Source organism: Myotis lucifugus, unplaced genomic scaffold (genome assembly GCF_000147115.1).
Source record: "Myotis lucifugus unplaced genomic scaffold, Myoluc2.0 scaffold_270, whole genome shotgun sequence".
Taxonomy (NCBI): Eukaryota; Metazoa; Chordata; class Mammalia; order Chiroptera; family Vespertilionidae; genus Myotis; species Myotis lucifugus.
The window spans coordinates 1,638,526-1,710,614 of NW_005871318.1; the positions used below are offsets into that span (position 1 = coordinate 1,638,526).

Genomic DNA, 72,089 nt, shown 5'->3' on the forward strand with positions numbered 1-72,089 from the left:
TGCTAATATCTCGATTTTCTCATACAGATTTTTTATTGTTGAGTTTAAGAGTTCTTTATACATTCTACATATTAATTCTTTGTAGAATTTGTGTTTCCCAAATCTTTTCTCCAGACTGTACCTTGTCTTTTAATCTTATAAACAGGGCCTTTTGTGGAACAAATTTAAAAATTTTTGATGAAGTTCATTTCTCATCTTTTCATCTATGGATTGTGTTTTGGCATCAAATCTAAGAATTTTTTGCCCTAGATCCTGAAGATTTTCTCCTATATTTTTTTCCTAAAATGTTCATAGGTTTACTTTCTCCATTCAAATCTCTGATCTATTTGAGTTCATTTTTGTATACGATGTGTTATTTAGGTCCAGGTTTGAGGTTCATTTTTGCCTACTGTTGTCCTGTTGCTCCCGCACCATTTGTTGAAAAGGCTCTCCTTCCTCCAGTGAATCGCTTGTGCATCCTTGTCAAAAATCACTGGGGCCTGTGAGGGTGGGTCTATTTCTGGATTCTCTATTCTGCTCCATTGAGATATACTATACTGTAATTAGTAATGTTCTGCTACTACCACCTTGCAATTTTAAATGTTTTATTCGTTAAATTTATAAAAGTAAATGGAAACAGACATTCTTTCAAAGTATTTTTATACTTATTATTTTGAAATAATTTTAAGTTCACAAGAAGTTGCAAAAACAATAGAGAGGACCTTTGTCTCCATAACCTGACCTTCCCCAGTGGAAGTGTAGGACTGTAGTGCATTATGAAACCAGGACTATTTAGATTACAGACTGTATTGGGCATTTCACTAGTTTTTGCATCTGCTCATATGTGTGTGCACATGTGTGTGTGTTATGTCATCAATGTGACATTTATTTTAATAATGTACAGTATTTGACCCTATATATCCAAATATATTACCATTTCAGCATATATCAATATAAAAGTTATTAATGAGATATTTTATATTCTTTTATTTGTACTAAGTTTACAAAACCTGGTGGTATTTTGCACTTCAGATCTGTGTACTATCTAAACTATTATTTACTACATACTTGTCTTTAAATTTGAATCACTTAAAAACTCACATATAAATTACTTAAGAAGTTATTTTATATTCTTGCCATCAATGGAAAATCAATATGACTTGCCATAAATAAGACAAAACTATAAAAGTAAGTAGTAATGAAAACATGATTAATTCCATTCTATCTAAGTGTGGTATTCTGTCTAAGACCTACTCTATCTATGTTAAAATGGGAGATTAGAAAGTGTTAAGGAGACTTTAAAGACACGGTGGCACAAGACTGGCGTCCTGCTAATGAGAGGTTGAAGGGGCGTTAAAAATGGGAACTTTCTCACACTGTGGATCCATGTAATGAACTCCATGCAAATAAACTGTCTAAATCATCTTGGTACCAGCGTGAGGCCCCTCCACGCTACACCCACTTGGCTGTCCTGGCCAAATGCTCATCAGGGGCCTGCCTGGATGTCACTTGCACTGGATGATGCACTGGGAGTCTACCATGAGCCACCAGGTGATGAGCAGATTACACAGGGATTGGGATCCCCTCCATCAGACTGTGGTAGGAATGGTGATGACTAGGTGGCTGGGACCTTGGGACAGAGTCTCATCCCTAGTTTTTGGGTGGAACGTTACTGTAGTCGGACAGACCTGAGTTTGAACTCCAGCCCCACCATATCCTAGCTCTGGGACCTCAGGCAAGGACCCATACTTCTGGGCTTCAGTTTCTTCATCTATAAAATGGGAATAATCATTTAGAGGGGACGTTTGTGTGCTGCTTAAATAGCATGGACTGTATAAAACACTTAGCACTTCTCTGTCTCTGTATCTATTTTTGTTCATCAGTTTATGTTGTCCATTATATTCCACAAATGAGTGAGATCATGTGATACTTACTTTTCTCCAACTATTTTTCTTAGCATTATGCTCGCTTAGCTTATTTCGCTTAGCATAATGCTCTCCAGGTGCATCCATGCTGTTCAGAATGGGAAAGAAGCATGGACCAGGCCATCAAACCTCAGAGGGAAGGTAGGGGAGGGTGGGAGTGGGGATTGATTGAGAGCAACCAAAGGGCTTGTATGCATGCATATAGCATAACCAATGGGCACAGACACAAGCGGGGTGAGGCATGTGCTGGGGAGGGGGGCAATGGGAGTACAAGGGGACATATGTAATACCTTAATCAATACAAAACAAACAAACAAAACACTTAGCACATTGTTCGACTTTCATTTATTAAACAAATGCTTATTGACTGCTTACCATGTGCCCCGTGCTGTCAGCAATGTCCTAGAAGGTCAGGAATACTTCAGTGACCAAGTGAGACATATCTGTTCTCACAAATCTCCAGTTTTCTTCACTGGTGATGTGTCAGCCATCAATTGCCACACTAATCCTGCATAACAAGCCACTCCCAAAGGGCAGTGCTTTTCAACATTACACTTTTCCTTTTACTCCTGAGTCCTGGTCAGAAGGGAGTTCTGCTCTGAAGGTCAGCTAAAACATCTGTTGACCTTCATGGGGCTCTCTCACATGCCTGGGGAGACTTGCCTCAGCTCCATCTCTCATCCTCCTGCAGGCTAACCTGTGTATGTTATCATAGTGAACTCAGATCCTAACAGAGACATACACAAGCTCTTTTAAAGTCTTTCCCCTGGGGACTTTGATAACATTCCATTGGACAAGGCAGGCACCATGACCAAACCTAGCATCAGAGTAAGCAGGAACTACTAGAAGTTACAGGACAAAAAGCTCATATGCAGAGAAGGGAGTAAAAAATTGGGCCATTCATACAATCAGTTACCCTGAGTCTAACTAAGATATCAGTCAGAGTTTCAAGTACAGAGCAGTTAAAGAAGGGGTTTCTGGTTACAGGCGTGGAAAGTGGAGGCCCAGAAGCTAGGATGGCTTCTGAAGAGGCTCCAGGGAGTGAAAAGTGACACCTGCTCCCTGTCATTTGACAGATAGGAGCCAGAGGCCTTGAGAGGGGACTTGCTGATTTCAGGAACAGAGATAAAACTGGGCTTCCTGACTCCCATCCCTAGAGCCCTTCTGAGCTCAGTGCAGGGCCCTGAGCCTGGATGATGCAGCCTCCCCCAGGCTCCCTCCTGCCTCTTTGTCTCTCAGTCCTCCCAGAGCTTCCTCTGGCCTCCAGAACATCCTTTTGAAGAGGGATTCCAGCAGCAGCTCACAGGTGACCTGCCTGAGGCCCTTGGCCCTCCCTGCTACCTGGAGTAACAGTGAACTTGGATGTCCACCATCTACACGTCACTTATGCTTTAGCTTTTATACCAGCATAAAAATTGAGGTTTTAGTTACGTGGGTATCAGATATGAATCAACTTTCTCTGTAAAACAATATTAAAATATTGCAGAAAAAGTTAAATTAGGCTTTGGCCATCCTTAATCCCTACTTTCTTCCCTAGAAATAGCACTGCCATCATCAGTTTGCCGTGTATCCTTCCAGAACCCTCTGTATGCCTCACATACACAGAAGTATGAAGACAGGATGCAGAAAATACATTGCAAAGTTAGCCAATCTTAAAATTCCTATAGAAATATGTATTGTTCAACAACATCCTATTTTCCTATTTCATTCAGTTAAAAGGAGGTTAATTCAGTCTTCCCCAATATAGTAAAAACACAAAGTGCAAAAAGTGTGCATATCATGTCCCTTTTGTGTTAAAAGAAAAAATATTAATATGTACAGAGGTGGGAAAGAGAAAGATGCTACCCTTTCCTGAATGTAACTTTTTTGCTAGTTTTGACAGTGGAATTAGGTATTCTTTTACATACTTTAAAGCAATTTATTAAAATAGAAAACAAAAATAAACAGAAATATTTTAAACTAACAGTAAGTGAAGTTGGTGACATAACCACACAGAGAAAAACAATATTTCAAATGACATAATCCTATATGGTCTGTCATTGATGGGTTATGGCAAAAGGTCACAAAGACCACGAATAATCTTTTGAGATGTAATCTGGAGACCTTTCCTTAGTAGTTGATGTGCTGTTAATTTTTGAACAATATGGGTTTGAACTGTGGAGGTCCAGTTATACATGGATTTTTTTTTCAATAAATATGTACAGTATTATAAGTGTATTTATTTTCTTTTATGATTTCTCAATAATATTTATCTCCTCTAGGTTACCTTATTTTAAGAATACAGTACATAATGCACAATATAATTTAATCATCTGTTTATGTTATCACTGAGACTTCTGGTCAACAGTAGGGTACCACTAGTTAAGTTTTGGGGGAATCAAAATTATACTTGTATTTTTGTCCCCTCCCGGATGTTCTTCAAGGGTCAGCTGTACATATAACTACTTTCGAAAATTGATCCATAATAGTCAGCCACTCAGAAAGATATGCTTTGTTTGTCCACCATCCTCTGGTGGACACCTGCCCAGGAACGCAAAGTGTTTTGGGAAAGCAGAGCTCGGCTCTGCACATGCGCTGCTCTCCTGACAGCTGCCCAGCGCTAGCAGAGATTTCAGAAACCAAAGCGCTTCCTTTGGCACCTGCACTGTAGAGAGCAGCCCAGGCGGATCCTGGAAAACTGCCACCTGTGTGTGGACAGCTGGGTCCTGCTCCCCTGACAGATCCCATCCCTTTTTAGCGCTGCACAGGTGCTTCCCCTGAGTCTGCAGGGCCTCCAGGGAAGCAGGGGCCTCTGCCTGTCACTATGCTCAAGGCCATCAAGCCCACACCCCCACCCGCAGCCAATCAGAACCACAGGAGAGACTGGAGGACCTGCACCTTTGCTGGCCCTGGGTCCTCCCTGTCCCGTGCGCGTGCCCCTCCCCCAGAATTGTAGTGCACGCTCCTTCTCGAGCCCCTGTCACATATTCCAAGTGTTCCCCAGCAACAGGCTTAACAGTTAGCTCTTGGCTTTAGTCAGTTTTGGCTGCTGAAGCTGCTCACTGACTCTGTGTTAGAGGCCAGACCTGTCCCAAGCGCCCAATGGGCGGTTTCCTGGCCAGGCTCTGGCGCTGCCCCCCGCCCAGGGCGCCTGGGCCTGCCCTCCCAGTGCCCTTAGCTGTGCCCAGCCCAGCTGTGCAAGTGCCTCCCTGGCTCTGGGGCCCTGATGGCTCTAGGGAGGCGAAGTCTGCCTTTAGGCCCGTGGGGGCTCAGCGGGGCGTCCCTTCCCTGGTACCCAGGCCTGGGCCTCTGCGGAGAATCATCTTCTCTCAGGTGCCAGCAGGCGCCAGCCTCAGGAAACCCCAGGCCTTCGCGATGAGCTCCTGCACCACTAGAAATGCCATCACCAGCTCCTACAGCTCCACCCGAGGTTTCCCTCGGGTGCAGAGCAGGAGGGTGTCCACCTGCGCATTCAGACAGCACAGTTCTGCGTTCTACAAGCCCACTTGCCCCGCCAGGAGGCCCCCGGGGTCCTTAAAGGCAGGGACCCAGCAGGGCCCACAGGCGCCCTCCTCAGCTCCCCTGCTTCCCCATCTGGAGAGGCAGCAGGGAAAGCACCAACATGGCACCAGCGGGCAGAAGGGACCCCTGAGGAACAGTCACCGGCCCGTGACAGTTCCAGGCCCCCCGACGTAAGGTGACTCTGCTGCCACACAGGCGGGGGGAGCCTCTGAAGCTGCCATCACCTCCTCTCCTGGGCTTCCGGGTCACAGCCCAAGACCTGGAGGCAGAGAAGAAAGCCACGCTCCAGAGCATCCACTCTGCTCTGTGGGGAGAGACTGAGGCCATCTCAGGCTGCTGTGCTCCAGAGCCTGGGTGTCCTTCCCTCCTCCCTGCTGCCAGCACTGCTCCTGTCACCATTGCCAGTCCCCCTCCCTCACCCAGCCTTCTAGTGCTTTCTGCAGGCAGAGCCTGGCCCTCAACCACCACATCCACAGGTTTGGCTCCCCAGCCCGCCTCTGACACAGAGGTCACCCCCATGGACACCACACCACCTATCTGTGCTCAGGTGTCCAGGGCGCTCCCTGGCTCTAGTGGTGGAAATCAGGCAGCTCCAGCCCCAGCCCAGGCCTCAAACTCTGCTACAGGCCAGCCAGCCTTGGGCAGCACCATGCAGGCCCCTTTTGGGGCCTCAGTATCCACAACTTCCACCTTGAGTACCCATGCCAGCACCAGGCCAGCCTTTGCTTCCACCCCAGGTGTAGGCCCCTCTGGCTCAGCCACTCTCAGCTCTGGGGGAAGTTTGGGCAGGAACACCCGAAAGCGAAAGCGTTCTCACAGGGATGCTGCTATAGTGACCAGCACCAAGGGCCCCAGGACTCCCTCTGTGCCTGCCACTATCAGCTCTGGGAGCGCTTTGGGCAGGAACACCCGAAAGCACTCTCGCCAGGATGCTGCCATGATGACCCACACCGAGGGCCCCAGCACTAAGAAACCCAGGAAGTCCTGTCCTCAGAGATACACCCAAGCAGGGCCATCTGTCTTCTAGCCCAGGGCCCAGCACCAGGGCCAGCTGGGCGGCCTTTGTGGGGTGTCCATCAGCCCCCACCCCAGCAGCACCCCCCTCTGCTGTGGGCACAGCAAGGAACAGCCTTGCTATTAGGGGCAACTGTGGCTTGGCCCAAAATGGTTGGGCCATCAAGGGAGTTCTTACTGAAGCACTAAGCCCTTTGTTTGAGCCCCAAAGCAGGGCCTTTGGGCTGAGAGGTGTTGGAGACAATCCTGAAACGTGAGAGGGTCAGGGAACAGGCTTCGTTCACTGGCCAGAGAGTGGAGAAGAGGGTGTTGGAACTCTGATATCCTGTTGTATATTTAAGAGGAGGCTAGAAATGAAGCAGTGGTCAAGAAAATTAGAAAGAGGACACTTCCTGGTCTTTCTGGGGAGGGGATGCTAGTTTCCCCCCGAATCAGGGATCCACATTTTTTCTTTGCATTCATGGATCCCTTTGGTCATTGTCATGCTGACTGCCAATGGTCCTGGAGCCGTTGGGTGTGTCATGGAGCACAGAGATTGGATTATAATGAGGGGTGAGATCCTTTGGGGTGAGCTCCCTGCCATCTGGGCTGAAACAGGTTGAAGCTGGTCTTTATGGCTCACCCACCACAGGCTACTTCCTGCCTAAGAGACAAACAGCTCTGCTGTGCAGCTGCTGAGAAACACAGTGCTGTGACCAGTACTGAGCCCTCAGGCAGCATCACTGCTCAAGGTCAGACAACCCGGCTCTGGCCCTGCAGTTTGGGGTTTGAGCAGCACCTGTGGGCTTTGGAGCTGAGCCCCTACGCCAGACGTTTGCTGCACATTTGGAGACCTCAGCACTACAGTGGAAACAAGTGGGGTTCCCGGCACCAGCCACTATGAGAGAAGCTGAAGTCTGCATGCCTGCAGTCCCCACACCAGAATACTCCAAAGGTGAGCAGAGGCCCTGCACTAAGAACTGCCACATGCTTGGAGGAACTATTGTCCCCTCCCCCATGTCTCACCTTCGAGGCAGAACTTCCTTATTTCCATTCAAGGACCCAGCACCACTGCCAGGAAGGGCTGCCTTTAGTGGGGTGTTTGTCCTGGCTCCACCCCCAGCGATCCACCTCTGTGGTGGGCACAGTGAGAAGAGCCTTGCCATTAGGGCCCCCTCATCGACTGTCCAGAACTTGGTTGGACAGAAAACCATCGCCCATCAACTGGGTCCTTTTCCTCCCTTTCGGCTTCCACTCTCCTCAGGTCTAACAGGCAAATGCTTGACTAAAACTCAGCCTCCTCCAGAAGCAGCCTGTGACCACCTTCTTCCCAGTTGGGACCCTGTTTCATCCTCCTACACAGACAGTAGAACTCTAGCCCTGACCTCTGCCACCTGGAAGCAAACTGGGTGCCCATTGATACAACAGCCCATTCCTAGCCCTGACCTGCAGTTTCCCACAAAGATGCTTGGGATGAGGCTGTTGTCCAATCCCTGTGTTCCGAGGTCTCAAGACTATAGACAAGAGGCTCAGGGTGCTTCCCTTTGTTATTCCTGTGATGCTGTCACAAATGTGTGATTCTGGGCGCCCCTGGGACTCCCAGATGCCAGTGTGAGTGAAACTCTAACTGAGTGGGGTGCTGGGGAGCATGGGCATGACAGGGCCTGCTGACCCTTCTGTCCCTACAGTGGCTGTAGAGGGTTGCATCCTTCATGGATTTGGCTGGCTTCCTGCTTGGCAACGAGATCGTGGCTCTTCATGAAGGTGGGCAAGAGCTTCTGCCCTGTTGTGGGTCCAAGCCTGAAGGTCCAGGACCTGGAGCAGCTGAAGTAGAACACCTGATTTCAGAGCACGGGGTATAGGCTGAGGTAGTCCCCCAGACAGTCCATGCTCTTCCCTGTCCTCTTTGAGAGCACGTGCCTCCCAGCAATCTCTCTCTGCTCTCCTTCCTGCTCCTAAGACCCGCAGACTCTTTTCCACCCCAGGGCCTGTGCGCATCCTACCCTTGGTTTTATCACTCATCTTCCATGTCTGGTTTCTTGTAATATTCAGGTCTCCCCCTCGCTAATTGTAAATTCCAACCCTTACCCACATTCTCTTTCATATCACCTTGTTGATTTTCTTCACAATTGTTATCACCAGCTGCAATTATTCATGTATTTGTTACTTTAATATTTACTGACTGTTGTCTGTCTCCCCTTTTTGACTGAACTTCATGAGGACAGGCAAGGACATCTGTGTTATTCCCCATTATGGACCCAGGGTCTGGAAGAGCCCAGCATCAGGTAAATGCCCGCAAAACAAGTGTTGAGTGAGTCAGTGCCTTCTGTGAGCCAAGCCCTCTTCTAAATGCAGCAAGACCAACATTTCATAGACCCCATATGCGCACCCAGTTACAACTCACACAGAGGCAACCACTAAAGGGGAGAAGTGGTTTCACAAGCTCCTCTTGGTGGCTGAGTGTGTGTGTTGGGGGGAGGCTCATGGCCTGAGTGTTTGTACAGAAGAACCTCCGGCCAGAGTCACCCCTAGAGTTCTGATTGCACAGCCAAACCCCCAACCTGAAGGCTGGTCAGGAATGGAAACAGGTTGCAACTCTAGTTGGTGCAGCTGCTGCCAGGAGGACCTTTTTGGGAAGGATTCTGCAGCTGTGATTAGGCTTCTTGGGAAAGAGTGCATGGATTGATTAGCCATGTCTGCACCAGGCAAGGGAAGGGAGAGAGACATGCCTGCCATGGGTTTGCCATCTCTGCCATGGGTGATGACTCCCCTTTCCTGGAGGAAAAATGGCCTTTCCTTGACCTTCATGCCCTGCCTTCCTAGAGCTGCTGGCCAGAACTGCATGATGGGAAGTGCTATGGATTTGGCATTTGGTATCTGAATTCTCAGGCACCTGATCTTCAATCCCTCTGCTCAATTTCCAGGTATTGCTGATAACTTCTAAAAGGAATGGGTTTTAATAGGCCTTCCATAATCCTGAGAGTGCCTTGTTAATGGAGAATTTAGAGATACCCATGCCAAGTTGTAAATGAGAGCCATTCATTCATTCATGCAACCCCTCATTTATGAACGTCCTTTATGCCGGGAACTGTGCTAAGCCCTGGAGATACGGACATGAAGAGGAACCATTCTTACTCTGTGGTGGACTCTCAGGGAATATTATATTTTTAAACAATCACTTAATTGCTTAGTGCATGTCTCTAAGGTTACAGTGTGGAGGGGAAGTCAGAAAAGTGAGCAGGATGTTATACTACAGAGTCTGAGGGGGCACAGAGGAGGGCCCCCTCCACCACCTCTGGCTGGTCTGAGAGGCCTTCCTTAGGAGGGGGTGTCCTTGCTCAGACCTAATATGTTAAAAGGGTGAGCCTTGGAATGGGTTGGGAGGAAAAGCAGGAATGAGCAGCAGCTCAGGGAGACTCCTGAGATGAGAGACAAGCAGCCATAGGGATCTGTAGATTTCTCTGTGTGACTAGACCATGGCTTCAGAAAGGTCAGTGATAAGGGGATGGATGGAGTGGTGACTGGGAGAAAGGTCATGAACACCTTGCCTGACGTGTTAAGCTCGCTTCTCAAAGTTTGTCAGGAGTCTATAATCCAAGGCTCTTCTTGGACAACACTTCTTCCCAATAGAGATAGATAGATAGATAGATAGATAGATAGATAGATAGATAGATAGAATGAGTGATAGAATACTATCAATATGAGATGAGATTCTGGCTTACCCATCAACAATATATAAAATTGTGTTTTACCACATCTTCCTGCTCACTGGTACTACTGTGTGTTTTCTGTTTTAACTCTTATGCATTTTCCAGGAGCAATAAAGTTTGTTTTAGTTGCTACTTCTTTTTCCTAGAGAAGCTGAACTTCTTCCTATTTGCATATTGGTCCCATTGGATTTTATTTTTGTGACTATCTTTTCTCCTTCTTTACTGTTCTCAAAGGCAAAACCAGATTCAGGCCTCCAACAGAATGTGGACTCCCATTCAGTCTGTCTGGTTCTAAATCCTATAACTTTCACCTGCTAAATTAAGCACCTTACAGTGCTGGGGTTCTTGTCGCAGCATCAAGAAGTGTTCAGGAACCTGGAGAAGGCTGTGTGTAGATTTAAATAAGAGTCCAGAGACAAAATAAAATTTTGAAAGGCATTTGGGGGTCAGAGGAGTTTAGCTAAAGGATCTAAGATCTGAGATCTCAATTCTCAGGTCCGCTTGTCCCAGGACCCCATGCTTTTTATTAACAAGTTTGTCCTGAGGCCAGGCAGAGATATACACTTCAAAGGGCCAGGGTTTCAGTACAGAGGCTATTGTCAGAATGGGGGAATTAGCCTTTGGCTGTTTAGGTATTTGGCCAGTAGGAGGCAATAATATGTAGATTAAGATGCCTTTTAGCTATCTGGCAGCCAAGCAATAATCCCTTTTCAGGTTTGGGGAAATGCCCTCAGCCATTCCCAGATGCAGCCCTGCTGTCATGCAGGAATTGGTCTCCAGCATTACATCTGTTGTCTCCCTCAAAAGTCATTTCAGCAATTCTCTGAGATATATTATTATCCTCAGTTTACAGATGGGGCAGCTGAGGCTTACAGAGGTAGCCAGGTGACAAGAGGTTCTTGAAACCAGTCTGTCTGTTTTTAAGCACCAGGCCACTGGGGACTGTGTGCCCTCTGCTGGTCACCACCCCAACTTGCACATGTTTCCTCTTGCTAGTGAGTCCTGGGAAAGGAAGCTCTTCTGATGGATCCTGGGGATGGCCTCATGCTTGTGTCTTTGTAAAGTAAGTGGTCTTGTGCTCTGAGCTTCATCTGAAATTCTTTTGTTCTTGGCTCATGGGGCCCATTCTCTCTCATATCCCTGCATTCTTCACCATCCAAAAGTCGCTGTTCCCTGTCACTTGCACCCAGGGTCTTGTGTGGGCCTCTCCTTGACAGGGCCCTGGACATCCTGCTGGCTGGAGGGGAAGGGCAGTGAAATGGGTGGCCCATCTGGTGGTAGACGGGAGAGTGGACTCTCCAGGGCTAAGGATTGCCAGCCCCCATCTGCTCTGCAGTGAGCCCTGTGCACAGAAATACACCACAGTGAAGGAAGAGGATCCCTTCTCGACTGATCTCTCTGCTGATGAGCTCATCCAGAGGCACTGAATTCACATCACCTGCCCCAGGACTCACTCACCAAGCATTCAGCGCTCTGTGTGAGTGGGGTTGGCAGTGGGACCTGTGGGGGACTTAGACTTTGTTCCTGCCTTGAACTTGGGGAACGGAATGGAGTGGGGCCTTGAAGGTGACCCCAGGCCTCATCCTCTACCTCTCCTCATACTCTCAGTTCCAGAAGAGGCATTGCAGTGGCAGCATGGGTGTCCACCCGTCCCTCTGTGCCCACCACTATGTGGAGTCCCTGCACCAGAACTTATGGTAAGAACTTATGGTCCCTGCTGTATGGTAAGAATGACATTCTCATTCAGCTGGTGAGAGTTCATCTTGGGCCCAGATCTTACACTGGGGGTCAGGCTCCATCTCAGAGAGAAATTGTCTTTGAATCCATGCTGCTCAATCATCCATCCACCTACTCACTCACTTATTCATTCATCTGCCAGTATTTCCACAATCAATTCATTTATCCATATGCCAGTATTTCCTTCCATCCACACCTTCATCCACATGTCCATGTTTCCTTCTATGGAAATCATCTGTCTATATCTGCAGTCAGCCAGCCAGTCACTTCTCTTCCTGTTTCTATATCCACCTGTTCCTGCATTTCCCACCATTCCTTCATCCATATTTCTGTATTTATATCCATTCATCCATCCTTCCATCCATCTCTCCTTTTACTTTCCAGTCCATCTGACCAACTACCTATTAAGCCAGCCATCTATCCATTCATCAAAGCCTGAGGCCCCTATTTGTTGGTTGAACTTAAGCCCAGGAGTGTGTGAGATGGAAATTTTGATGGTCATGTTTTGGGAGAGACTTTGGAAGTAATGATTTCCAAGCAACCTACCCCTTCCAAGCTCAAATCAACAGGGACTTCATGTGTCTGCATTACCGTTTTCTCTGTGAACAAACACATTGTGGGCACCTCCATATTCACTTCCAACAGAATCTGCACTTTGAAATTCACTGTCCATGCTGGGACACTCCCAGTCCTGGGTCTAAGCCCCCATCTCTCCTTGTTACCTTTACTTGCACTTGGGGCTCAGAGAAGAGAAACAGCCAGGGGTCAGCAATGTGGGTGTTAGCATGTGGAAAAGAGGTGCCCAGACTTTCCAGCATCTCCTTGGGGTGAATGAAGTGAAGGAGTATGGTCCTTCCATGAAGCGGTTCAGGACCTCTTCTCTCTTTTCCCAACACTGCCTCTTGCAAACCAGGAGGGTAACTTCCCTTCTGGGTTTCCTAATGTTTGAAAGAACATAATCACCAAAGAGGTGGCTATTTGGGTTCTGGAGTCAGGCTCAAATCTCAGCCCTGTCATGTGGAGCAGATGCAACCCTCATACACTGCTGATGGGAAACTGCTTTCTTATTACATACCACTGACATATAACACAGCAGTTCCTCTCTACAAAGCTGTTAAAAATTATAAAACAAAAACGAGGAAACTTTGCCCTTCCTCCTTAACCTGTGTTGAGTGATTTTGGAAAATGTACTTGAGCTTCAGATTGTTCATCTATTAAGTGGATGTGGCAATGGAACCTTTGGAAAGGCACGTGGGAGGAGTCAGTGGGAACATGCCTGCAAAGCCCTTAGCAGGAAGCCTGGCACCTGGAAATGCCTGTCTGACATGGGGACTATTGGTGTTGATTTACAGGGATCCATAGGGACTGTGGCTGCAGCGCTCTTTCTTGCTGGTGCTTGTGGTAGTTATTAAGTTGCTTTGTTTACAAATTTCCCAGGGCCTAGCATTCATCACTCACACTGAACATGAACATTGCCTGAGCATCTTGCAAAAGTGAACAAACCCAGTCCCTCTCCTGGCATTCAGCACCCCTTGGGTGGCAGAAGAGAAAACAGGCAATTGCAATCCTGTGTGATGGGCACGGAGTTGGAGCAAAGGGGAGGGCTTGGCCACGACTCGGCATGAGAAGGTCTCAGCAGAGGCTATGACTCTAAAAATGCTTGTGGACTTGATTGTCCTCCAAGGACAGTCACTCCATGGACTCTGATGAGACAGTACAGGAGACCTGGAGAGAGCTTATGTTCCAACTTACTCATTTCCCAGCTGGAGAAACTGAGGCTCAAGAGGAGGAGGAAATCGTTCAGTGTAGGTGTCAGAAGTAGAATTTGAACCCTTTCTGACTTTGAAGCCTGTGCTAGTTTGGGTCTTCCAAGAAGCAGACAAGAAGTCAGGATTTGATGTGCAGGAGGAAGGTGAGGACCAGGAGGAGGCAGTGAGAGCCCCGACAGGAGACCTGGAGAGAGCTTATGTTCCAACTTACTCATTTCCCAGCTGGAGAAAAAAAAAAAAGAGGAGGAGGAACTGGTTCAGTGTAGGTGACAGAAGTAGGGTTTGAACCCTTTCTGACTTTGAAGCCTGTGCTAGTTTGGATCTTCCAAGAAGCAGACAAGAAGTCAGGATTTGATGTGCAGGAGGAAGGTGAGGACCAGGAGGAGGCAGTGAGAGTCCCTGGACCAGAGAGGCTGGGCAGGAGGGTCTCAGACAGTGCAGGTCTAAGAGTGTTTGTCCAGATCAATTGCAAGTCCCCAGGCTAAAGGTGACCATTCCAGGAGTCTCCTGTCCCACAGGAAGAGGCTGGCACTAGCACCCCTGTGCGCTTCCTGGCACAAACATGGTGGTGCATACAGGGGGGTGGCCTCAGGGGCTGATGTTCAACTCTTCTCCCACAGCTAGGCCCCATGAAGGAGACCTAATCAGTGCATTCCTGTGGTGCCACCAAGCCCCAGTTCCTGTTGGCTCACGTTCTCATTGTGTTCTGAGGGCAAAAGCAATCTATTTCTAGAGAGCGTTAGGCTTTGAGCTGAAAATGGCAAGTCTTAAGTAAATAATCACAGAGGCCATTAACCAGGTATTTTTAAATGTGTCAGGTTGTGTTCAGCCTTTGAAATATGTGATTCCTTTTCATCTTCACAGCAACACTACGCAGTGGGTATTATTATCATCCCCAATTTCAGAGGAGGAAATGGGGGCTCATAGAAGCCTTCAAGTCTCACTGCTAGGACTTGTCAAGTCAGGCCCTTGCGTATTTATTCGAACTCGTGTTCCTGGATACATGGTGGCCTGAAATTAGGGTCAGAGTTTGTTAAGACTCAGATACCAGTGACAGAAAACCAAACTCAAGCTGACCTAAGCATTTGTGCACATGAACTGGAAACATGCTGGGGCAGTGGTTTCAGGCAGGGCTGGATCACATGAGGAAGCCCTGAACACTTGCTATCATTGCCTGGCTCTGCTTCCAAGACTGTTGACCCTGTTCTCAGGCCGGCATTTTCTAGCCAAGCCCCCCTGATTTCCAGACTTCTAGCGTCCTTACCACTAGTCTCCTAGCATCTATCCAAGAATTTCTAACATCAATGCAATAATGGAATTCTATTGGTTTATAGGGCCATCCCACTGTATGGGGCCGTCCCTGAACCAGTCTCTCTGGCTGGAACCGTGGAAGGTGCTTATTTGCCAGGCTTGAGTCAGGTGGCCATTCCTGGAATACTGGGGTACAGGGTGGTGTGATCAGCCTCAGACACATGGAGTGGGGACAACAAGGGATTATAACATTGGGTGCTGGTACCAAAGAAAGGGAGATAGAGTCCGGAAAGACTGTGATACAAATGTTGAAGTAGGTGGGGCCTGGTGAGAAGTTTGTAAGAGCCCATGGGTGTGTGCTCCTCTGGCCTGCTGGGTCCCTTCCCACAATGAGGTGGGCAGACATCTTGCAGGTCTAACATTCCCTCCCTTCCAGCATCTACTGTGTCAATGCCATGTCCATCTGCCTGGATGAGATTGCTTACATGCACTGCCACGAGCAATGTAAGGATTGTGGGGTAACACCGGGCTGGGGTGTTCCTCCGTGATTCCTTGCCTGTCTACCTTCCCTTTTTATCTGTGCAAACTCATACAAGTTACTTCATCTCTCTGTGCCTCAGTTTTGCCATCTGCACAATGGGGACCATAACAGCACCTATTCATCAGGTTATTGTGAGGATCAAATGACCTATGTTAATGGCTCAACATCAAACACATGGTGTTAGGTGCCGCTGCTTACTGAGTGTTCATGATGTGCCAAGCATGGTTCTAAATATTTACATCTTTTTAAAGTTAATTTTAGATAGAGAGAGAGGAATGGGTGGTGGGGAGAGAGAGAGAGAGGGGAGAGAAAGAGAGAGAGATTGATTCATTGGCTGATTCTTGTATGTGGCCTGACCAGGGGAATTGTACCTGCAACCTGGTCATATCAGGTAAATGCTCTAACAACTGACCTACCCAGCCAGTGTCTACATTTCTTTTATTTAATCATCATGATGACCCAGTGATAGGGACACTGTCAATCCCAGTTTAGAGGTGAGGAAGCAGCTTGGCACAAAGACACACAACCTATGATGTCCAGAGCCTGGACTGGAATCCAGATATTTGTCGCTCCCAAGTCAGTGCTCTGCAGATCTGGGATTAATGCTTAGAGTTCTCCTTTAAAGCTCCAAGAAGGTCTATTCACAAGCAGAGAGACATCCTGCTGTGAAAAGTAAGGGACCCGTGGCCCACTAAGGCACAACACATTGAGCTTATTTAATGAGACAGACCTGCGTTCAGGTCTAGGCCCTGCAACTAATCAGTTTTGTGAACCGCGATAAGGTACATAACATCTCCGAGCCTCAGTTTTATCATTTGTAAAACAGACATGTACTATTTTTGAGTACTACAATTAGATGGTGCCTATAATGTGCCATGCTTGTATACAGCAAGTGCTCAACATGTGCTAGTGAGAATCAATTACGGCCTTGAGAAAGGGCAGGTCTAACAGCCTCCATGCAGAAATAGGTGAGGTTAATTTCTAGAGGGTGGTTTGTAGGAAGAGCTCAGGAGATTTATCTCAGTGCTGTGGCAGATGCAATGGCGTGAGCACACTCCGCCTAAACAGGCTTCCTCGGCACACCAGGAAGTGGCATCGCCCGCCTGAGCAGACTCCCTAGAGCCCCTACATAGTACCCTGATCTTTCCTACTATTGGTTGTCTATGGATGTTGTAAACTTCTGATTGGTCTGGAATGTTATATATGTTGCTGCACTCACACAATAAACTTGGATCTGCGTCACTGAACTGGTCTCCGGAGTCGGGTATGCTTCGTTAGGACTCTGTCAGCCTCACCCCCGCGGTACCCCCTGCTTCATTCTGGCCCCATGAACAGGGACAGGGACCCCGGAGAAAAAAAGTCAAGAAAGTCGGCAGGCAAGCCCCAGGTTGGGTGAGTGCCCCTCTGTAACTATGGGAAACCTTCCCCCCTCAGCTCGTCCTTACAGAGCAGGCGAGTAAAGGTAACAGAAAGGGAGCTACAAAAGCTCTGGGCTATCCTAATAGCATTTAACCCCTGGCTCTCCACCACCGGCAGTGCGGATGGGTGAACAGAAACCCTTTACCTCCCTATTCCCCTCCAGAGCCCTCTGCCCCTGCAGATTCCTGGGCTGTTTTCAACAAGCCAAAAGTAGTTTTTCAAAGCTCAAGGAAGGCTGAAACTGAGAGAGAAAAAACCCCTAGCAAGGAGAAAGCAGGGAAGTCTCACCAGGAGGCTTCCTGCCAGAGTCACCCCCCTGCTCCCCTAGCAGAGCAAACAAAAAGTTTAACTGCCCAGTGGCCCCCAAGTAACCATTTCCTGGGAGACACCGATGATAATCCATGGATGGGGATATACCAATCCTTGTGTAGCCAGAGAGATAGAACAAAGAAGTCCTTAGGGCTAGAGACCCCTGGACTCTTTCCTGGACTCACAGCTGCAGCAAATGCCACCAAATCTGCAACAATATTCCTGATATCCAAATGGTTAATGCAAAGACAGGAAAAAAAAAAGGGGCCGTTGCCATGGAGAGCTGGGAGAGAGAATTCTTTGTTGATTTTTGCTTATCTAAGTTATGCAAGGACCCTAGCTGCTAGCAGACAAACTTATCTCTGTCCAGTTTTCTTCTCTTTAACCCTTCCAACACTAAATTAGACTAATACAATATACTTAAGATTACACAAGAAAGGAAGCACCTACTTTTATTAATTAAAGAAATGCTGAATGTTTAACTTGCCAACTAAAAGTTTAAAGTTCTAGTTAAATTAAATTAGGAAAAATTATAATTGTGGTAACTAAATGCCTAAAGTATAAAAAGAAAATCTTGTCAGTTTTAATTTAATTGATATCTCTTAATAATTATAAAAAATACTATAACCAAGGAATGACTTTAAGATATTTCATGGGCCCTGAAATGTTTTCAAAAGTTTATTCTCTCTTCTTAAAGGATTTTTTAATAAAGCCAATTTAATGTGCTTGAAATCACATGAAAAGCTTTATCAAATAAAAATTAATAAATATATATCTTGAGTTTTTGCCTCTAAGAAAGGGCAAAGCAAGTTATTTTATATAATATTTCTTAAAATACAGCAATAGAATTTTAAGATATAATTTAAAATAACAGAAGCTCATTAATAATTTTTAATATTTTATAACAGCATATTATATATACATTTATTCCAAACAAGCTTACAAACTAATTCTTGAAATGTTTGGCAGCGATATAATTTAAGAACATGAAAGGATTTAATCCCTTCCACTGTGTGGAAGGCCCCCTGGGAAGGCACTTAAGCATTCTATATTGACCTCTCTTGCCCTTTTTGCCAAGGGGGTCCCTCTTCCAATTGCCCACAGCTGTTATCTGAGCTCTTCGTTCAAACTGAGATCATGAAAAGCTGGTACCATGGATCTGTCTCTTGCCCAATGGCGTAAGCTGGGCCCTAAGAAACCTGGGTTCCCTATGATCAATGCCAGGGCCCCGCCAGCAGGCGAGGGGATCCAAAGGCAGTTGCTGGGCATGGAGGCCAGAGGGACATAGACTACCAGAACTGAACCTCACATCACCCTACTTGGCCCAGAGATGGCTGGTAGGTAGTCAAAGACAGGTAAGACTCCACATGGAGACAGGCACAGTCGGGGGGCCAGTAGGAGAAAACTTGGGGTTCAACAGAGGTGGGGCACAGATCCTCACCCCCCAATGGTGCAGGAGCTTGAACACTCGCCCCTTCTGAGGAAAGTCTCCTGTCCCCATGGCTGCTTCTTGCTTCCCATGCCCAGCCCAGATCAGGAACCAAATAACAGAAGAGACTTGGTCCAGCTGAAAATGGTACCCAGAAAAACGAACACTTAGTTAACAGACCCTAAATTTAAATCTAGCCTAAGAGGAATGCTTAAGCCTCCTCAAGGACGTAAAATAATCCTTTCCATTCATATTTACAGTGTAAACTAAGATTGTTGTTAGAGTATTAAATTTGACAGTAAAATAGTTGTCAAGTTTTCAAATTGAATTTGGCTAATTTGAAATAAGTAATTACTCAAAAGGTATTAACCAAAATTTTCATTTCATGAAAAAATTGCTTAACATACAATAAACCTAAAGCAGTCATATTTTTATGCAAAAAAATAAAATTTAAAGTTATCTAGACTGCATTCTAAATTTTCCAAAAATTCTTCTAATAATTAAATCAAAAAAGGAAGGATAGTGGAAAAATACCATGTAAGGAAAAATATCCTGTAACTAATTTACATCTAGAAAAATTTTTCATTTGTAATGCTAACAGCAAGACACCCATGAAAAACCTACATGGTGTCAAAATAAGCCAAAGGAAATTCATTTAAGCAAAAATAAATAGAACCCCAAGTAAAGTTTCCTTTATTAACCTTTGGTTGAGAATACGTTTGTATATTTTCAGAAAACAACTCCAAGACCATGTGGATTCCTAAAACAGAGAGGAATTATCAGGAATGCTCCAGCCATGAAGACAAGAGGAAAAACAATCCAGAGATAGAGGCAGCTAGCTTGCACAAGCTATTTCCTCATTTACCCTCTCTAGCTGTAAGCATTTCATATGGGCATGCACAACCTGTGGCCCCCTATTTCCTTTAGGCCGCCTCCAGCCAGAAGGGGTCAACTCCTGGAGGCTCCAACCCAATGCCTTATGGACAGAACAAAGAATTAAAAACCCAGATTCAAAAAGAAAAAGAAGAGGGAAATACAGGCAAGCACCAACAACTATTACAACAGGCCTTATTAATTCTCAATTATTTTCATTTTGCCCCCAACGGTCTTCCTCCCATTTTCAATCATTTGGAAGGTCTCAGGGACGTACCAACACCTCTCCCCTCTGGTCTGGTGGAGAGATCCACTAACTGGGGTTTGGAAGGGCCCTGACCCACTCTTAACCCAAGGGAGAGGGTTTGCTTGTGTTTTTCCGGAAGGTGAGAAAAATCCCGCGTGGATTCCTGCCCGTAACATCAAACCCTGCACCACCAGCGATGAGCCATAGACCACCACCACCATCACCCCCGGTAGAGGAAATGGAGGACCTGACCATAGAGGACAACCAGGTCCGACGGCGGAGGCAACCAAGGCACTGACGGGCCCTCAAGAACCTACAGGACCAAGCTGCACACATGGCACCAGAAGGCAATCCGTCAGAAGGGACATTATTCCTATTAATGTGTGCCATCATAACAGTGAACTCTTAGGCTTGAGCACAACATGTATGGGCGGCCATACCTCATCCAGGGGTGCTCATGCCTGTCAGCGCCGACAGCCTACAATTCCCCTCTGTCCAAGTGTCTAACTGCTCTGTGGGATTACCCTGTGACAGAGCAGAACCTGTCTCATTGCCATAGAATGGGATGGTATGGGCTGATAGCAGTAGCCCTAACTTCCTTAAGTGGACTCTAGATAACGGGACTGCCCCGGGATAAGGGTGGATATACCTAGCACCTTATGCAATAATACCCGAGTGAAACCCATTGAGTTTAGTTTCTTAAGTGATGCCCTCAGCTGTCTAACCTCCTGGTTAAACCCAGCCAACCTCCTCATTTGGGGAGTCATGATAGTAGGATTCGTCATAGGAATAGTATTATTTCGCTGTTTATACAACATGTTCAATAAGCTAAGTGCTCAGCAGGCCATGATCATACACGTCCAGCAGGCGCTAATAAGAAAAGAAGGGGGAGATGTAGGAGGAGCTCAGGAGATTTATCTCAGTGCTGTGGCAGATGCAATGGCGTGAGCACACTCCACCTATACAGGCTTCCTCGGCACACCAGGAAGTGGCATCGCCCCCCTGAGCAGACCCGCTAGAGCCCCTACATAGTACCCTGATCTTTCCTACTATTGGTTGCCCTATGGATGTTGTAAACTTCTGATTGGTCTGGAATGTTATATATGTTGCTGCACTCACACAATAAACTTGGATCTGCGTCACTGAACTGGTCTCCTGAGTCGGGTATGCTTCATTAGGACTCCGTCGGCCTCACCCCCGCGGGACCCCCTGCTTCAGTGGTTGAGGGGGTGTTTGAGAGCATTCTTTTCCTTTGTTGGGAGACCAATCACATTCCTTTTGCCCCTGTCCTACAGTTTCCATCAACAACCATGGCAGGTGGGATGAGAGGGACCAGGAGAGGTAAAACCTGCCCCTGACCTTCTGCCCAGGCCTTTCCCAAACTTTCAGAGAAGGCCCATGGGTCTGGCTCGGCATGCCTGGGGGATGTGTTGTGCGGGGGGGGGGGGGGTGCCTATTACTATGCTTTATAATGACTTCCTGTTGGGTCTTTTGTGGCTGGGTCACAGTGCAATGGACAGCAGGGGGACAGTGGTGCTGGTCAGCAGGATTGGATCCAGAGGCCACCCTTCCACTTGCCCAGGGGAGGGCACCTCCTGCAGTTCCTCTCCTCTCTGCAGGACAGGCTGCTCCTCTAGAGAAGGTGAGTGATTGAGGGGGTGCAGGAGGCTAAGAATGGTGTCAGCCATGGGGAGGGGTCATTGTTGCCAACAGGCCCTTGTGTGGCTCTGTGAGCTCAAGCACACCCCATCGAGAACCTCAGGCTGTGCAGGATGGGGAACAGGTGGGTCTCAGGGGGCCTGCATTGAGCCACATTCTTTCAGGTCAAAGTAGGTCCCAAATTGCACACCGAGTCCACATCTTCAGATGAGGAAGAGGACCAGGCTGTGGATGACCTGTTCAGGTTCCTCTCCCCCAGGCTGCAGTCCGAATTTGGTAAGCTGCCCTGTTGGTGCACCTGATCCCCAAAATGACCCAGCCATTTGGAACTAGAGGACAAGAGGTCTGGATTCTGGGGTCAGCAGAGGGACCTGGAATCAGGAGGTTTGTATCTTAGTGGCCTCAGTTTCCCTCTAATGAGAAACAACCACTCTTTTCTGAGCTAATAAGTAACCACTCTCTTCTTGGCTGGCCTGCAGCAGGCATGGGGAAGTGGCAGTGACATGGGCTCTGGAATCTTGATTGAACTTGGCCAACTACCTTTTACCTCAGTGACTTGGTTTCATTATCTGTAAAGTGGGGATGTCAATATCTAATAGAGCTTTTGTGAGGATTAAATGAGATAAGGTATTTAGCACAGAGAGAACACCTGACTCTTAGCTGATATTAAGCTGTTACTAGAATTCAAGATATTGTTGAAAGGACTCAATGAGATAATGACATGTTTAATATAAAGCCCATAGAATACGGCCTTGCACCAGGTCGACACTCAATCAGTGGTTGGCAAAGCAGCAGAGAGGAAGGAAGCACTTGGCATTAACACAGATGTGATAATATGTTCAGTAATTTGCTGCTGACTGCCCTGAGACAGATGCTAGTGAATGGAGGCTGTTGCTGTTAAGATCATCATTCCCCTGGTCTATTGTTAGGATTAAGTGGATTAATATTTCAAAAGTTCTTAGAAGGATGCCTGGAATTTTTCAGGCACAGTATGAATGTCTGTGAAACAGATCGGTATTAGTTACAGGTTCATTCTGTTAACCTCATTTTCTTTCACCTCAGTGGCCCCATTGATACCATCAGAGGGATAATTGCTCTGAGCCTCCCTCTGCTAAAGGACCTCAGCTGGGCAGAGAGAGGCCCTTTTGGAAGTAGATGTCCTTCCTGGTGAGGTTGAGCTAACCATGACCGGCCACATAGTGCTCCATCTCTCGTCCACCGCTGAGTTGGACCACTGTGTGGGGAAGGCTATGTGGTAAGGACTTACATGGCTGGGGTTAGTGTGTTTTCATCCATATAGTCCTTCATGGCCAGTTGGGAGACAAGTCTCATGTTCCTGTGTCATTAAGAGCCTCAGACTGTCCTGAAGTGTTCATGGCCATGCCCATTCCTGCCCTGGATCAGGGTCTGGGCCACCCAGCTTGTCCATGGCATACAGCCCCACCAGACAGCTGAATTATTAGCGAAGACCAGATGCCCTGTGCCACCTTCCCTGACAGATCTCTCCACAGGGGCTCATCTCCCAACACATTACTGTAAGCCAAGCTGGGTGCGGACATCCCTTATTCGTGGGATGTCAACGTTAGACTCTGGGGGTCCAGCATGTACCAGTGGAACACTTGCTGACTGTGCCTACCTCCCCGGTTCTGTGCACAACCCCCCAATGCCAGGTCCCAGATGCTGGGTCTCTTTCCTGAGAGATTTATTGGCCTCTAGGATCTCTCTTCCCAGCGGTTTGGCACAAAAGAAGTGTCAGGGAATCAGTGCTCCCTGGAGCAGCCCTCACCAGTGACTGGCAAGAGGTGGGGATCCGGCACCAAGCTCCTCACCCTCAGTTGAGAAATCTCTGATATGTGTGATCTGCTTGTTTCCCAGATCCCCTAGGAGATCCGGCCTTCGGTGCCCATAGTGGTAACAGGAGTGATAACTAAGCCTTTACTCAGCCTCCCCTTCCCGTCCCACTTCAGCTCTCCCCTCCCTGGCTCCTTGGGAACACCTTCCAGATGGACTTCGTGCCCTGGAAACCTTGTCTGCCTTTGAGGAAACCCCAGCTAAGCCTGTTTCTTTATTACAGGGCTTCTCAGATGCAACAGCTCATTGTGACGGGAATGTCCTGTCCATTGTAAGATATTGAGCAGCATCCCTGGTCTCCACCTACTAGAGTCCAGGCAGAAAATCCGCCAAATTGTGGCAACCAGCAGTGTCTCTAGATGTCACCAAACGTCCTCTGGAGGCACAACTGTCCCAGGCTGAGAACCACCGGTTCAGAGAAAAGCTCATATCACTGCATTCAGCTCTGCCGCTGCCATGGGGCCAAGCAACCTGTTCTCTCCAGGCTCACTTCCTTGCGGTAGAATGGGGTTAACAGCACCCCAGCCAGGATCATGCTGTGAGGACTCATGTGAAGATACACCAACCGTCTAATGTGACAAGTGCTCCATGCACAATAGTAGGTATCGTGTATTGAGTGCCTCAGTGTGTCATGCCCACTCCTATGCTCTCTGTGTCCAGAGTCATTTAATCCTCACCACAGCCATTCCAGACAGGTGCCACTGCCATCCCCATCCCCATTGTTCAGAGGAGGAAACTGAGGCCCAGAAAGTTTAAGAAATGGGTACAGGGTTGGACAAGAGATCCTTGGCATGGTGGGGTTGGAACCCAGGTAGTCTGGTTCCAGAGAATGTGCCTCTTTCCACCACACCGAGCAGATTATTCGGTGAGGGAAGGCATTCTGGTTTTACTCCCTTCGTCCTCAAGGTCACATTCAGCCTCCGTGGAAATGGTAACCCCATCCTTGGATAATTTTTCTCCTGGGCTGGACCCACACAGGTTTAACCACAAACCATCTTTTGCTTATGCTTTTTATCTGTGAGAGGTATGAAATCTGTCTAGGAGAGGAGCCTAAATCAGAAATTAGCAAACTCCTGTCAGCCAAATTTGACCCACTGCCTGTTTTTGTCAATAAAGTTTTATTGGAACTTGGCCTCACCATCATTGACATCGTGTCTCTGGCTGCATTCAGGCCTCAAGAGCAGAGAGGAATGGTTGTGACAGCAAATGTATGACCCCCAAGCAAAAATATTTAGTCTCTGGCTACAGAAAAAGTTTGTAGGAGCCTGTGGGATGGAAGATGTGGCCACAGAGGGTTCTAAACTCCCTTTTGGTGTCTTCTTACCCCTGTCTCCACCACCTCCTACTTTGCCTTCTCCTTGTGCACGGACGAGGCAAAGGCAACTTCTACAACCTCAGAAGATTCACAGTCAGAGAAGGGCATTTTCAGACTGCCCTGTGTCTGGGACTGCCCTGTGTCTGGGACCAGCCTGTGACTGGTGTGCAGAGCAGATGGGACAGCCCAGCAGCCCTCACAGGCGTGACACAATACCCTCCAGTAATGTCTGGACACCCTCACCCCTGGTGTTGAGTTGACTCTTGGTCTCAGTGGAGATGGAGGTGGAAAACAAATCGATGATGGAGGTGGAAAACAAATCGATGCCTGATTTAGCTGAGAGCATTGTGGGTTCAGTAGAGAAGGGATCCTCTGGTGATGTCTGCAGAGTGGGAGGGGCTGGGGGCAAAGGCTTGCTTGCCACAACTGGGTGCAACCCTTCCCTGAGATTGGCTAAGTTCTGCAGTCATTTTTCTAGCGCAGTGTACAGCAGATTGCTGGTCTTACTTGGCCAGCTCCTTTGGGGGTCTGCTTGGGGAGGAGGAGTGTAACACTTTTGGTGACCTCCAAAATCTCATTCCCAAGGCAGCTTCCTACTCTGTCATTGGCAGCTTCCTACTTTGTCAGTTACTGAGCTGTGATGGCAAGTGGGGCCGAGTACACAACTCCACCTCTCCCTGGAGCCCATGGTGAGGCTAGGTATTACCCATCATCCTTGAAGAGGCATGGCACGAGGAGAAAATATGTACCCCTCTTACATCCTAGAGCAAGGCTTGTCAAACTATGGTCTGCAGAACAAATCCAGCGTCATTCTTTAGGGCCCATGAGCTGAGAATGGTTTTTATATTTGTAAGTAACTGAAAACAAATTTAAAGAAGAATATTTTGTGACAGGTGAAAATGATATAACACTCCCCTTTCAGTTCCCATAATTGGAACACCCCCGTGCTCTTCTGTTTACATTTTGTTTGTGGCTATGTTTGCACTATGACAGCAGAGTGGAGTGGTTACAATAGCTCACAGAACCAAATAATTTTTTGTCTGACGCAAAACAGAAAATAATTACTGAGGCTTCTAGAAAAAATAATGTTTTGCACCTGTCTGGAATTGCCAAAAGGCCAGGAAGTTAGCTATGGAAATTGTGATGCAGTGTGTCCTGCAGCACTCACTGCAGAGGCTGCGGTCTTAATGGAGCTGAGCAAGGCAACTTAAGGGAAACTGTAAGTGCTGAACCCCAGGAGCAGTTGGTCAGGAGTCACCAGTGTCCAGGAGTTAGGTAAGTCGTGCATTCTTGGTTTTCAAATGTTGCTGCTACATCAAACTTATTTTGAAATATAGATTCCACGGCTGTATCACCAGTAGGTTTGAATTCAGTAGGTCAGGGGTGGACGCAGACTTCGGGCTTCCTAATAAGTCTCCCTCATTATTCCAGAATGTGGTCAACCAGTTTGAGACCCTCTTGCTAACTAAGGACCAGGAAGGGCAGGTGCCATCATCACTTGCGGACTCCACTGTGTCCTGGCCTTGTGTGTCCTGCCTCATCAGATGAGTCAGACTCCCTCTGTCTTACCCACAGAGACTTTTTCACCCTGAGAGTCAATCTCTGGCGACTTGAGACCCTAAGCCTTCCCAAGAAGCTCCAAGTAAGCATCCTTTCCTTCTGTGAGGACAGCAGAGTGGCAACCTGATGAGGCTTGGCCCCTTGGTGTGGGATTGGGCCTATCTCTTGACTCTGATCTTTCTCTCTCAGTTCTGCTCACTCTTCATGGCCATCAGCTCTTCCTATTTCCTAGGGGCTACATATAGTGGTGGTGGCTTTTTTTGGCTCAGATGGGCTCAAAGACTTGAGTCAGACAGTGATTGAGATCGCTGTTTCTTACTGTGAGATTCAGGGCCTTTTCCTATCTCTGTGCTGAGCTAGTGGTGAGTGGCTTGGTATGGAGTGTGGTTTCTGTGACCCACATAGGATCTTCCTCTGCTTCTTCCACCCACCATAGTGCCCTAGGACCCGGTGGATGTCTTGTGATCAAGCTGCCATTCCTATGGCACCTCAGTCCCAGAAAATTCACGTGCTCATCTTACCCACAGAGGCTGGGCTGATCGTTTCTCAACCAATGGCTGCAAACATGGGAGGTATGAGGGGCTTGAGCTGTGGATACAGGGAATGGAAGCTTTACCACAGATTGGAGATACCCATTCCTTGCCGTGCACTGACTTCAGAGGCTCTGGATTTAGCCAATTCTTCATGAAATCTTACCCCTGTGAAGTCCTAGTTGTTGCAGCTTCCTTGCATGTATCAGTCAGGATAAACAAGGCAGGTCACAGTAACAAACAGTCCTAAAATCTCAGTAGCTTATACAACAAAGGAGTATTTATCCTGCATGCTGTGTATCTATTATAGGTCACCTGGGGACTCTGCTTTATCCACATTAAAGGGCCCCACTGATGGAGCTTCCCCATCTTGAATATTGCCAATCACAATGATAGAGGAAAAGGTAGCCTGGAGGGACTCACACCACAATTAAATGTTCCATCTGTCATTTTCACTCACAATTAATTGCCTCAAACACAAGGGGCTAAGAAGAGAAGCCCCAGTCATGCTCCTAGAAGAAAGACAGCAGGAATATTACTTAATGATAACCACACATGCCTCTGTCTGCTCCACCACCACATGGGACACTACAGCTTACTTTATAGAGCTATTATAACAACAAATCTAATGATGCTTTAAAGTGTCTAGCATATGGTACATTGATTTTATAATATTAAATCTCCTTCCTTGCACATAGTACTTAGTCCCTTTGAGAGTACTCAGCCCATTCACGAGAAGGGTCTTGTTTCCTGCTGACCTGGCTTGCCTGTCAGAATATAATCCTATTGTCCTTGTTAGGCTTCTGTTCCAATGGATGGTCCCGTCTTCAGCCAAAGCATCATAAAAGGTGGGGGCTGGATTGAAATTTTTGAAGTCCTCTAAGCCCTGTGGTTCAGAAACATTAAAACCTGAGGAGATTATCAGTCCCTCATCCCAGACTCACTGAAGCAGAGTCTGCTTTGAACAAGATCCCAAGACCATTTGTATACTTTTACGGTTGAGAAGCACTGATACTACTGAAAAGTCCCACATGTTAATGGGCGTCATTAAAGTAGCAAAACGGACTGCTTCCTGGACTGCTTCCTAGAGTCCTGAATGGGTAGGTTTGTGTGGGGCCCAGGCTGCCACATGGTGGAGAAATTCATGGGCTGGTGGTCCAGGGATGACTGAAGAATGATGTTCAAACCTACTACCCCGCTCATGCTATCTGCTCACATCCCTCTAGTGACAGGGAGCTCACCACCTTGCCGATAGCTCAGTACATTATGAGGCAGCTGTCACTGATGTCATCTGAGAAAGGCTGAGCCTCACCAACCTGAGGGTACAAAGAGGCTGACTTTAAAGCCGTGGTTCCCAAACTTATTTGGTCTACCGCCCCCTTCCCAGAAAAAATATTACTCAGCCCCCCCTGGAAATTAATTTTTTTTAAAATTTTAATAGCAATTAAACAGAAAGATATATGTATTAATGTCTACCTTTTTCGTAAAATATAGTAAAGAAAGGTGTAAATTAGAAACATTGAAGTTTGAAATTATGAAACTATTTATTGAACTCAGAATAAAAAGGTAATACAAAAAAAGTTAAAACAAATGCACCTGTGGCCATCACAGTGCCCCTGGATCGCTTTGCGCCCACTAGTGGGCGGTAGCGCCCACTTTGGGAATCACTGCTTTAAAGTTTAATGCCTCCATGTTTCCCTGGAGGACCTCAGCATGCCTCCTCCTCAGTCTGCCTGGATTTTCCTGGATGTCCCCTGCATGTCCTACCGATAAATATGCAGATATTGCTCTATTCTCTTCTTTGCAAGAACACTACCTTCAGCAGTTCTTGTTTATTCCAACAATGCTGTGGCCTTATTCCCCTTCCTCTTTCAGTAAAAAAATCCTGAAGATTCCTGTGGGAGGAGTGTCTCTGAAGCATCACCTGTACTTTGCAATCAGCCAGACTCTGAATCCCAGTTTGGCTCAGTTTGGTTGCAGCTGGGTCTCTTGAGAAGTCTGAACTCTTTTGGAAAGTGTCAGAAACGGACTTCACACTGGTTCAAGTAAAAAGATTTCTGAGGTTATCTTATTGGAATACACATTCCCTGGAGGAAAATATTTATGTTTTAAAAAAGTTTCATAGTCAAATAGTTTAGGAAACATGATTAAACAGCTTTCTGTGTCCTGTAGATCTTAAAACCTTGACTATGTAATATGCTTGTCACTCTCGGGAAATTGAGGGCACATGTGTGAGGCAAATGAATCACTCCCTCAAATGTATTTGCCCACAGAAACCATTGTTGGAAAAGTACCTGCCATGACTTGTGGAAGGTGGAATTCACTTAGAGAAACACTGACTTAACTGCTGCGAAGATCCAGCATTTGAAGGAGGTGGAGGAACCTAGTGATTCGGGCAGCTGGGCGCCTTTACACCCAGGCCCTGGGGAGGCCGAGCTGGTGAGCGTCTGGGTGAGGCGGGCTCCTGCACATTGGGGACAGCGCTGTGTCTGTGTGTTGATCTGGGATCATCAGGGGACTTGGTGAGAGAAACAAACTGGTTCTCCATCTAGACAAGCAGAGAGGTTGTTTCATTTTCTTTCTTGGCCAAAAATAGTTGTTTTTCTAATTTACATGGGGGAATAAGTACTTACTGTAACATTTCAAAAAATTAAGAATGCAGTTGTACAGAAGAAAATTTTTTTTCATTTTTATCTTTTGGCTCTAGAAACTGATTTTATTTGGTACTATTGCAAAGGGGAAGGAGGCTTAAAATAGAACTTAGCTGAATTCCAAATACAGTAAAGTTATCTGTTGATTTATGTCCAATGCACAGAGTGAGGGGGCCAATGGATGGAAAGTTACTCAAAGGAAATCCCAAGGGTAGAGGGTTCTTGGTAAAGACAGGCCAAAGATTTATACATCAAAGGTTGGTGATGAGGAACATGATCAGATATCAAGGTAGAGATATTCACTAAACTTGCAGTGATATTCTTGCCACAATTGGGCAAACAGATGGAGGACAGCACCAAAGGATGAGGCTTTGTCAAAAACAGGACTCAGAGGAGCCTATCTAAAGTTTGACTATCAAGGAGAGAGGCGTTTACAATTCAAATTTTAAAGATATCATTTCTCTTTCTGCTTTTATGATTCTTTGTCTTTAACCATTGTTATTTTAATTATTATGTGTCTAAGTATGTCACTATTTGTATTCCTCTTGTTTGGGACTCTCTGTGCTTTATGGACTTGTAAGTCTATTTCTTTCACTAGATAGGGGAAGTTTTCTGTCATTATATCTTCAAATAGGTTATCAATATCTTGATTTATCACTTCTCCTTCTGGCACCCCCATATTGTGAATGTTGGTATGTTTGAAATTGTCCCAAAGGCTACTTATACTATCTTTATAAATTTGGATTATTTTTATTTTTGCTCTTCTGATTTGGTATTTTTTCCTTCCTCAAATGCCAAATCATTCATTGGATCCTCTACTGTACTTTTGAATCCCTGTAAATTATTCTTTATTTCAGTTAGTGTATGCTTAATTTCTGACTGGTCCTTTTTAATGTCTTTGAAATTCTCACTAAGATCCTTGAAAGTCTCACTCAGTCCCTTGAAGCTCTCATTAAAATACTTGAGCAACCTTGATCCCCAGTAAGGGGCATGCAGGAGGCAGCTCATCAATGATTCTCTCTCATCATTGATGTTTCTATCTCTCTATCCCTCTCTCTTCCTCTCTGAAATCAATAAAAATATTTTTTAAAAAATACTTGTGCAACCTTATGACTATAATTTTGAATTCTGTATCCAGAAGTTTGCTTGCTTCTATTTCTTTCATTTGTGATGTGTGTTTGTTTGTCTCTGCATTTTGGCTACTTTGCTATTTGTTTCTATGTATGAGGTTGAGTTGCTATGTCTCCTGGAGTTGACAGAGTGGCCTTCTGTAATAGGTGTCGTTTAGGGCCCAATAGCTCAGCCTTTCCAGTCATCTGAGCTGGGCACTCTAGTTGGACACCTGTGTGGGCTGTGTGCGCAGTCTTGTTGCAGTTGAGCCTTGATTGCTGTTAGCATCACTGGGATGAATTGAGCAGGCCAGTTGGGTATGAGGACTTGGCACTCAGGTGGAAGAGCTGCTGTGCTGGAAGCACCCCTATGGAGGAGGACTTGCTTCAGTTGGGCTTTGGTGCTCACTGAGTCTTTCCCTTGAGATTGTCACTTCTGAATATGTAGAGTTGTAATCTGGTATGGTCTGAAGCTTTGAGAAGGGTGTGTATAAAATATGAAGCAAAATTCCAATAGAGACAAAAGAATGGTTTTGCCCTTGTGGTTGGATACATGTAAGTTTAGCATTAAGATGTGAAATGTGCATTTAATTTTGGAAGGTGAAATATACAGGAAACAGGATCCCAATGCCCTTCGGAAGTCATTGGCACTTTACACACACACACACACACACACACACACACACACACACACACACTTGCATGGATAGGAACTGCTGGTCCCCCATCTTGAATAACTGTAATTTCACAGCCTTTACTTGAAAATGAATTGGAAAAAGAAAGCAGAGAAATCTACTCCACAATAGAACAGTGAGTTTTTAAAGTCATCCTAGTTTGTCCCCAAATTATTACCGTATAATAATTAGGTGCAAATATTCATGGTTCATTAATTTGCTTTAAAAGAACTCAAGATTAAAAACTCCAAGATAATATTCTAAACTAAGCCTAGTATACACAATTGACTGAAAATTAAGTAGAAATATAAGTTCAATATATACTGGCTGCCTTTTTAAAGCAAAATGTGTTCAACTAGACATGATCTATATGTTCTTTTTCCCAAACTGAACAATACACATTGAGCATCATTTTGTTTAATTTCTGGTAGATACATCTGTCAGCTTTTTACTCTGTTATTTTTGTGAAGTTATTTTATATCTTTGCAATCAATGGGAAAGCTTCAGTGTCCATCATCTACAAGTCACCTATGCTTTAGCTTTTATACTAGTACTAGAGGCCCGGTGCACAAAAATTTGTGTACTGGGGGGGGGGGGAAGGGGGTCCCTCAACCCAGACTGTGTCTTCTCCCAGTCTGGGACCCCTCGGGAGATAACGACCTGCTGGCTTAGGCCTGCTCCTGAGTGGCAGAGGGCAGGCCCTATCCCTAGGTGCAGCCCCTGGTCAGGCTCAGAGCAGGGCCGATTGGGGAGTTGGGGCGCAGCCGCCTGTCATACACAGAGGAGGGCGGATCGGGAGGTTGTGATGCCACCACTAGTCACGCTCAGGGTAGAGCCGATTGGGGGGTTGGGGCACACTCAAGGCAGGGTAGATGGGGAGGTTGTGGCACCACCCCCTGTCACACACAGAGCAGGGCCGATCAGGAGGTTGAGGAGCTCCCCCCTGTCACTCACAGAGTAGGGCCGATAGGGGAGCTGGGGCACAGCCCCCTGTCACACACAGAGCAGGGCAGATCAGGGGGTTGGAGCACCGCACCCTGTCACACTCAGGGCAGGGCCGATGGGGAGGTTATGGCTCTACCTTGTCACACACAGAGCAGGGCCCGTGGGGGGAGGGGGTTGGGGTGCCGCACCTTGTCACACACAGAGCAGGGCCGATCAGGGGGTTGGGGCGCCACACCCTGTAACTCACAGAGCAGGGCCCATCAGGGGGGTTGGGGCTCCGTACACTGTCATGCACAGAGCAGGGTTGATCAGGGGGTTGGGGAGCTCCCCTCATCACACACAGAGCAGGGCCAATCAGGGGGTTTAGGAGCTCCCCCCTGTCACTCACAGAGTAGGGCCGATAGGAGAGTTGGGGCACCACCCGCTGTCACACACAGAATGAGACGATGATGGGGAGGTTATGGCTCTACCCCATCACACACAGAGCAGTGCCCGTGGGGGGGCGGTTGGGGTGCCACACCCTTTCACACACAGAACCACAGGGTGATCAGGGGGTTGAAGAGCTCCCCCATCAGGCACAGAGCAGGGCTGATCAGGGGGTTGGGGTGCCTTCCCCTGTCACGAACAGAGCAGGGCGGATAGGGAGGTTGTAGCCCTGCCCCCTGTCACAGACAGAGCCGCAGGGCTATCAGGGGGTTTGGGCGCTGCCCCGTCAAACTGATCCCAGTGCTGGGAGGCCTCACGGTTTGGGTGATCCCGGATCTGGGAGGCATATTACCCTTTTACTATATAGGATAGAGGCCTGGTGCACAGGTGGAAGCTGGTTGGTTTGCCCTGAAGGGTGTCCTGGATCAGGGTGGGGGTCCCGCTTGGGTGCCTGGCCAGCCTGAATGAGGGGATGATGGCTGTTTGCAGCTGGTCACACCCCCTTCAGGGTGAGGTCCCCACTGGTGTGCCTGGCCAGTCTGGATGAGGGGCTGAGGGCCGTTTTCAGGCTGGTGGGTGATTGAACCTCCCCACTGCTCCTTTTTTTCTTTTTCTTTTCTATTCTGGGCCAGCTTTAGCTCTGAGGCTTGGCTCCAGCTCTGAGGCCTTGGCTGCTGAAAGCAGGTATCTGGTTTGTTTGGGTTCTATAATCGAAACTCTATTTCAACTCCAGCTCTGAGATCCTGGCTGGTTGAAAGCAGGTTTCTGGGGTATTGTTTAGCTTCTATATTTGTAACAATGTTTCAAACTGAAAGCTCTGAGGCCAGCAGCAGCAGGCGGGGAACGTTAGCTTCCTCTGTCACTGGAGCAAGCAAACCTCCTGTTCGCTTTAGTGCCTGGCTGCCGGGCACCATCTTGGCTGGCAGTTAATTTGCATATCGCCCTGATTAGCCAATGGGAAGGGTAGCAGGGGTATGGCTACTTACCATGTTTCTCTTTTATTAGATTGGATTTAAATTGAGATTTTAGTTACGCAAGTATCATATGAATCAACTTTCCCTGTAAAAAATATTAAAATATTGCAGAGAAAGTTAAATTAGGCTTTGGCCATCCTCAAACCCCACTTTCCGCCCTAGAAATAGCACTGTGATCATCAGTTTGCCATGAATCCTTCCAGACCCCTCTGTATGCCTTACATACACACAAGTATGAAGCCTGGATGCAGAAAATACATTGCAAGTTTAGCCAATCTTAATATTCCTGCAGAAATATGTATTGTTCAACAACTTTCCATTTCATTCAGTTACACTGGAGGCTAATTCACTCTTAATCAACATTATTTTAAAAAGCAAAGTGCAAAAAATGTGCATATTATGTCACTTTTTGTGTAAAAAGAAGAAATATTGATATGTACATTATTTGTCTCTGTTTCAGGAACAATGGAAGGATAAGTCAGAAGCTAATCACATGGTTACTTACAGAGGTGTGGGGAGAAAGGAGGTACGTTTCCCTGAATGTACTTTGTTTGCTAGTTTTGACTTTGGGTTTAGGTAAGTTTTTTACATCCTAAAAATAATTTAATAAGATTTTTTTTTTATTAAACATGGCTCAGTGGTTCATCATTGACCTATGAATCAGAAAGTCAGGGTTCAATTCCAGGTTGGGGCACATGTCTGGGATGTGGGCTCGATACCCAGTACGGGGCATGCAGGAAGAAGGTGATCAATGATTTTCCCTCAATGATTTCTATCTCTCCTTCTCCCTTCCTCTCTGAAAGCAATAAGAATACATTTTTAAAACAAAATTAAAAAGCAGAAACATTTGACACTAACAGTAAGTGAAGTTGGTGACATCATGACACAAAGTAAAAATTACTTCAACTGACATAGACTTATACTGTCTGTTCTTGATGGGTAATGGCCTAAAGATACAAAGAATCATGAATAAACCTTTCGATATGTAATCTGGAGACTTTTCCTTAGTACTTGATGTGTAGTTAACCCTTGAAGCAACATGGGTTTGAACTACACAGGTCCCCTTACACATGGATTTTTTTTCAATAAACATATACAATCCTATAAGTGTATATATATTCTTTTTTAAAAATATATTTTATTGATTTTTTACAGAGAGGAAGGGAGGAATAGAGAGTTACAAACATCAATCAGCTGCCTCCTGCACACTACTCCCTACTGGGGAAGTGCCCACACCCAAGGTACATGCTCTTGACCAGAATCGCACCTGGGACCCTTCAGTCAGCAGGTCGACGCTCTATCCACTGAGTCAAAGAAGTCAGGGCCGTACATATATTCTTTTGTGGTTTTCTCACTAACTCTTTTCTCTAGCTTACTTTATTGTAAGAATACAGTATATAATGTACAAAATGATCTAATCGTCTGTTTATGTTACAAGTAAGGTTTCCAGTCAACAGTAGGTATTCAGAGCTAAGTTTTTGGGGGAATCAATGTTATACTTGGATTCTTCAGTGCTCCTCCATAATGTTCAAGCATCAGCTGTACATCTAACTACTTTTGAAAATTGATCCATAAGAGTCAACCACTTGGAAATATATATATATAAAGTATGTGCACATAATTTTATATGATGAAAGGTAGTCTGCTCCCATTTAAATTTCTTAGTTCTCCCTCTGCAGCGTTAACTGCCATTCTTCCTTGTTGCTCTCTGGATTGCCCTATGCATTTTCATGCACATAGGCCAATCACAAATGGGATACATTTCCAGATACAGCTACAGTTATGTACCTCATAGGATTGTTTTAGCAAAGAAATAAATTGAAAAAATATTCATCCTACAAAGTGAAAGAGAGTTTCTTCGAAAACGACAACAAAACCCAATCGCACATTGACTGGTCCAGGTAGAGGATGTTCTTTTCAGTGAAGACACGAGAGGACCAGGAGGAGGAGGGAGAATCCATAAAGTTAGAATCCGCTGTGAGGAGTTGGGGTGTAATTGTTTTTTTCTTTCCCCCACCCCCTGCAGTGAGCAGTGGAGCCACTGGAGGTGTACACAATGAACCTGCACTGCATGGAGATGTACGTGCAGAGGTGTGAACACATACACTGGTACCTTATGCCCACCAACCTGGAGGAGCTGAGCAGCATCTCGTACAGGTGGCTGGCCCTTGGGCAGGGCTTGATCTGTAGGACATCATGGCAATGGCAAAGTGTAGGCTCCGGGGAACCCAGCTGGAACTACAGCCTCTGCAGCTGGCACCATGCCCACCTGGGATCTTATTCTAGCTCACATTGACCATCATATAGCAATCATAGTAATGATAACAATAGAGGACATTTGCTAAGCACTTACTGTATTCCAGGCTCTATCCTGAACCCTTCACTAAATAATGTCATCTCACTTGTCCTTCACAACAGGCCAGGAGGTAGTATTATCTCTTTCTAGAGGAAATGGAGAGAAAGAGGGGTACCTCACTGCTAAAAGCCCCCAGTGGGGCAGTGGCTGGGTAGGAACTCATCCCCACATCTCTCAGACTCTAGAATCTGTGCTTTATGACATTAAGCCAAGATCTGGGGCTACTTATGACTTTTCATTAAAATTCATAATTTTTTTTATTTCTTAAAACAGGAAAGTAACCCAGGCTTATTAAAAACCTAAATCCACCAAGGAAATCAGAAGATCATAGGCATGAAGAGAAGAAGGTAGTGTTTCCCGGACATTGGTCATGTGGGGCCACCTGATCACAGATAGGAAGCTGGTGAGGACTGTGTTGAGGATGGTGGTCACAGGCCTAAGCCCAGGTAACACTGTCCCCTGTGGTACACAGAAGTGGCTCCATGGGCTTCCTGGGCAAATGGGGAGGCCAGGCTGGTAGGGAAAGCAGCAGGCCCACAACACTGGTGGTGGCTGCAGACAGCAAGAAGGAACGTCAGTGTTTGGTCAGAGGGCTCTGGGCTAACCTTCCATCCCGGGACTCACTCACTCCTCCACCTCCTGTCCACCTGCCCACCCATCCACTCACCCATTCATCCATCCATTCACTTATTTATCAGTTCATCTATCCTTTAAAGAATTTGTTATTAAAGTATAATTGGCATTCAATATTATATTAACTTCAGCTGTACAGCATAGTGATTTGACATTTATAAACAGTACATGGGATCATCATAATAAGTCTAGTTACCATCTATTACCATGCAAAGTTAATAGCATACTCTGCTGGAGGGGCCTGCAAAATCTGCTTGTGCTATGAGATACTGCCCGCCCCCCCCGCCCCCCACGCCCCGCCACACACACACATGGATGACTCTGGTCATTAAGGATTATTCTCTTCCTTCCAGTTGTCAAGAAATTCTCATGGGTATAAGAGTTGCTGCGCTGCCCTGCTAGGACCTCCAAACAAGCTCTCTGAAGCCAATTTACTTTGCACATTCCTGGCACACAATGCTGTTTCATTGTGTTTTCAGATTGAACTTGCCTGTTATTTTTACTTGGATTTCTGTTAGATTTGGTGACTCAGGAGGCGGCGCAAGAAATAGAGAGTCCAATGAATCAGAAAAGAAAGGAAAGGAAAAAGTTTATTTCTGTGTCCCGGGGAGACCCATGTACCCACAAAGACAGGGCATGTGGATTCACACCAACAGGGAGGGGGGCGCTTTTTTTATACTGAGGTTGGGTGAGGGGCGGGGACATGAGCTGAGCTATTCAGTTGAGGAAGTTTCAGCTGCAAGGGGTCAGCAAGGTATTCAGGAAGGAGTCAGTATCTGTGTGGGGTGGTGGAGAAGCCAGTATCTGTGTCTGGCATGCTGATCTGTTAGAAATGCCAGGGGGAGTCCATTATCTCGTCACATGTCTGCATGTATCTGATCCTGGGCTCTCTCCGACCTAACAATTTCTACATGCAGAACATACTGGAATTAACTGCATGTGGGATAAGGGCTTTTGCAGTTATTTTCCATTTTTGCTGCTTCATGGTGAGGATGTGGAAAAAGTTTTGGGTGACTAGAGGAAATAAAAATGGGAGTATCCACATATGATGCAATTATACTTGAAAAGACACTGGAAAACATACGACTGGTTCAAGGGTACCTAGCCAACCAGGCTGGGCATTTCACACAGGAAAGGAAATAAAGCAGCTGCTCACGATTGTCCTGCTAGAGTGGTCTTTTAAGAAACTGGGCAGCGATATCCTGAAGTTTTGGGGACCAGTGGGTAAAACACAGACAACCACTGCAGCAAAAGCCACATCAGAATGATTCTGAACTGTCTTAAATTTTAAATGCGAAGAATCAAAGTATGAGGGGAAATGGCAGAAAACACTATGAAGACTCACCTACTCAAAAGAAGAAAACAGTGGGGTCCACAGCCAGCCAGCCAAGCAGCAGAGTCCCTTGAAGAAACATGAAAAAAAACAACCTTCATCCCAGAAACCAGGATATTTTACTATGGACCTCTTTCATGAAGAAGACCTTTTATCTTTGACAAAAAGAACTGTGCCATGATCCCTTTTAATAAAGACACAGAGTGCTTTAAGTTTGTCTAATGCTCAGTCCATGTTCACATTTTCCCAATTGCCTTAAAATGTCTTTTTTGGTTGGTTTTGTTAGGTTCGTGTTGCAGGAAAAGGGAATTGAGCCGATCAGAAAGGGAAAAAGAGGTTTTAATCCATGTTCTTGCGCGAAACCCAGAAGCCCCAGAGACAGGGCCAGTGAGTTTGCGCCAACAGGGAGGGGCGGCACTTCTTTAATACAGGTTTAGTGAGGGGCCTGAGGCCTGAGTTGAGGAAGTTCCTGCCACAGGGGATTGGCAGGGCATTCAGGAAGGAGTCAGTATCTGTGTGGGGTCGTTGTGGATTCAGGGAGGAGCCCGTATCTGTGTCTGGCATGCTGATCTGTAAGAAATTCCAGGGAGGGTTGATTATCTCATCACACATCTGCATGTATCCAATTCTGGGCTCTCTCCGACCTAACAGGTTTGTTCACATCAGCAAGCAAAGGGATCCCACACCTATAAGGCTTTTTAGTTAAAATCCAGTCTGACCTAAGGGCATTATCTGCCCTGGTTGTGGGATGTGGCAGTGACCTGGGTGTGGGGCATTTAGGACCACTCTCAAGGTAATAGCCCCTCCTTTGTTCTATCATGCACCCAAGAGGCAGCTCCATGCCCTCCAGCCCTCCAAACTGCACACAGCCCTCCAGGGCACCCAGTGGGGTTGATTTTCTCCTTTGAGCCTGAGAAAGACTCAAGGTCACCTCCCAAGTATGGAAACTTGTAGTGCTGCCTATTCCAGCTCAAGTTATTTAAGACTTTACTCACTGCCTTGTGGGGTAGGGCTGGGGGTAAAGTGGTGAAGAGGTCTCTGGCATGGGGGCAGGGGGGCTTGGAGCAGTTCCTCAGCCTTAATCCTACCTACCTGATCTTAGCCTTTAATAACATTAGCTGTTGGAGATTCTAGATCCTAGCAAAGAAAAAGAAACCAATTACCACCAAGCTTCTGTCTCCTGTCCTTTTCCAGCTTCTATAGGGTCAAAGGCAAATGGCTGAAATGTATGCCACCGAGTTTCAGAAAGATGGTACAGGTTATTCAATCCAGGCTTCCAACCAGCAGGAGCCCCTCTTTGCTTTCAAAATAAAGTTATTCAATTTTTTTACTAGAGAGAGGAAGGGAGAGAGAGGAGTGGCGAGAAACATGCATATGAGAGAGAGAGAGAGAGAGAAACACTGATCAGTTGCCTCCCAGCCACGCCCTGATGGGGTATGGAACCCCAGTGTGTGCCCTGACCAGAATGGAACCTGCTTTTGCTGCAAATGAGCCTCACTGGCCAGGCCAGGGCAGGAGCCCTTCTTTGAATGAGAACTAACAACGATACAAGCAAGTGCTCAAGTGACTCAAATCCACATCCTGGGGCTCCAAATCCTACTCCCTCTATGGTTCATGTGGCCTCTGTGTAGCCCTCTTCAGGGAAGACCTTAGGATTCTCATTGTTTGCACACATCCCCTTGCATTTCATCAACACCCTCTCTCTGTTGGGAGTTTTGCCTTCTGTTGCACTTTATTTTCAGTAGGAAGAGTCTTGTTGCCTTAGTACAATTAGATAAAAAGTGTACAGAGCTAATAATAGCTAGTATTTTAGTACTTATCATGTGTTGTGTATTTCGGAGGGCTGCTGTATTTCCCTGCCAGGCTGAGGGGGTCAGGAGGCTAACAGTATGACTGACAGCTGTTCTTATCTGGGCTTCCATCTCCACCCAGAGCCCAACAATATCTAAGATTCATTTAATAATATTTATTGAGTTTTTGGTGAGTGCCAGCCATTTCTTAAAGTGATCCTCTGATCCACAGGTGGGGAACGTCCTGCCTGAGGTCCATATAAGGCCCCCCAAATCATTTGGTCTGGCCCTCCCAAGGCATAGGGGTAATTTAAAGGTTTGACCAAATTGCAGCAGCCTAATTGTCAATAATTTCATTTCATTTTGTATGGCCCTCAAATGATGTTATAAATATCCAAATGGCCCTTGGCAGAAAAAAGGTTCCTCACCCCTGTAATGTAATGTATTTACACTTCAATATAGTCCCGAGAGTAGACCCACAGGGAACACTCCCTAAAAATCCAATTACTTCCCCTTTCCACCACTTAAAAGAAATCACAAATTATCCAATACTTGGGTACATTGATCAAATTACAAAAATGTCGTCAATCTCATGTTTAAAAAATGATTCTTGTGAACACAATTGCTTTCTTCCCATTGGTAATTAGAGTAGCATCTTTCCCTGTTTCTTTGCTCTTTCATTTTCTTTGCCATAAATAAGCTCTTCATAAAATTGTTCATATTTCTATTGCATAATCCATTCATTTTATTATCTGCAAGTATAGATTGTTCATTGCATTCTAAAAACAAATTACTTTCTGACGAAAATGACAGATATTACATGCTTATAGTAAATTCCCTTCATGTTCTATAATATAGCAGAAACATTCTACGTTCTAGCAAGTACTAAAACATTATTGTTGGCCAAAAGGCAGAGCTAGTCTCCTTCCAGCCTCTGGTCCTAGCTTGCCCATCCATCAGTTAGTACATCATCTTGTTTTATGTGTGTTTCTATTTAAAGACATCTTAGTTGTGACTGACTTCTTTCACTTAGCATAACATTTTAAAGTTTTATGTATGCTATATTCTAGTGTATGGGTATACCACATTTTGTTTACCCATTCATCAGTTGATGAGTATTTCGGTTGTTTCCGGTTTGAGGCTCTTATGAATAACGCTGCTATGAACATTGTGTACACTTTTTTTGTGTGAACATGTTTCCATTTCTTTTGGATATGTACCTACAAGTGGAACTTCTGGGCCTTCTGGTGACTCTCGTTTTCCAACGTGGCCCCACTATTTTACATTTCCACCAGCAATGTACGAGGGGTCCAATTCTCATGGATGTTTTTATTTTATTATCTTTTAATCTTTAATTTCTTAATTTCTTTATTGTTTAAGGCATTACAAATGTGTCCTCATCCCCCCAATCCCCGCCCCCCCACTCATGTTCTCATCTCCCTGTTGTCCATGTCCATTGGTTTGGCTTATATGCATGCATACAAGTCCTTTGATTGATCTCTTCCCCTTACCCCCTAGCTCCCCTACTTTCCCTCTGGGGATTGATAGTCTGATCGCTGTCTCTCTGTCTTTGGATCTGTCCCTGTTCATCAGTCTATGTTGTTCTCTATATTCCACAAATGAGTGAGATCATGTGGTATTTATCTTTCTCTGACTGGCTAATTTCACTTAGCATAATGCTCTCCAGTTCCATCCATGCTGTTGCAAATGGCAAGAGTTCCTTCTTTTTTACCGCAGTGTAGTACAGCATTCCATTGTGTAGATATACCAGCGTGTGTGGTTTTTTTTTACTGCATTTCTGTGAAATGTCCCCGGCCCCCCCTCATAGGCATATCCCTAGAGGCCTATCCCTACAGAAAGCAGATTAGTGACTGCCTGGGGCTAGGGCAGGAGGAAAGGGAGGGGGCACTGGGAAAGGGAGGAGACTGTTAATGGTATGGGTTTAAAGTCCTACAATTGGCTCCTCTCTGAGGGGGCGTGGCTAGGCACTGGGGGCCGTGGCTTGACTCTAGGGTTGAGGGACCCAACTTAAAACCCCGCTGAGGCGCCCTGGCCCACGCTGTGGTGGTTGTTACTCCTGGAGGCATGGAGGAGTGCGCTTGCCTCCTTGGCTTGGGCTCTTCGCGGGCATGTCAGTGTCCTCAGGAGTGCCAGCGCCCAGCTGAGAAGGCAAAGGCCAAGGGCAAGCGGTGTCCTCAGAATTGCGCTTGCCTCTGTGGCTTGGGCTCTTCGCGGGCATGTCAGTGTCATCAGGAGTGCCAGGGCCCAGCTGAGAAGGCAGCGCCCCAGGGCAAGCCGGCCCCGGCAGAAAAGCACCTCGAGGCGGACGCGGCAGCGCTGTGCTGTGCGGGGAGTGGAGGAATCGCTAGCCCCAGGCCGCCCCCGCCGCCCCGGCACTGCTCTCTGCAGGACCTGCCGGTGGAGGTGCTGGTGGAGATCTTCGGCTCGCTCCCCGGCACCGATCTGCCCAGCCTGGCCCTGGCCTGCACCAAATTCCACCACATCCTGCACACCGACAGCATCTGGAGACGGCGCTGCCGCGAGGAGTTTGGCCTTCGTGAAAACTTGCAGAACCTGGAGATGATGGGTATGTCTTATCGAGAAGTCTATGCGAAGCTCTTCCACCCATACAGAGGCATTTTGGGATTGTGGCAGCTAGATACTGAGGGCTATAAAACACTGCTGAATGTCGTGGTGGATGGCTTACTCATTACTGGTTGGACATACGGGCCTTGCCTTAACCTCCATGTGGATGGCCCAATGCAATTCAAGCCCTCGTTCAGAATTTGCCTGACGGAGAGGAAATCAGCCACGGTGGAGTGCATGGAAGGCCGCCACAGCAGGCCCCACAGCCGCCACATTCAGATTGGGAAGAACAGGTTCAGCACCCGGTGCAACAAGACTGACCACCTTAAGGATTTACCAACGCGGCTTAGGGAGGACTGGGCGCGGGTGCTGGTGCAGAAGGACAGACTGCAGTATGACTGCTTGACCTACCGCCGCCTCTACCTCCCGCCCAGCCACCCGGACGACCTCATCAGGCCAGGCCTCTTCCAAGGCAAATACCATCGCTTCGGCCTAATGATTGCCATGCTCAGCTTCCATGGGAAGTATGCCAGGGTCACGAAGATCACGGGAAACTTCACCCAGACGTTAGAGATCCACCTCATGCGCCGCATCCAGCTGGGAGATGGCAAGATCTTCCGCAACTTCAACACGCTCTACCGCGTGGTCCTGGAGATTGACGAGCAGGTGATCCGGGAGCAAGAAGACGGGACTGAGGAAAGCGGGGGCTATGGCTGGCAGAGCCCTTCCCAGCCTAGCGTCGGGGAGTCCGGGGCTGCAGCTTCGGAGGAGCAGCCTGTCCCGTTTGTTCTGCCTGTGGGCGTGAGCTCTAGACTCCAGAACTACCCCCGAACCTGCAGGATGTGTTTCTATGGCGTGGACATTGTTACCACATGTGGCTCAGGCTGCCCCTGGCGCTTCCCTGGAGTCTTCATCCTGTTCGATGAGAACCACTTCGGGTTCATCTCTCTGGAGACGAAATACTTCATCCTGTTCGGCAGAGTCCAGAACACCTTCCAGAATGTGGAGGCACCATCCCCGCAGGCCTTCCTGAAGATGCTCAAGAACATTCAGTCCCGACCGGTAGGAGGAGCAGCTTGCATGCACTTTGAAGATTTGACCTTCTGAACAGGTTACCCATCTTTGTTTGTTTTTTTAATCCTCACCCGAGGATATTTTCCCATTGATGTTTAGAGAGAGTGGGGGAGAGAGGGAAAGACAGAAATAATCGATGTGAGAGAAACACATCAGTTGGTTGCCTCCTGCCCAAGCCCGGACTAGGGCCAGGCTGGGTAGGGGTGACCCCCAATTTCATTGTTACAAATTGAACATAATTAAAGCATAGTGATAAATCACAAAAGAAATAAAGACATCTTAGTTAATACATATTGTTTATTTATTAACATTACACTCATGGCCAATAGCAATAGAGCTCATTCCTTAAGGAAGCTTATCTGATACATTATCTCCATAATGCATAGCTAGTGCTTTGGCACTAAGGCTTCGGGCTATTTTAAACAGCAGGGCCACAGGCTCCTGGGATGGCGTCTTCAGAGACAAATGGGGACTGTTCTCATTCCTCACCGGGCTCTGAAGAAAAGAAGGAACATGGGGGAAAGGCAGAATGCAGCTCCTCAGACTCCAGCAGTAGCGGTGAAGATGCCAGCAGCTCCAGCTCATCTTCCTGGGGCGGAGGGGGGTAGATTGGCACCTCTGACTCAGACTCCAACTGAGCTTTGTTCATTCCTAGGTGGCGGGACAGAGAATTTCCCAACAGAAGTCTTTGGCATCTATGTACACTGCAGGGCTCTTCTCCCTGTCCCTGTTTATTGCTTTACTTCTTCCTTCCTTTCCCCTCCTCCTCCTCGATACAGAGTAGGACGGGTTGGCAAGCGGGGAATTGGGACAGAACTCTTAATATCAGGTCCACACACCCGGGAAGAGAGGTTCCTGCTGGGAGAAGAAATATATCTGAGCCTTTATTGGGTCCCCCTACACCAGTGATGGCGAACCTTTTGAGCTCGGCGTGTCAGCATTTCGAAAAACCCTAACTTAACTCTGGTGCCATATCCCATGTAGAAAATTTTTGATATTTGCAACCATAGTAAAACAAAGACTTATAGTTTTGATATTTATTTTATATATTTAAATGCCATTTAACAAAGAAAAATCAACCAAAAAAATGGGTTCGCGTGTCACCTCTGACACACGTCATAGGTTCGCCATCACTGCCCTACACCATCAGTACCACTCCCTCTAGGAGCCCCAAGCAATGAAGGATCATGAAACAAGCAGATGATTGGGTAGCTGTGTGGAGCACACTGCACTGGACTGCGTATTTGTGAAGAAATAAGTTTTGCTTTCCTTATTTTCTGTCTGCCAGAGGTGGTCGGGGCCACCATGAGCCTGTGATTCCTATATTCTCTGTAAGAACTCTACCTCTGGACTCTTATATTATATCTGGTGTGAGAAAGGAGTTGCCATTCTTTATGTGAGAGTGGGCAGCATCATGTAGCAGGCAATATTTATACATGTATATTTAACTCTGACATCTCTATGAGACTTTCTTACTAATTTTAAATAAAATTGTATTTTCTAAGTTTAGCTGTTTCATTTGAATGAGGGCCTCCATGGAATAAATGTTTTATAATTTGGAGCACTGCTTCTCCAAGTAGTGTCTGCATTTGTTCTTGGAAAAACCTAAATTCCTTCCTTTTGCTCCAGGTTTAAGTGAATCTCCTATTTAGCTTTCAGGGTTGATGGATGTATGAGTGGATGTATGAATGAAGAGAAAGAGAGATAGAAATAGATAGATAGATAGATAGATAGAAATATAAAGATACCTGGATAGCCCTGGCTGCTGTCCTCAGTGTTTAGAGCATTGGCCTACACTCCAAAGGGTCTTGAGTTCAATTCCTGATCACGAGCACCTACCTGGGTAGCAGGTTTGATCCCTGCCCCCAGTTGGGGTGTGTTTGGAGGCAACCAACTAATTTGTCTCTCACTTAGGTTTCTCTCTCTCTTACAAGCAATGGAAAAAATATCCTCAGGTGAGGATTAACAAAAAAAATAAGGTATGTGGATAGATACATACATAGATACATAGAAAGATATAGACGTGTAAATATACACTATTCTGTTCTACTGGTCTGTCTGTGAATTACTGTGATTATTTGGTTTGCAGATATATTTGAAAATCTATTTAAGGTGAAATTAAATTAAATCCTTCCCCCCTGTATATTCCTGGCTATTTCCATATTGTGTTCTCATGAATGTAAGAAAAATAAAATAATTGTGTCATTTTTATATGAAAACCATTAAATTTTCAGCATGTAGATAACTAGATATCTTAGTGAATTATTAAGTGTTTTTCTAGATAAAGTTCATTTTACAAAGTAAAGGCAGCATTGACATGTTTTATAACTCTAATCCTTTCTCTTTCTAAAAGTGTTGGTTGGAATATTCCGAACAATGTTAAGTAATAGCAGTGATATGTGCTTGTCTTGCTTCAGACTTTCAAACTCATGTTTAAAGGACTTTCAACTATTGAAATTATGCTGATTAATATTACAGTTAAAATAAACTATATTACCTAGTCAGAAAATGCCTATGGGTTTATATTACTGTTTTCATTGCATAATGTGTATTTTTAACACACAATTTCTATCATCCACTCAGTGTGGACCCAGGAGAAGCGCTGGGTGATGTGTCTGAGCACCTGGAAGGGTGTCCCTTTCCTCTGATCCACTTGCAGGAGCATCTGAACTGCCTGGTGGTGGCCATGCTGCAGAGGCCCCAGCAGAGAGGGGTGGTATAGATGTCAGCCAGCAGGTGGCAGCGGAGCCTGGCTGCAGCCTGGTTTTCATTCTGTATTCCTGCGTGTGTGTGTGTGTGTATTTAGTTCATGACTGTTTCATCACACATGTAGGTTTGTGTGTCACCAGCACAGTCAATATAGTGAACATATGGTGCTAGGAGGGTCCTCGTGCTTCCCACTCACCCCTGCCCTCAACTCCTGGAAACCGCTAATGTATTCCCCATTTCTATCATTTTGTCATTTCAAGAATGTTGTATCAATGGAATCAGACAGTATATAACCTTCAGGGAATGACTCTTTTCACTCAGCATAATTCTCTGACAATCCACCCAAGTTGCTGTGGGTATGAGCAGTGGATTCTTTTTATGGCTGAGTGGTGTTCCATGGTATGGGTGCCCCACAGTGTGCTTATGTCTCTTCCTTTTGATGGAAAGGGGTTTGTTTCCAGGTTTTTTGGCTCTTACAAATAAAGGTGCAATGAACATTCCTGTGGTATTTATGTGAGCATAAATTGTCATTTCTTTGGGATAAATGCTCAAGAGTGTACTTGCTGGGTCCTCTGGTTAGTTTTATAAGAAACTTATGAGTGCTTAGCTTTATAAGAAACTGCCAAACTATTGCAGTCGCTGTACCATTTTATATTCCCACCACAATGTACTGTGACACCTGCATCCTCACCAGGGTTTGGTGTTGTCACTATGCTTATCAACTCAGATTCATGTGTAAATGGCATTTCATTGTGGTTTTAATGTGAATTTCCCAAAGGTTAGTGACATTGAACATCTTTGCACATTTACTTGTAATCTGTGCATCTTCAGTAAAATGTCAGCTACTGTCTCTATTTTCTAATACAGTTTTTTTATAGTTGAGTTTGAGAGTTCTTTATACATATTAATTCTTCGTAGAATTTGTGTTTTGCAAATCTTTTCTCCAGATTGTACCTTGTCCTTCAATCTTCTAAACAGGGCCTTTTGCAGAACAAATTTAGATAATTTGATAAGATTCAATTTCTCATCTTTTCATCTATGGATTGTGTTTTAGCATCAAATCTAAGAATGTTTTGCCCTATGTAATCTGGAGACTTTTCCTCAGTAGTTGATGTGTAGTTAACTGTTGACCAACATGGGTTTGAAGTGTGTAGGTCCAGTTATACATGGATTTTTTTCAATAAGTCCTAGATCCTGAAGATTTTCTCCTATATTTTTCCCTAAAGTGTTTACAGTTTTACTTTCTCCATTCAAATCTGTGATCCATTTGAGATCATTTTTGTATACGATGTGTTATTTAGGTCCAGGTTCGAGGTTCACTTTTTGCCTATGGAAGTCCAGTTGCTCCCGCACCATTTGTTGAAAAGACTCTCCTTCTGCCAGTGAATCGCTTGTGCATCCTTGTCAAAAAACACTGGGGCCTGTGAGGGTGGGTCTACTTCTGGATTCTCTATTCTGTTCCATTGATATATATTACACTGTAATTAGTAAGGTTCTGCTATGACACATTGAAATTTTAAATGTTTTGTAGTTAAATTTATAAAAGAGAATGGAAACAGACACTTACTATGTTTATAGTTATTATTTTGAAATAATTTTAAGTTCACAAGAAGTTGCAAAAACAATAGAGAGGTCCTGTATCTCCATAACCCGACCTTCTCCAGTGGAAGAGTAGGACCAGTGCATTATGAAACCAGGACTAACTAGATTACAGACTTTATTACGCTTTTCACCAGTTTTTGCATCTACTCATGTGAGATCATTTCATCAATGAGACATCAATTTTAATAATGTACAGTATTTAACCCACTATATCCAAATACATAACCATTTCAGCATATATCAATATAAAAATTATTAATGAGATATTTTATATTTTTTTATTTGTACTAAATTTTCCAAAACTGGTGGTATTTTGCACTTCAGTTCTGTGTACTATTCTGCTATTATTTATTAAATATTTGTCTTAAAATTTGAATCACTTATAAACTCACTTATATAAATTACTTCAGAAGTTATTGTATATCCCTGCCATCAGTGGAAAATCAATATGACTTGTCATAAATAAGACAAAACTATACAAATAATAGAATATGGAAACATGATTAACTCCATTCTATCTAAGTGTGGTATTCTCTCTAAGGCCATCTTTCTCTTTGTTAAAACGGGAGATTAGAAAGTGCAAAAAGTGTGCATATCATGTCCCTTTTTGTGTTAAAAGAAGAAATATTAATATATACAGAGGTGGGAGAGAGAAAGATGCTACCTATCCCCGAATGTAACTTTTTGGTAGTTTTGACTCTGGAATGAGGTAATTTTTTTACATACCTAAAAGCAATTTATTTAAAAATAAATATAAAATAAAAACTAACAGTAAGTGAAGTTGGTGACATAGCCACACAGAGAAAAACAATATTTCAAATGACATAATCTTATATGGTCTGTCCTTGATGGGTTGTGGCCAAGGGCACAAAGACCACAAATAATCTTTTGAGATGTAATCAGGAGACTTTTCCTCAGTAGTTGATGTGTAGTTAATCTTTGACCAAATGGGTTTGAAGTGTGTAGGTCCAGTTATACATGGATTTTTTTAATAAATATGTACAGTATTGCAAGTATATTTATTTTATGATTTTCTCAGTAACATTTATCTCCTCTAGCTTACCTTATTTTAAGAATACAGTATATAATGCACAAAATAATTTAATCATCTGTTTATGTTATCACAGAGGCTTCTGGTCAACAATAGGCTACTCCTAGTAAAGCTTCGGGGGAATCAAAATTATACTTGTATTTTTGACCCCTCACCATGTTCTTCAAGGGTCAGTTGTACATATAACTACTTTGGAAAATTGATCCATAATAGTCAGCCACTCAGAAAAATATGCTTTGTTTGCCCACCATGCTCTGGTGGACACCTGCCCAGGAACGCAAAGTGTTTTGGGGAAGCAGAGGCCCCCTCCCTGCATGCCCTGGGGACACCAGTCCAGAACGCAGAGGGTTTGTGGAATGCAGGGCTCCACTCTGCACTTGCAGGGGGCCAGCCCTGCCCAGGTTCTCCAAGGGTCATGGAAAGCAGAGCTGGGCTCTGCGCATGCGCCGCTCTCCTGACAGCTGCCCAGCGACAGCAAAGATTTCAGAAACCAAAGCGCTTCCACCTGCACCTGCTCTGTAGAGAACAGCCCGAGGAGGATCCTGGAAAACTGCCACCTGTGTGTGGACAGCTGGTTCCTGCTCCCCTGACAGATCCCTTCCCCTCTTTAGCGCTGCACAGGCGCTTCCCCTGGGCCTGCAGGGCCTCCAGGGAAGCAGGGGCCTCTGCCTGTCACTGTGCTCATGGCCATCAAGCCCATACCCCCACCGCAGCCGATCAGAACCACAGGAGAGACCTGGAGGACCTGCACTTTTGCTGGCCCTGGGTCCTCCCTGTCCCGTGCGCGTGCCCCTCCTCCAGAATTGTAATGCGCGCTCCTTCCTTGAGCTGCTGTCACATGTTCCAAGTGTTCCCCAGCAACAGGCTTAACTGTTAGCTCTTGGCTTTAGACAGTTTTGCCTGCTGAAGCTGCTCACTGACTCTGTGTTAGAGGCCAGAACTGTCCCAAGCGCCCAATGGGCGGTTTCCTGGCCAGGCTCTGGCGCCGCCCCCTGCCCAGGGAGCCTGGGCCTGCCCTCCCAGTGCCCTTAGCTGTGCCCAGGCCAGCTGTGCAAGTGCCTCCCTGGCTCTGGGGCCCTGATGGCTCTGGGGAAGCGAGGTCTGCCTTTAGGCCCGTGGGGGCTCAGCGGGGCGTCTCTTCCCTGGTACCCAGGCCTGGGCCTCTGCGGAGAATCATCTTCTCTCAGGTGCCAGCAGGCGCCAGCCTCAGGAAACCCCAGGCCTTCGCGATGAGCTCCTGCACCACTAGAAATGCCATCACCAGCTCCTACAGCTCCACCCGAGGTTTCCCTCCGGTGCAGAGCAGGAGGGTGTCCACCTGCGCATGCAGACAGGGCAGTTCTGCTTTCCACAAGCCCACTTGCCCCGCCAGGCGGCCCCCGGGGTCCTTAAAGGCAGGGAGCCAGCAGGGCCCGCAGGCTCCCTCCTCAGCTTCCCTGCTTGCCCAGAGGGAGAGGCAGCAGGGAAAGCACCAAGATGGCACCAGCGGGCAGAAAGGATCCCTGAGGAACCGCTCACCGGCCCGTGACAGTTCCAGGCCCCCCCTACGCAAGGTGGCTCTGATGCCACACAGGCGGGGGGAGCCCCTGAGGCTGCCATCACCTCCTCACCTGAGCTTCCAGGTCACAGCCAAGCACCTGGAGGCAGAGAAGAAAGCCGCGCTCCAGAGCATCCACGCTGCTCTGTGGGGTGAGACTGAGGCCATCTCAGGCTGCTGTGCTCCAGAGCCTGGGTGTCCTTCCCTCCTCCCTGCTGCCAGCACTGCTCCTGTCACCATTGCCAGTCCCCCTCCTTCCCCAGCCTGCCAGTGCCTTCTGCAGGCAGTGCCAGGCCCTCAACCACCACATCCACAGGTTTGGCTCCCCAGCCTGCCTCTGACACAGAGGTCACCCCCATGGACACCACCCCACCTATCTGTGCTCAGGTGTCCAGGGCGCTCCCTGGCTCTAATGGTGGAAATCAGGCAGCTCCAGCCCCAGCCCAGGCCCCAACCTCTGCTCCAGTCCAGCCAGCCTTGGGCAACACCCCCCAAGCCCCTTTTGGGGCCTCAGTATCCACAACTTCCACCTTGAGTACCCATGCCAGCACCAGGCCAGCCTTTGCTTCGACGCCAGGTGTAGGCCCCTCTGGCTCAGCCACTGTCAGCTCTGGGGGGAGTTTGGGCAGGAACACCCGAAAGCGAAAGCGCTCTCACAGGAATGCTGCCATAGTGACCAGCACCAAGGTCCCCAGCACCCCCTCTGGCCCAGCAACTCTCAGCTCTGGGGGGGCTTTGGGCAGGAACACCCGAAAGCGCTATCGCCAGGATGCTGCCATGATGACCCACACCGAGGGCCCCAGCACTAAGAAACCCAGGAAGTCCTGTCCTCAGAGATACACCCAAGCAGGGCCATCTTTCCTCCAGCTCAGGGCCCAGCACCAGTTCCAGCTGGGCTGCCTCTAGTGGGGCGTCCTTCGGCCCCCACCCCAGCAGCACCCCCCTCTGCTGTGGGCACAGCAAGGAACAGCTTTGCTGTTTGGGGCCAGCTGTGACTTGGCCCAAAATTGTTGGGCCATCAAGGGAGTTCTTATTGAAGCACTAAGCCCTTTGTTTGAGCCCCACAGCAGGGCCTTTGGGCTGAGAGGTGTTGGAGACAATCCTGAAACCTGAGAGGGTCATGGCACAAGCTTTGTTCACTGGCCAGTGAATGGAGAAGAGGAATCCCTGTGGCCCTCAGGTGTCCAGGGCGCCACCTGGCTTTACTGGTGGAAATCAGGCAGCTCGAGCCCCAGCCCAGGCCCCAACCTCTGCTCCAGTCCAGCCAGCCTTGGGCAACACCTCCCAAGCCCCAAGACAGCACCCCCTCTGAATAATTAAATGATTATTTAACAATATAATACTCCCTGAGAGTCCAGCACAGGGCAAGAATGGTTGCTCTTCATGTCCGTATCTCCAGGGCTTACACAGTGCCCAGGATAAAGGAGGGCTCAGTATATAGGTTCATAAATGAGGGGTTGCATGAATGAATGAATGGCTCTCATTTACCACCTGGCATGGGCATCTCTAAATTCTCCATCAACAAGGCACTCCCTGGATTATGGAAGGCCTATGGAAACCCATCCCTTTTAGAAGTTGGGACCAGTAAAGAAGTAGAATAGATAGTCACAAAAAGGGAAATCTAATGGGACCAATATGCAAATAGGAAGTTCAGCTTCTCTAGGAAAAAGAAATAGCAACCAAAACCAACTTTTGGTTGCTATTTCCCAAGACAATAGACAAGAGGCTCTTGAGGAAAATTTAGAGATGCCCGTGCCAGGGTGCTTCCCTTCGTTATTCCTGTGATGCTGCCACAAATGTGTGATTCTGGCACCCCTGAGACTCCCAGATGCCTGTGTGAGTGAAACTCTAACTGAGTGGGGTGCTGGGGAGTATGGGCCGGACAGGGCCTGCTGACCATTGTGTCCCTGCAGTGAATGTGGAGGCTGCGTCCTGTATGGATTTGGCTGGCTTCCTGCTCAGAAATAAGATCATGGCTCTTCATGAAGGTGGGCAAGAGCTTCCCCCCTGTTGTGGGTCCACGCCTGAAGGTCCAGGACCTGGAGCAGCTGATGTTGAACACCTGAGTTCAGAGCAGGGGGTACAGGCTGGGGTAATCCCCCAGACAATCCCAGCTCCTCCCTGTGCTCTGTGAGAGCACGTGCCTCCCAGCAATCTCTCTCTGCTCTCCTTCCTGCTTCTCAGACCCACAGCCTCTTTTCCACCCCAGGGCCTTTGCACATCCTACCCCTGGTCTATCCCTCATCTTCCATGTCTGGTTCCTTGTCATATTCAGGTCTTCCCCTCGCCAGTTGTAAATTCCAACCCTCACCCGATTTATCTTTCATATCACCTTGTTTATTCTCTTCACAACTGTTATCACCATCTGTAATTATTCATGTATTTGTTATTTTAATATTTACTGACTGTTGTCTGTCTCCTATTTTTGACTGAACTCCATGAGGACAGGCAACTACATCTGGGTTATTCCCCATTCTGGACCCAGTGTCTGGAAGAGCCGAGCATCAGGTAAATGCCCACAAAGCAAGTGTTGAGTGAGTCAGTGCCTTCTGTGAGCCAAGCCCTCTTCTAAAAGCAGCAAGACCAACATTTCATAGAACCAATATGGGCATCCAGTTACAACTCACCTAGAGGCAACCACTAACGGGGAGAAGTGGCTTCACAAACTCTTCTTGGTGGCTGAGTGTGTGTGTTGGGGGGAGGCTCATGGCCTGAGTGTTTGTATAGAAGAACCTCCGGCCAGCGTCACCCCTAGAGTTCTGACTACACAGCCAAACCCCCAACCCGGAGGCTGGTCAGGAATGGTGAGCGGGTTGCAACTCCAGTTGGTGCAGCTGCTGCCAGGAGGACCATGTTGGGAAGGATTCTGCAGCTGTGATTGGGCTTCTTGGGAAAGAGTGCATGGATTGATTAGCCATGTCTGCACCAGGCAAGGGAAGGGAGAGAGACATGCCTGCCATGGGTTTGCCATCTCTGCCATGGGTGATGATTCCCCTTTCCTGGAGGAAACATGGCCCTTTCCTTGACCTTCTCCCCTGTCTGCCTAGGGCTGCTGGCCAGAACTGCATGATGGGCAGAGCTCTGGATTTGGCCTTCGGTATCTGAATCCTTAGCCACGTGATCTTCACACCCCTCTGCTCAATTTCCAGGTATTGATCATAACTTCTAAAAGGGATGGGTTTTCATAGGCCTTCCATAATCCAGGGAGTGCCTTGTTGATGGAGAATTTAGAGATGCCCATGCCAGGTGGTAAATGAGAGCCATTCATTCATTCATGCAACCCCTCATTTATGAACCTATATACTGAGCCCTCCTTTATGCTGGGCACTGTGTAAGCCCTGGAGATACAGATATGAAGAGGAACCATTCTTGCCCTGTGCTGGACTCTCAGGGAGTATTATATTGTTAAATAATCATTTAATTGCTTAGTACATGTCTCTAAGGTCACAGTGTGGAGGGGAAGTTAGAAATGTGAGCAGGATGTTATACTGCAGAGTCTGAGGGGGCGCAGAGGAGGGGTCTCTCCACCACCTCTGGCTGGTCTGAGAGGCCTTCCTGCAGGAGGGGGTGTCCTTGCTGAGACCTAAAATGTTAAAAGGGGTGAGCCTTGGAATGGGGTGGGAGGAAAACAGGAATGAGCGGCAGCTCAGGGAAAGTCCTGAGATGAGAGATCAGTGGCCACAGGGATCTGCAGATTTCTCGGTGTGACTAGATCATGGGTCAGAAAGGTCAGTGATAAGGGGATGGATGGAGTGGTGATCAGGTGGTCATGAACGCCTTGCCTGTCATGTTAAGCTTGCTTCTCAAAGTTAGTCAGGAACCAAGATTCTTCTTGGACAGTAGATCTTTCCAACTGAGATAGATACATAGATCAATAGATAGATACATAGATAGATAGATAGATAGATAGATAGATAGATAGATAGATAAGGAGAGAGAGGGTGATAGAATAATATTGGTATGAAATCAGATTCTGGCTTACCCATGAACAATATATAAAATTGTGCTTTAACACATCTTCCTGCTCACTGGCATTACTGTTTGTTTTCTGTTTTAACTCTTATGCATGCTGAACTTCCTATTTGCATATTGGTCCCATTAGATTTCCCTTTTTGTGACTATCTATTCTACTTCTTTACTGGTCTCAAAGGCAAAACCGGATCCAGGTCTCCAAGAGAATGTGGCTCCCATTCAGTCTGTCTGGTTCTAAATCCTAAAACTTCCACCTGCTAAATTAGGCACCTTACAGTGGTGGGGTTCTTGTCCCAGACTCAAGGAGGGTTCAGGAATCTGGAGAAGGCTGTGCATAAATTTTAAATAAGAGTCCAGAGATGAAATATAATTTTGAAAGGCATTTGTGGTCAGAGGAGCTTAGCTAAAGGAGCTAAGATCCAAGATCTAAACTCTCAGGTCTGCTTGTCCCAGGACCCCATGCTTTTTATTAACACAGTTTGTCCTGAGGCCAGGCAGAGATATACACTTCAAAGGGTCAGGGTTTCAGTACAGAGGCCATTGTTAGAATGGGGGAATTAGCCTAGGGCTGTTCAGGTGTTTGGCCAGTAGGAGGCAATAACATGTAGATTAAGATGCCTTTTAGCTGTCTGGCAGCCAAGCAATAATCCCTTTTCAGGTTTGGGGAAATGCCCTCAGTCATTCCCACATGCAGCCCTGCTGTCATGCAGGAATTGGTCTCGCATTACATCTGTTGTCTCCTTTCAGCAATTCTCTGAGATATATTATTATCCTCTGTTTACAGATGGGGCAGCTGAGGCTTACAGAGGTATCCAGGTGACAAGAGGGTCTTGAAACCAGTCTGTCTGCTTTTAAGCACCAGGCCATTGGGGACTTTGTGCCCTCTGCTGGTCACCATCCCAACTTGCAGGTGTTTCCTCTTGCTAAGGAAGCTCTCCTGTTGGATCCTGGGGATGGCCTCAGGCTTGTGTCTTTGTAAAGTAAGTGGTCTGGTGCTATCTGAAATTCTTTTGCTCTTGGCACATGGGGCACCTTTTCTCTCACATCACTCCATTCTCCACCATCCAAAAGCACCTGTTCCCTGAATCTTGCACCCAGGTCTTGTGTGGGCCTCTCCTTGGCATGACCCTGGGCATCCTGCTGGCTGGAGGGGAGTGTCAGTGAAATGGGTGGCCCATCTGGTGGTTACTGGGAGGGTGGACTTTCCAGGGCTAAGGATTGCCAGTCCCCATCTGCTCTGCAGTGAGCCCTGTGCACAGAAATACACCACGATGGAGAAAGAGGATCACTTCTGGACTGATCTCTGCTGATGAGCTCATCCAGAGGCACAGCACCTCAAGTTTGCACCTGCCCAGGACTCACTCCCCAAGGATTCAGCCCTCTGTGTGCCGGGGGTGGGCAGCGGGAGCTGTGGGGGAGTTTGACTTTGTTCCTGCCATGAAGTTGGGGAATGGAATGGAGTGGGGCCTTGAAGGTGACACCAGGGACCATCCTCTACCTGTCCTCACACTGTCAGTTCCAGAAGAGGCATTGCAGTGGCAGCATGGGTGTCCACCCATCCCTCTCTGCCCACCACTATGTGGAGTCCCTGCACATGAAATTCTGAGATACCCTGCTGTGTGGTAAGTAAGACATTTTCGTTCAGCTCATAAGAGTTCATCTTTGGCCCAGATCTTTCATTGGGGGTCTGGCTCCATCTCATAGAGAAGTGGACTTTGAATCCATGTTGCTCAATCCATACATCCATCCATCCATCCATCCATCCACCCACCTACTCACTATTCATTCATCTGCCATATTTCCACATTCAATTCATTCATCTATATGCCAGTATTTCCTTCCATCCACTCCTTCATCCACATGTCCATGTTTCCTTCCATGGAAATCATCTGTCAATATCTGCAGTCAGCCAGCCAGTTACTTCTCTTCCTGTTTCTATATCCACCTGTTCCTGCATTTCCCACCATTCCTTCATCCACATTTCTGTATTTATATCCATTCATCCATCCTTCCATCCATCTCTCCTTTTATTGTCCAGTACATCTCTCCACATACCTATTAAGCCAGCCGTCTATCCTTTCATTAAAGCCCGAGGCCCCTGGTGTTCGTTGAACTTAAGCCCAGGATTGTGTGAGATGGAAATTTTGATGATCAAGTTTTGGGAGAGACTTTGACCAAATGATTTCCAAGCAGCCTCCCCCTTCCCAGCTCAAATCATGAGGGACTCCATGTGTCAGCTCCACCTTTTTCTTTGTGAACAAACATGGGCACCTAAATATTTACTTCCAATGGAATCTGCATTTTCAAGGTCACTGTCAATGCTGGGACATTCACAGCCCTGGGTTCTGAACGCCGATCTCTCCTTGTTACCTGTTACTTGCACTTGGGGCTCAGAGAAGAGAAAGAGCCAGGGGTAGCAATGTGGGTGTTTGCATGTGAAAAAGAGGTGCCCAGACTTTCCTTCATCTCCTTGGGTGAATGAAGTGAAGGAGTATGGTCCTTCCAGGAAGCGGTTCAGGACCTCTTCTCTCTTTTCCCAACACTCCCTCTCGCACAACCAGGAGAGTAACTTGCCTTCTGGGTTTCCTAATGTTTGAAAGAACATAATCACCAAAGAGGTGGCTATTTGGGTTCTGGAGTCAGGCTCAAATCTCAGCCCTGTCATGTGGAGCAGCTGCAACCCTCATACACTGCTGATGGGAAACTGCTTTCTTATTGCATACCACTGATATATAACACAGCAGTTCTACCCTACAATGCTGTTAAAAAATATAAAACAAAAACCAGAAAACATTGCTCTTGCTCCTTAATCTGTGTTGAGTGACTTTGGGAAATGAAGTTGAGCTTCATGTTGTTCATCTCTTAAGTGGGATGTGGCAGTGGAACCTTTGAAAAGGCACGTGGGAGGAGTCAGTGGGAACATGCCTGCAAAGCCCTTGGCAGGAAGCCTGGCACCTGGAAAAGCCTGTCTGACATGGGGACTATTGGTGTTGATTTACACAGATCCAAAGGGACTGTGACTGCAGCGCTCTTTCTTGCTGGTGCTTGTGGTAGTTATTAAGTTGCTTTGTTTACAAGCTTCCCAGGGCCTAGCATTCATCACTCCCTCTGAACATGAACATTGCCTGAGCATCTTGCAAAAGTGAAAAAACCCAGTCCCTCTCCTGGCATCAGCACCCCTTGGAGGAGCAGAAGAGAAAACAGGCAATTGCAATCCTGTGTGATGGGCACGGGGTTGGATCAAAGGGGACGGCTTGGCCACGACTCGGCATGGGAAGGTCTCAGCAGAGGCTATGGCTCTAGAAATGTTTGTGGACTTGATTGTCCTCCAAGGACATTCACTCCGTGGACTCTGATGAGATCAGTACAGGAGACCTTGAGAGAGCTTATGTTCCAACTTACTCATTTCCCAGCTGGAGAAACTGAGGCTCAGAGAGGAGGAGGGACTGGTTCAGTGTACATGTCAGAAGTAGGATTTGAACCCTTTCTTACTTCGAAGACTGTGTTAGTTTGAGGCTTCCAGGAAGCAGATAAGAAGCCAGGATTAGATGTGCAGGAGGAAGGTGAGGACCAGGAGGAGGCAGTGAGAGCCCCGAGACCAGCGAGGCTGGGCAGGAGGGTCTCAGACAGTGCAGGTCTAAGAGTGTGTGTCCAGATCAATTGCAAGTCCACAGGCTAAAGGTGACCATTCCAGGAGTCCCCTGTTCAGCAGGAAGAGGGTGGCAGTATCACCCCTGTGTGCTCAGTCCTGGCACAAACATGGTGGTGCATACAGCGGGGTGGCCTCAGAGGCTGTGGTTCAACTCTTCTCCCCACAGCTAGGCCCCATGAAGGAGTCCTGATCAGTGCATTCCTGTGGTGCCACCAAGCCCCAGTTCCTGTTTCCTCACATCTTCATTGTGGTCTGAGGGCAAAAGCAATCTATTTAAGAGAGCTGTAGCCTTTGAGCTGAACATGGCAAGTCTTAAATAAATAATTACAGGGACCATTAACCAGGTAGTTTTTAAATGTGTCAGTTTGTGTTCAGCCTTTGAAATATGTGATTCCATTTCATCTTCTCAGCAACACTACGCAGTGGGTATTATTATCATCCCCAATTTCTGAGGAGGAAACAGGGGCTCATAGAAGCCTTCAAGTCTCACTGCTGGGACTTGTAAAGTCAAGGCCCTTGAGTGCTTATTCAAACTCCTGTCCCTGGATACATGGTCCCCTGAAATTTGAGTCAGAGTTAGTTAAGACTCAGATAGCAGTGACAGAAAACCAAACTCAAGCTGAGTTAAGCATTTGTGCACATGAACTGGAAACATGCTGGGGCAGTGTTTTCAGGCAGGGCTGGATCACATGAGGAAGATCTGAACACTTGCTATCATCGCCTGGCTCTGCTTCCGTGACTGTTGACTCTGTTCTAGGGCAGGCATTTTTTTGCCATACCCTCCTCTTTTCCAGACTTCTAGTGTCCTTACCATTACTCTCCTAAGCTTCTTTCCCAGTATTTCCAACATAAATGCAATAATGGAATTCTATTGGTTTATAGGGCCATCCCTGCCCTATAGGACAATCCCTGAACCAGTCTCTGGGGCTGGAACCATGGAAGGTGCTTATTTGCCAGGCCTGAATCAGGTGGCCATTCCTGGAATACTGGGGCACAGGTTGGTGTGGTCAGCCTCAGACACATGGCGTGGGGGCTACAAGAGATAATAACATTGGGTGCTGGTACCAAAGAATAGGAGATAGAGTCCGGAAAGACTGTGGTGCAAATGTTGAAGTAGGTGGGGCTTGTTGAGAAGGTTGTAGGAGCCCATGGGTGTGTGCTCCTCTGGCCTGCTGGATCCCTTCCCACAATGAGGTGGGCAGACATCCTGCAGGTCTAGCCTTCCCTCCCTTCCTGCATCTACTGTCACTATGCCATGTCCATCGACCTACATGAGATTGTTCACCTGCACTGCCACGAGCAATGTAAGGATTGTGGGGGTAGAACTGGGCTGGGGTGTTCCTCTTTGATCCCCTTCCTGTCTCCACACCCTTATTACCTGTGCAAACTCATACAAGTGACTTCATCTCTCTGAGCCTAGGTTTTGCCATCTGCACAATGGGGACCAATACAGCACCTATTCATCAGGTTATTGTGAGGATCAAATGACTTATGTTAATGGCTAACTAAGGACCAGGAAGCACAGGTGCCATAATCACTTGGGGACTCCACTGTGCATGGTTCTAAATATTTACTTATTTTTAAGTTTAATTATAGATAGATAGAGAGGAATGGGTGGTGGGGAAAGAAAGAGAGAAAGAAAAAGAGGGAGGAAGAAAGAGAGAGAGAAGCATTCATTGACTTTACTTCTTGTCAGCCTCCTGTGAGGACAGCAGAATGGCAACGTGGCGACGCTTGGCCCCTTGGTCTGGGATTGGGCCTGTCTCTTGGCTCTGATCTTTCTCTCTCAGTTCTGTTCTCTCTTCATGGTCATCAGCTCTTCCTATTTCCTAGGGGCTCCATTTAGTGGTGGTGGCTTTTATTGGCTCAGATGGGCTCAAGGATTTGAGTCTGACAGTGATTGGGATCGCTGTTTCCTACTGTGAGATTCAGGGCCTTTTCCTATATCTATGCTGAGCTAATGTTGAGTGGCTTGGAATGGAGTGTGGTTTCTGTGACCCACATACGATCTTCCTCTGCCTCTTCTACCCACCACAGTGCCCTAGGACCCACGGATGTCTTTGTGATCCAGCTGCCATCCCTATGGCACCTCAGTCCCAGCAAATACACTTGCTCATCTTGTCCACAGAGAGGCTCCGCTGATGGTGTCTCAACCAATGGCTGCAAACATGGGAGGTATGAGGTGCTTGAGCTGTGGATACAGGGAATGGAAGATTTACCACAGATTTGGAGATACCCATCCCTTGCCTTGCACTGACTTCAGAGGCTCTGGAATTACCCAAGTCTACATGAAATCTTACCCTGTGAAGTCCTAGTTGTTGCAGCTTCCTTGCATGAATCATTTACGATAAACAAGGCAGGTCACAGTAACAAATAGTCCTAAAATCTCAGTAGCATATACAACAAAGGAGTATTTATCATGCATGCTGTGTGTCTATTTAGGGTCACTTGAGGACTCTGCTTTCTCCACATTAAAGGGCCCCACAGATGGAGCCGCCCCATCTTGAATATTGTCAATCACAGTGATAGAGGAAAAGGTAGCCTGGTGGGACTCACACCAACAATTAATTGTTCCTCCTGTCATTTCCACTCACAATTCATTGCCCCAAGCACAAGGTGCCAGAAGTGCAAACCCCCCCTCCCCAGCCCCACATGCTCCTAGAAGGAAGATAGCAGGAATATTACTTAATGATAACCACACATCCCTCTGTTTGCTCCTCCACCACATGGGACACTAATGCATATTTATAGAGCTATTATAACAACAAATCTAATGATGCTTTAAAGTGTCTAGCATATGGTACCTTTATTTTATAATATTTAAACTCTTTCCTTGCACATAGGCCTTGGTCCCTTTGAGAGTACTCAGCCCATTCATGAGAAGGGTCTTGTTTCCTGCTGATCTGGCCTGCCTGTCAGAATATAATCCTATTTTCCTTGTTAGGCTTCTGTTCCAATGGATGGTCCCGTCTTCAGCCAAAGCATCATAATATGGGGGCTGGATTGAAATTTTTGAAGTCCTCTAAGCCCTGTGGTTCAGAAACATTAAAACCCGAGGAAATTATCAGTCCCTCATCCCAGACCCACTGAAGCAGAGTCTGCATTGAACAAGATCCCAAGACCATGTGTATACTTTTAAGGCTGAGAAGCACTGATACAACTGACAAGTCCCACATGTTAATGGGCGTCATTAAAGTAGCAAAACCAACTGCTTCCTGTACTGCTTCCTAGGTAGGTTTGTGTGGGGCCCAGGCTGCCACATGGTGGAGAAATTCATGGGCTGGTGGTCCTGGGACGATGGAAGAATGATGTTCAAACCTACTACCCCGCTCATGCTATCTGCTCACATCCCTCTAGTGACAGGGAGCTCACCACCTTGCAGATAGCTCAATACATTATGAGGCAGCTGTCACTGATGTCATCTGAGCAAGCCTGAGCCTCACTAACCTGAGGGTATGAAGAGGCTGACTTTAAAGTTTAATGCCTCCATGTTTACCTGGAGTACCTCAGCCATGCCTCCTCCTCAGTTTCCCTGCATTTCCTGGATGTCCCCTTATGTCCTGCTGATGAATATGCAGATATTGCCCTATTTTCTTCTTTGCAAGAACACTTCCTTCAGCAATTTTTGTTTATTCCAACAATGCTGTGGCCTTATTCCCCTTCCTCTTTCAGCAAAAAAGCCCAGAAGATTCCCGTGGAGGGATTGTCTCTGAGGCATCACCTGTACTTTGAAATCAGCCAGACTCTGAACCCCACTTTGGCCCAGTTTGGTTGCAGCTGGGTTTCTTGAGAAGTCTGAACTCTTTTGGAAAGTTTCTGAAACGAATTTCACAATGGCTCAAGTAAAAAGATTTCTGAGGTTTTCTTATTGGAATACGCATTCCCTGGAAGGAAAATGTTTATGTTTTAAAAAAGTTTCATAGTCAAATAACTTGGGAAACACAATTAAACAGCTTTCTGTGTCCTGTAGATCTTAAAACCTTGACTATGTAATATGTTTGTCACTCTCAGGAAATTGAGGGCACATGTGTGAGGCAAATGAATCACTCCCTCAAATGTATTTGCCCACAGAAACCATTGTTGTAAAAGCACCTGCCATGACTTGTGGAAGGTGGAATTCACTTAGAGAAACACTGATTTAACTGCTGCGGAGGAACCTAGTGATTCGGGCAGCTGGGCGCCTTTACACCCAGGCCCTGGGGAGGCCGAACTGGTGAGCGTCTGGGTGAGGCGGGCTCCTGCACATTGGGGACAACGCTGTGTCTGTGTGTTGATCTGGGATCATCAGGGGACTTGGTGAGAGAAACAAACTGGTTCTCCATCTGGACAAGCAGAGAGCTTGTTTCTTTTTTTTATTTTTTGGTCAAAAGATAATTGTTTATCTAATTTGCATGAGGGAATAAGTACTTACTGTAACATTTCAAAAAATGAAGAATGCAGGTGTAAAGAATAAAAATCTTATTCTATTTTTATTTTTAGCATTTTGCTCTTTAAAGTGATGTTATTCAGTACTATTACAAAGGGGAAGAAGGCTTAAAACAGAACTTAGCTGAATTCCAAACACAGTAAAGATAGCTGTTGATTTATGTCCAGTGCACAGAGTGAGGGGGTCAATGGATGGAAAGTTACTCAAAGGAAATCCCAAGGGTAGAGGGTTCTTGTTAAAGACAGGCCAAAGTTTATACATCAAAGGTTGGTGATGAGGAACGTGATCAGATATCAAGGTAGAGATTTTCACTAAACTTGCAGTGAGATTCTTGCCACAATTGGGCAAACAGATGGAGGACAGCACCAATGGATGAGGCCTTGCCAAAGCATGACTCAGAGGAGCCTGTCTAAAGTTTGACTCTCAAGGACAGAGGATTTTACAATTCAAATTTTAAAGATATCATTTCTCTTTCTGCTTCTATGATTCTCTCTTTGTCTTTAACCATTGGCATTTTAATTATGAGTGTTAGTGTGGGCCTATTTGGGTTCCTCTTGTTTGGGACTCTCAGTGCTTCATGGACTTGTAAGTTTATTTCTATCACCAGATAGGGGACTTTTTCTGTTATTATTTCTTCAAATAGGTTATCAATATCTTGATCTCTCACTTCTCCTTCTGGGGCCCCCATAATGCAAATGTTCACTGTTCATTAGTTTGCTTTAAAACAACTTTCTTAGAGTTTACTCAAGATTAAAAACTCCAAGATAATATTCTCAAATAAACTTAGTATACATAATTGGCTGAAAATTAAGTAAAAAATAAGTTCCATATATACTGGCTCCCTTTTGAAAACAATATGTTTTCATCTAGACATGATCTACATGTTTTTTTCCAAGTGAAAAATACACATTGAGCATAATTTGGTTTAGGTTTTGGTAGATGCATCTCTCAGCCTTTTTACTCTGTTATTTTTAGGAAGTTATTTTATATCTTTGCCATCAATGAGAAATCTTCAGCTAATACCATACTAAATAAGAGGAACCTTAAGTAAGAGGAAACTATAAAAGTAACTAACATATGAAAACATGATATAATTCTATTCTATCCAGGTGTAGTATTCTGTCTAAGGTCTACTGTCTTTGTTAAAATAGGCGATTATAAATTGGTAAGGAGACATTAAAGACATAGCACCACCGGATTGGTACCCTGCTAACGAGAGAATTTGAAGGAGAGTTGAAAGTGGGAACTTTCTCACACTGCGGATCCATATGATGTTCCTGTGCCAGTAAACTGTCTAAACCATTTTGGTACCAGCCTGAGGTCCCTCCATGCTTCACTCCATGCTGGTGGGTTCCTGTGCAGACAGTAACTGAGAAGTCCACTCTGCTGGGCCTTGTTCCAGAACTGGAGACCCAAAGCTGCACTAGGGGAAGTCCTACCAGGTGAGTGGGGTTGTGAAAAGTCAGGTGGAGACAGACCTGGGGGCTGTGAGGTCACAGAGGAGGCACCTATGCTAGGCAGAAGGCTACCCAAATTCTTTGAAGTAGTTGTTTCCAGGCAAGGAGGGTGAGGAAGGACCTCTAGAAAGAGGGGTCAGCAAATGAAAGGCACTAGAGGGGGCTCTTCCATGAAACGGGGTCTGTGAGTCCATGTGTGTTTAGTGGGGAGAAGTAGAAGGATGAGGGGAGACAAATAAGGGACAAGGGAAGTGGGGGCAGCAGCGAGAGGTGGGGCTGGAGAGGAAACAAGGATGAAGGCTGCTGATGGTAGATGGTAGGAGGGGCCAGGCCGGGACAAGCAGGCCCTGGAAGGAGGCTGCTGGGGCCCTCCAGGTACAGGGTCATGGAAACCTAGCTGAGGATGGTGGTGCAAATGGGGAGGTGGGTTTGGATGAGTCTTCAGGAGGATGGTGAGAGGGAGCCACTCAGGAGAGATGAGAACCTTTTTCCTAAAGACTTGAAGAGGTAAATGATGTCTCCCCCCTGCCCCCACTCACAACTCTGGCACAGGACAGTCTCCTTGCCTGTCTCTTCCCCTTCCTTCCCCTTCACATGCTTCTATCAGCTTATCTGCTCCATCTGTGCCCAGAGGTCTTTCAGATTCAGAAAAAACTCAAACTCCCCTCCCCTATGGTGAAATCCCGCAGGGAAAATGGTTGAAATCTGTGGCCCTTCCCCCAGGTCACTGCTGTAAGTAATGGAAGCGGTCAGTTTCCTTCATCTTTACATCCTCCACGCAGCCCCATGCTGGGCTTGTGGAGGCCCTCAGTAATTACAATGGGTGAATGGATGGAGGGACCAATGAAACATCTTACTCATCTTATACTCCATATGCCTGGCTTGATGCCTAGCACATAGTAGGTGCTTATCAAATTAAACGAATACCTGAATGAATGAATGAATGAATGAGAAAGGAGAGAAGGAAGGTAATAAAGAAAGAAACATCTGTCTTCTCACTTCAATATCCCAAGGCTTTGTACACTGCCTGGAATAGAATAGTCGATCAACAATATTTGAATTTGTGCTGTAGGGAGGGAAGGAAGGAAGGAAGGAAGGAAGGAAGGAAGGAAGGAAGGAAGGAAGGAAGGAAGGAAAAAGGAAGGAAAGAAGGGAACAGGGAATGATGAAGGGAAGGATTGAGGATGAAGGGAAGGATTGAGGAGGCAAAGTAGGAAGAAGAGAGGCAGGGAAGGAAGGATTGATTGAAAGAAAAAAGTAGCCTGTTTCAGGGCCTAGCCAGTGCCAAGTTCATGTATGCTGAATAGAAAAGAGCTGTTGAGGGCTCAGTGTCCCAGATGGACCTCTTTTCTGTCTGCCTGATGCTTCCCATGGATCCCAGCATTGTGGGTGACCTTGCATCTTCCCTCCCAGGTCGATGAGCAGATCCATGCCTGCTATGCACAGACTGTGGCCTAACGCAGTCCCACACAGCTGCCCTAGCTCATTGCTCATCAGGGGCCGCCTGGATGGTCACCTGCACTGCATGATGCACTGGGAGTCCACCACCAGCCACCAGGTGATTAGAAGATTATCCCAGGGATTTGGGTTCCCTCCATCAGGCTGTGGTAGGAATGGTGAGGACTAGGGGTCTGGGGCATTGGACAGTGTCCCACCCTTAGGTTTAGGGTAGAAAGTGACTCTGGAATCTGACAGACCTGCATTTGAACTCCAGACCCACCATTTCCTAGGTCTGTGGCCACAGGCAAGCTCTCATACTTGTGGGCCTCAGTTTCCTCATCTACCATATGGGAGTAATGGTTTAGAGGAGAGGTTTGTGTGCAACTTAAACAAGAGTGTGTATAAAGCACCTAGCACAGTGCTAGACTTTCATTTATTCAGCAAATGCTTATGAAGGGCCCATCCTATGTCAGGTGCTGTCCGGAGTGTCCTGGAAGGCCAGGAATACTTCAGTGACCCACTCAGACATCTCTGTTCTCACAGAGCATTCAGTTTAGGGGCCCAAAGCAGGAGTTGATTCTCTTCCCAAGTGATATGTCAGCCATCAATGGCCACACTAATCCTGCATAACAAGCCACTCCCAAAGGGCAGTGACTTCCAACTTCATTCTTTTCCTTCTTCTCCTGAGTCTATGGGTCAGAGGGGAGCTCTGCTCTAAAGGTCAGCTAAAAAATCTATTGACCTTCATGGGGCTCTCTCACATGCCTGGGGTGACTTTGCTCAACTCCATGTCTCATCCTCCAGCAGGCTAACCTGTGTGTGTTCTCATAGTGAAGTCAGATCCTAAAGAGAGACATACATAAGCTCTTTTAAAGTCTTCGCCCTGGGCACTTTGCTAACATTCTATTGGCCAAGGGAGGTCACATGACCAAGCCTAGCATCAGCGTAGGCAGGAACTACTACAAGTTACAGGGCAAAAGGCTCATATGCAGAGAAGGGAGTAAAAAATCAGGCCATTCATACAGTCAGTTAGTCTGAATCTAACAAAGATGTCAGCTAGAATCTCAAGTACAGAACAGTTAAATATGGGGGTTTCTGCTTATAGGGGTGGGAGTTGAGGCCCAGAAGCTGGGATGGTCTCTGAAGAGGCTCCAGGGAACAGAAAATGAGACTCCTACCCTTTCATTTGACAGATAGGAACCAGAGGCCTTGAGAGGGATCTTGCCAATTTCAGGAACAGAGTTAAAACCGGGCTTCCTGACTCCAAACACAACTGCCCTCCTGAGTTCAGTGCAGGACCCTGAGCCAGGATGATGCAGCTCCCCCGGACTCCCTCCTGCCTCTTTGTCTCTCAGTCCTCCCAAAGCTGCCTTCTGGCCTCCAGAACATCCTCCTGCAGAGGGACTCCAGCAGCAGCTCACAGGTGACCTGCCTGAGGCCCTTGCCCCTCCTTGCTACCTGGAGTAACAGTGAACTTGGATGTCCATCATCTACAGGTCACCTATGGTTTAGCTTTTATACTAGTATTAAAATTGAGATTTTAGTTGCACAAGTATCATATGAATTAACAATTAACTTTTCCTGTAAAACAATAGTAAAATGTTACAGAGAAAGTTAAATTAGGCTTTGGCCATCCTTAATCCCCACTTTGCTCCCTGGAAGTAGCACTGCCATCATCAGTTTGCCGTGTATCCTTCCAGACCCCTCTGTATGCCTCACATGCACAGAAGTATGAAGACAGGATGCAGAAAATACATTGTAAGGTTAGAAAATCTAAAAATTCCTGCAGAAATATGTATTGTTCAACAACTTTCCATTACATTCAGTTAAACGGGAGGCTAATTCGGTCTTAACATTTTTTTTAAAAAAAGCAAAGTGCAAAGAATGTGCATATTATGTCATCTTTTATGTAAAAAGAAGAAATATTAATATGTACATTATTTGTCTCTGTTTCAGGAGCAATGGAAGGATAAGTCAGAAGCTAATCACCTGGTTACTTACAGAGGTGCGGGAGGGAAAGGAGGTACGTTTCCCTGAATGTACTTTGTTTGCTAGTTTTGATTTTGGGTTTAGGTAAGTCTTTTACATCCTATAAAATAATTTAATAAGAAATTTTTTTTATTAAACATGGCTCAGTGGTTCAGCATTGACCTATGAATCAGAAAGTCAGGGTTCAATTCCAGGTTGGGGCACATGTCTGGGTTGTGGGCTCGATAGCCAGTATGGGGCATGCAGGAGGCAGGTGATCAATGATTCTCTCTCATCATTGATGTTTCTATCTCTCCCTCTCTCTTCTTTCTCTGAAATCAATAAAAATGCATGTTTAAAACAAAATTAAAATCAGAAACATTTGACACTAACGGTAAGTGAAGTTCGTGACATAACCACACAAAGTAAAAATAACTTCAACTGACATAGACTTATGCTGTCTGTCCTTGATGGGTAATGGCCTAAGGATACAAAGAATCATGAATAAACCTTTTGATATGTAATCTGGAGACTTTTCCTTAGTACTTGATGTGTAGTTAATCCTTGAGCAACATGGGTTTGAACTACACAGGTCCACTTACACATAGAGTTTTTTCAATAAATATGTACAATCCTATAAGAGTATTTATTATCTTTTTAAAAATATATATTTTATTGATTTTTTTACAGAGAGGAAGGGAGGGATAGAATTAGAAACATTGATCAGCTGCCTACTGCACACTACACCCTACTGGGAAAGTGCCCACATCCAAGGTACATGCTCTTGACCAGAATTGAACCTGGGACCATTCAGTCAGCAGGTCAACCCTCTATCCACTGAGTCAAAGAAGTCAGGGTCATACATATATTCTTTTGTGGTTTTCTCACTAACTCTTTCCTATAGCTTACTTTATTGTAAGAATACAATATATAATGTACAAAATGATCTAATCATGTGTTTATGTTACCAGTAAGGCTTCCATCAACATAGGTATTCATTGTTAAGTTTTTCGGGGAATCATTATACTTGGATTCTTCAGTGCTCCCCACATTGTTCAAGCATCAGCTGTACATCTAACTAGTTTTGAAAATTGAACCATAATAGTCAACCACTTGGAAATAAAATGCTTTGTTTGGCCCGTTCCTTATGTTTTTAACTAATACTGAACTTAAAAAAATATGTGCACATAATTTTAGATAATGAAAGCTATTCTTCTCCCCTTTAAATTTCTTAGTTCTCCCTCTGCAGCGTCAACTGCCATTCTTCCATGTTGCTCTCTGGATTGCCCTATGCATTTTCATGCACACAGTAGGCCAACACAAATGGGATGCATTTCCAGCTACAGTCATGTAGCCCATAGGATTGTTTTAGCAAAGAAAAAAATTGAAAAAATATTCATCCTACAAAGTGAAAGAGGTTTTCTTAGAAAACGACAACAAAAACCAATCACACATTGACTGGTCCAGGTAGAGGATGTTCTTTTCAGTGAGGACAGGAGAGGACCAGGAAGAGGAGGGAGAATCTATAAAGTTAGAATCTGCTGTGAGGAGTTGGGGTGTAATTGTTCTTTTCTTCCCCCCCGCCCTGCAGTGAGCAGTGGAGCCACTGGAGGTGTACACAATGAACCTGCACTGCATGGAGATGGGCGTGCAGAGGTGTGAACACATGTACTGGTACCTTATGCCCACCAACCTGGACGAGCTGAGCAGCATCTCGTACAGGTGGCTGGCGCTTGGGCAGGGCTGGATCTGTAGGGCATTATGGGAATGGCAGAGTGTAAGCTCCCGGGAGTCCAGCTGGAACTGCAGGCTCTGCAGCTGGCACCATGCCCACCTGGGATCTTATTACAGCTCACACTGGCCAGCATATAGCAATCATAGTAATGATAACAATAGAGGACATTTGCTAAGCAGTTACTATATTCCAGGCTCTATTCTGAGCCTTCAGTAAATAATGTCATCTCATTTGACCTTCACAACAGGCCTGGAGGTACTATTATCTCTTTCTAGAGGAAATGCAGAGTCAGAGGGGTACCTCACTGCTAAATGCTCCTAGCTAGGCAGTGGCTGGGTGGGAACTCATCCCCCATCTCTCAGACTCTAGAATCTGTGCTTTATGACATTAAGCCAAGATCTGGGGCTACTTATGACTTTTTATTAAAATTCATTATTATTTTTATTTCTTAAAACAGGAAAGTAACCCAGGCTTATTAAAAACCTAAATCCACCAAGAAAATCAGAAGCTCATAGGCATGAAGAGAAGAAGATAGTGTTTCCCTGGATGTTGGTCATGTGGGGCCACCTGGTCACAGACAGGAAGCTGGTGAGGACTGTGTTGAGGATGGTGGTCACAGGCCTAAGCCCAGGTAACACTGACCCTGTTGCACACAGAGGTGGCTCCATGGGCTTCCTGGGCAAATGGGGAGCCCAGGCTGGTAGGGAAAGCAGCAGGCCCACAACACTGGTGGTGGCTGCCTCAGCAAGAAGGAATGTCAGTGTGTTGGTCAGAGAGCTCTGGGCTAGCCTTCCATCCCAGGACTCACTCACTCTCCACCTCCTGTCCACCTGCCCACCCATCCCCTCACCCATTCATCCATCCATTCACTTATTTATCAGTTCATCTATTCTTAAAGAATTTTTAATTAAAGTATAATTGGCATTCAATATTATATTAACTTCAGTTGTTCAGCATAATGCTTTGGCATTTATAAACCATACAATGGGATTATCACAATAAGTCTAATTACCATCTATCACTATCCAAAGCTAAGAGCATACGCTGCTGGAGGGCCATGGGAAATCTGCTTTTGTCCTAGACCCTCTACATGTGTGACTCTGGTCATTAATGATTATTCTCTTCCTTCTAACTGTCAAGAAATTCTCACGGGTGTAAGAGTTGCTGCGCTCCCCTGTCAGGACCTCCAAACAAGCTCTCTGAAGCCAATTTACTTTGCACATTCCCAGCACACAATGCTGTTTCATTGTGTTTTCAGATTGAACTTGCCCATTGTTTTTACTTGGATTTCTACATGCAGAACACACTGGAATTAACTGCATGTGGGATAAGGGGTTTTGCTAAAGTTGTCTTCAGTTATTGTCCATTTTTGCTGCTTCATGGTGAGGATGTGGAAAAAGTTCAGGTGACTAGAGGAAATAAAAATGGGAGTATCCATATATGATGCAATTATACTTGAAAAGACACTGGAAAATGTTCTCCTGATTCAAGGGTACCTAGCCAATCAGGCTGGGCATTTCACACAGGAAATTGCAATAAAGCAGCTGCTCATGATTGTCCTGCTAGAGTGGTCTTTTAAGAAACTGGGCAGTTATTTCCCGAAGTTCTGGGGACCAGTGGGTAAAGCACAGGCAACCACTGCAGCAAAAGCCACATCAGAACGATTCTGAGCTGACTTCAATTTTAAAAGCAAAGAATCAAAGTATGAGGGGAAATGGCAGAAAACACTATGAAGACTCACCTACTGAAAAGAAGAAAACAGTGGGGTCCACAGCCAGCCAGCCAAGCAGCAGACTCCCTTGAAGAAATATGAAAAAAACAAACTTCATCCCAGAAACCAGGATATTTTACTGTGGACCTCATCCATGAAGAAGGCCATTTATCTTTGACAAAAACCAGTGTGCCATGATCCCTTTTAATAAAGACAAAGAAAGCTTTAAGTTTCTCTAATGCTCTGTCCATGTTCACATTTTCACAATTACCTCAAAATGTCTTTTTTGGTTGGTTTGTTCACATCATCAAGCAAAGGGTCCCCACACCTATAATTCCTTTTAGTTAAAATCCAGTCTGACCTAAGGGCATTGTCTGCCCTGGTTGTGGGATGTGGCAATGACCTGGGTGTGGGGCATTTAGGACCACTCTCAAGGTAATAGCCCCTCCTACGTTCTCTCTATCATGCACCCAAGAGGCAGCTCCATGCCCTGCCCGTCCCCAAACTGCACACAGCCCTCCAGGGCAGCCAGTGGGGCCCAGTTTCTTCTTTGAGTCTGAGAAAGAGACTCAAAGTCACCTGACAAGTATGGAAACTTGCAGTGCTGCCTATTCCAGCTCAAGTTATTTAAGACTTTTACTCACTGCCTTGTGGGGTAGGGCTGGGGGTGAAATGGTGAACAGGTCTGTTACATGGTGGCAGGGGGTAGGGAGCTTCTGGCAGTTCCTCAGCCTTAATCCTACCTAGCTGATTTTAGCCTTTAATAAAATAGCTGGCATGGGTTCTGGGATTGTCAGACTAATAGGCAACGGGAGAAGGGACAGCCCCCCTTAAACAGGACCACCTCAGACAGGACACTGGGGGAGTCCCCTGGACCAGTTGCAGCGAGTAGATGGGAAAGGGAAGAAGCAGGGGGCCGGACCAGCTCCCCGTGGGGCCTCTCCTGCATGAAGCACACCCATTGGCCTACAGAGCCACTTTGATTAAATAAGTAGTTGGCCATCTTTTCTTTTGTTCTCCCAACTCCTCTGTTAACCCAGTGACACAATATTTATGAAATACTTGTTTTGTTGCCACTCACTGTGCTAGACACAGGGAACGCTACAGTCATGCCCCGCCCTTCATGGGAAGCACTGTCATCAGTGCTATGAAGACGACAAACATGATCAGCTGGGTGAGGAAGGTAGGCATGAATGGATCAGGGGTGTCCTCTCAGGGGCTCTAAGCAGGTGATATCTGAGCTGAGGCCTGAAGCATAAGAATCAGTCAGACTTTTCTTTTGCATGTGTTTGTATGCTTGCATCTTACAGATTTTCATTTCTAATAAAGGATATATCAATATTTAAATCCCATATAAACAGAAAGCTCTTTGGGGGTTGTCTTTTTGTTTTCCCCAAAGTGTAAGGGTCATGAGACCAAAAACTTAGAAAACCACTGTGGTGGTTTATCACCAGCCGTGATTGGTCCACTTCTTGCTCTGACCTCATAAGGGGCCATTGTGATGGAATGCAAACCACACCCCAGCTGTGATTGGTCCATTTCTTGCCCTGACCTCATAAAGAGCCATTGTGAGGGAATTGCAAACCACACCCCAGCTGTAATTGGTCCATTTCTTGATCTGACCTCATAAGGTGCCACTGTGATGAAATTGCAAACCACTCCTATATAAGACCCTGACCA

At 46.3% G+C, this 72,089-nt stretch overlaps 1 long non-coding RNA gene and 1 pseudogene across 1 annotated transcript; both read left to right on the plus strand.

Moving 5' to 3' along the window:
- The first annotated feature begins 28,955 nt into the window (after positions 1–28,955).
- Positions 28,956–35,518, plus strand: LOC106698939. Its single transcript, XR_001350343.2, has 3 exons — positions 28,956–29,037; positions 33,838–33,903; positions 35,404–35,518. It is a non-coding gene; the product is annotated as an uncharacterized LOC106698939 (long non-coding RNA).
- A 6,056-nt stretch (positions 35,519–41,574) lies between these two features.
- LOC102436082 lies at positions 41,575–43,182 on the plus strand (annotated as a pseudogene).
- The last annotated feature ends 28,907 nt before the right edge of the window (positions 43,183–72,089 follow it).